Source organism: Lycium barbarum, chromosome 1, assembly GCF_019175385.1.
Source record: "Lycium barbarum isolate Lr01 chromosome 1, ASM1917538v2, whole genome shotgun sequence".
Lineage (NCBI taxonomy): Eukaryota > Viridiplantae > Streptophyta > Magnoliopsida > Solanales > Solanaceae > Lycium > Lycium barbarum.
Window position 1 is genome coordinate 159,386,817 of NC_083337.1, and position 71,043 is coordinate 159,457,859.

At 34.8% G+C, this 71,043-nt stretch overlaps 5 protein-coding genes, 1 long non-coding RNA gene and 1 pseudogene across 14 annotated transcripts; 5 read left to right on the top strand and 2 right to left on the bottom strand.

The window, feature by feature from the left end:
- Positions 1-6,721: 6,721 nt before the first annotated feature.
- Positions 6,722-20,018, top strand: LOC132617028 (glutamine-dependent NAD(+) synthetase-like; annotated as a pseudogene).
- Positions 20,019-21,006: 988 nt separating this feature from the next.
- On the top strand, positions 21,007-27,082 carry LOC132601170 (uncharacterized). Of its 5 annotated transcripts, XR_009567549.1 has the most exons (5): positions 21,007-21,291; positions 21,858-22,034; positions 24,470-25,503; positions 25,652-25,722; positions 25,808-26,624. XR_009567549.1 is itself a non-coding variant. In XM_060314304.1 (4 exons), exons 1-3 carry the CDS (start codon positions 21,265-21,267, stop codon positions 25,469-25,471), a joined length of 1,206 nt encoding a protein of 401 aa, XP_060170287.1. In that variant the 5' UTR covers positions 21,007-21,264; the 3' UTR covers positions 25,472-25,503; positions 25,652-26,624. The 5 variants fall into 5 exon arrangements, 4 of the variants coding, with proteins under 4 accessions (XP_060170287.1, XP_060170293.1, XP_060170289.1 ...); XM_060314304.1 differs by having other exon boundaries at positions 25,652-26,624; XM_060314310.1 differs by lacking the exons at positions 25,652-25,722; positions 25,808-26,624 and adding an exon at positions 26,647-27,082 and having other exon boundaries at positions 21,008-21,291; positions 21,868-22,034.
- Positions 27,083-28,533: 1,451 nt separating this feature from the next.
- Positions 28,534-31,403, top strand: LOC132601205 (uncharacterized). The gene is made up of 2 exons (XR_009567551.1): positions 28,534-28,868; positions 31,030-31,403. It is a non-coding gene; the product is annotated as an uncharacterized LOC132601205 (long non-coding RNA).
- A 1,344-nt stretch (positions 31,404-32,747) lies between these two features.
- Positions 32,748-37,390, top strand: LOC132601210 (uncharacterized). Of its 5 annotated transcripts, none has more exons than XM_060314318.1 (4): positions 32,748-32,970; positions 33,260-33,326; positions 34,921-35,791; positions 36,953-37,390. In XM_060314318.1, the coding sequence occupies exons 1-4, from the start codon at positions 32,893-32,895 to the stop codon at positions 37,023-37,025; spliced, it is 1,089 nt and encodes a 362-aa protein (XP_060170301.1). In that variant the 5' UTR covers positions 32,748-32,892; the 3' UTR covers positions 37,026-37,390. The 5 variants fall into 5 exon arrangements, with proteins under 5 accessions (XP_060170301.1, XP_060170308.1, XP_060170303.1 ...); XM_060314325.1 differs by having other exon boundaries at positions 32,749-32,970; positions 36,827-37,390; XM_060314320.1 differs by lacking the exon at positions 36,953-37,390 and adding an exon at positions 36,547-36,820 and having other exon boundaries at positions 32,749-32,970.
- Positions 37,391-39,016: 1,626 nt separating this feature from the next.
- On the bottom strand, positions 39,017-42,281 carry LOC132601234 (protein EDS1L-like). The gene is made up of 3 exons (XM_060314340.1): positions 41,733-42,281; positions 40,079-40,873; positions 39,017-39,947 (listed from the first exon to the last, which is right to left on the bottom strand). Exons 1-3 carry the CDS (start codon positions 42,054-42,056, stop codon positions 39,243-39,245), a joined length of 1,824 nt encoding a protein of 607 aa, XP_060170323.1. The 5' UTR covers positions 42,057-42,281; the 3' UTR covers positions 39,017-39,242.
- Positions 42,282-48,597: 6,316 nt separating this feature from the next.
- Positions 48,598-53,857, bottom strand: LOC132601245 (aminoaldehyde dehydrogenase 1). Its single transcript, XM_060314349.1, has 15 exons — positions 53,598-53,857; positions 53,142-53,275; positions 52,275-52,355; positions 52,042-52,190; positions 51,635-51,727; positions 51,421-51,544; positions 51,282-51,347; positions 51,080-51,149; positions 50,892-50,968; positions 50,633-50,746; positions 50,293-50,370; positions 50,054-50,205; positions 49,670-49,730; positions 49,453-49,559; positions 48,598-48,875 (listed from the first exon to the last, which is right to left on the bottom strand). Exons 1-15 carry the CDS (start codon positions 53,713-53,715, stop codon positions 48,788-48,790), a joined length of 1,512 nt encoding a protein of 503 aa, XP_060170332.1. The 5' UTR covers positions 53,716-53,857; the 3' UTR covers positions 48,598-48,787.
- Positions 53,858-65,351: 11,494 nt separating this feature from the next.
- LOC132601251 (calmodulin-binding protein 60 A-like) lies at positions 65,352-69,350 on the top strand. Its single transcript, XM_060314353.1, has 5 exons — positions 65,352-65,440; positions 67,027-67,508; positions 67,805-67,965; positions 68,197-68,401; positions 68,508-69,350. The coding sequence occupies exons 1-5, from the start codon at positions 65,373-65,375 to the stop codon at positions 69,008-69,010; spliced, it is 1,419 nt and encodes a 472-aa protein (XP_060170336.1). The 5' UTR covers positions 65,352-65,372; the 3' UTR covers positions 69,011-69,350.
- Positions 69,351-71,043: the final 1,693 nt, after the last annotated feature.

Genomic DNA, 71,043 nt, shown 5'->3' on the forward strand with positions numbered 1-71,043 from the left:
TTTTTTATTTTGTTCACTCCCATGCATTCAGAAAAATAGTATATTCATGCTCTTTGTCACGTCAACGTTCATGGGGGTAAAGTCTATCAAATAACCAAGTTCAAGGGGCTATGATGTCGAATAATTCAGGTGCGCATCAAATAACCAAATTTAGGAATTTTTTAGGTATTATGCGCTTTTTAAATTTAAATGGAAATTAAACAGTTATTGCTCACTGATACAGAGATCATCAAAATTTAGTCTATAATTTTTCGGGAACAGAAAACATCGTCCTTACATATATTTCTTTTAACGAAGATCTTTTACCAGCTCTAAGGGATACAAGGTTCTTCTATCAAGAAAATAAGAATCAAGATACGAGGTTAATTTGAATTATCTTCCTTAGTTTGGTTAACTTAAGTCAATTGTTAATTTTCTTAATTAACTACACAATCAAGCTGTCAATTAATTTTAAACTCGTTGATCCAGCTAATTATGTTTCCGAACTTCATTAAAAAAAACCGTTGTTTTCAGACATTATGCACTATAATTATGGACTACTTTACAATTATCATCACCAGTTTCAAGAAGCATTGGACTAATTTCTGATCTCGAGGTTAGTCATTATTTTTCTTGTCAAGAAAAATTGGACTTAATATAAGAACAAGTACGTACACAATTATCGTTTGCGCGACCGTATATAATAAAAATATAAAAGTTGAGTGGGGAGAAAAAGGAAATATAAACCAATGGAGAACCAAACAGAGCTTTATTATAATGAGGATTCATATTATCGATCCTAACTAGTTGAGAGTTTTGTCATCATCTTCAATATCTTAAAGTAAAATTTCATAAAGAAAATAAACATATCTTGACCAAGCTTCCGAGAAGTTAAAAGTATTTATTTTCTTTTGAAAAATTATTATTTTAGAAAGTTGAGGTATTTGGCCAAGCTTTTAGGAAAAAAATAAGTGATTTTGAGTAGTAACATAAAATATTTTTTTCAAAAGCTAAAAAAAGAGTAGCTTCACCCTAGAAACATTTTTTGAAAGCTTGGTCAAACACAAATTGCTACTCTACTATTGACAAAAATATTTTACAAATAATTCACCAAAAACAAATTGCTACTCTCCAAAATTCCTTTTCCAAAAATCATTTATGACAAAACGTGTTTTTCAAAATTAGCAGATTTTAGAAATCTGACAAAACGGGCTATTACTGTCTTTGCGTGAAATTTAAAATGTGCAAGCTTTCATCTTCATTCTCTCATTTGTATATTTTATAAGTAAACAATATAATATAAGAAGAAAAGGGACAACCAGCATTTTGTGTATTTAAAAAAAAATGTGGTTAGTGTATAGAAGTTAAAGGTAGCAGCACTAAGTTTAAGAGAAGGTTTTGATGTAAATTCGTGATAAGGGTAATTCCCTTATCCTGTTGCTTTTGGGAATTGACATTGTTTTGATTCTTCTTTTCTGTTCTTTTATGCTTTTTCTCTTTTATGCCTTTCATAAATTTCTTCTTCACCTTTCCTCCTTTGAATGTATGGTGTGTTTTAGGTATGTGATTTTAGACTTCCCCACTAACTTTCACAAAAAAATGGTTCATGATTTCGACTGTAGAGGAAAAAGAGTTTCCTTCATGTCTAAGGTACCAAAAGCCATCAAAATATGGAAAATGAGGAAATTAATTCTTCAACACTTCTATAGTACTTCAAAACCAAATTTTTATTTGGCATCCTAGTGGCTTTGTGCCTTTTCTCTCAACCAACTGCAATATTTGCTCATAATATGTTGCATGATACATGCAACATAATTAACAAAATTAGAATTGAAGAATATGAATTACTACATGTAAGATGTCAATATATTTATGTTCTAGCTCAACAAACATTCATTTTACTTGCGTAATATTTCATACCTTGCAACTCACACTTGATTACATTACAAATATCGTCATACATTCAGATATTATAGTATTTCCCACTGTAAAACCCTCTTGTCCTCTTAACTCTCAATATACGTCAGCGTGCACACATATATTACATATATTTGTACACACATAACGTATATGTGCGCATCCACGTTTGTGTGTTGCCTAGTGGAAGCTCCAAAGCCCTCCATTCCATTTAAATTAGGTAAAGAAGAAGGGCCTGAATCCCACAAAGGTGCTTTGACATTTTTCAGCAGCAAGCTTTTTTCTAAAGTTGGACCATTAGGGTTGGATGTGACAATTAAATAATACTACATCATATACTAATCTTAAAAGTTAAAGTAAGCAACTCACGCAGAACATGTCAAAAGGAGAGCCATTGTCTCTAACGATCAATTTACCAAATTAAACAAATACAGGAACTAAAAGTTAATCAAAGGGAATTAAAAATAAAAGAGGAGTTTGATAACATTGATTACTACATTCAACTGGGCCTTTTGTTTTCTAAAGTTAATCAAAGGGAATTTAAAAGAAAAAATTAGTTTTGATAACATTGATAACTACATTCAACTGGTCTTTTGTTTTCTCTTCTGGTTTTTGTGGGTAAAATATGTAGTACAGTGTTTGATGGATCTGGATGACATGAGATAATTAATGCTAAGATGCAATCACTGAATTATGAATTTTTTACCAAAGTAAGCCATTATTTTAGTCAATTCACCAAAATAATATATTCTTTTGAAAATTTACAGAAGTAGAATAAACGTATTCCGCAGTAACGTATTATGCATTATTTTATTCGAAAAATTCAACGGGCAAAAAAGTTAAAGGTTAACGGTGTTAAAGGGTAATTTGTTACTGTGAGTAACGTTTTATGGTTAATACGTTACTGTGAGTAACATTTTATGGTTAATTAATGGTTTTAATATTCCACTGATTTGAGTTCTTTATTTTATCCTAGCTGATTTGAGTGCTTTATTTTATGGAGTATATATGATTCACCTACGGTCTCTTAGTCTACAACTTGATGGAAACTATTCTTAGCTGTCGTTTTGCTTTATACAAATTTAGTTCCAGCGAAGTGAATTGAGAGACCAAATTTAGCTGTTGTTTTGTTTCTAGAAGATGGAGTATTTTTTGTTAAGCAGCACATATGAAAGGTGGTTGCTTCTTAATTTTTATAAATGAAAAGACTGTGATATATAAGCATTAATTACTAGTAGTTATTGTTGTAAACTTAAGACATTGTATCTTTAATTTCTTTTGGGTCTTAACCATCTTGCACTTTAAAATGTATAAGAAAATGTTGAAAGCAGAATTAACCAACTTCTGCTCATATAATTTCCCACTGCGGGTGTTGTTTTGAAATTGAAAAACTGCTACTTTATTTAGCTAATCAATACCTTTTTTTGTAAGGCTAATCAATATTTTTTTAAGGCTAATCAGTATCTTTTTGTAAGGCTAATCGATACCTTTTTTTAAGGGTAATCAATATTGTCGGTAAAGTTTTATAATTATATCAATCAGAAGGGTTCATAATTTGAAGAATTCTTTGCAGGATTTAACTGCTCGTGCTTGGATTCTATAGAAACGTTACTATCAGTTACGTTTTAGCCTGAAGTTGTAACTCTAAGTTACGACTTTAAGATCAATCAATGTTAGATTTTGTATTCTTTAGAGTCGTTACTCACAATAACGTATTAACCATAAAACGTTACTCATAGTAACGAATTACCCTTTAACACCGTTAACCTTTAACTTTTTGGCCGTTGAATTTTTTGAATAAAATAATATCTAATACGTTACTGTGAAATACGTTTATTCTAGTTCTGTAAATTTTCAAAAAAATATATTATTTTAATGAATTGGCTAAAATAATAGCTTATTTTGGCCAAAGAGTCCTGAATTATTTATAAAAACTTTGGATAACTTTTTTCTGTCTCCTTTATTGGTTTGTCTGCCAAAATAATCTACAAGTTGCAATAAATATTTATTACTAATGTTTTATTGACCACATATATTCTCATCTGAACTCCATTATGTTGATGGCCAACAGATTGTATGTTCCATTTTCATAATATATCTAGGCCCTAGACCTTATAAGTCTATAACTAGGGATGAATTATTCATCAGGTGAAGATTAGCCAACCAAATCAGAATTAATTAATCTAGATCAGGATAGGTTCTCACAGCTGTATAGTTGTTCAAGCACATGATATCCACATCAAATTGTTGCTCAAATTATCCCTTAATTCTCACCGTAGGTGTGCAGAAGCGGAGATTTTTTATTTATGAGTCCTGGACACAAATATAAAGTTTGAGCCAAAACTAAGTTTTGCCAAATTCATAGCTACAACTATGTAAAATATCAGCACTTGAAAAATAATGTGAAGTAAAGTCATAGGGTTCGGCCTTTTACAAATCGAATTATGTCAATAGATCAATGATCAACATAGCTTGCACAAGATCACATGCATGCCACAAACCGAATTGTATCAATAAATTGACATAACTCAGCACAAAATGGTACGTACCTCACTAATAAATGCTACCCTGCTTAATTAATTAATGGGGTCCGAATGAAGCAGGGGATTCACTTGCTAGTCAAAGTAATTAAACCAAGTTGGATGACGCTACCTAACAATTATATAAGCTGTCAACCCACATGTGTGTTGGACGACCAATGACGACATACATAAGAAATTTGTCTAACCTATAGTGGCATGTTGAATTTGCTATAGTTAATCATTCAGCAGAATCTTTCCAGTATAGTTTGAAGTCTCCAAATTTTGCCCATCATTTGGATATAAGTGGATTTCCATGATAAAGCTATACCTCTAAAGATTCTAGTGGCATTATACCAATGATTAGTCATGTCATTTTTCCAGAATGGACAAAGGGGATAAAATCATTGACCTCAAGAATCAGACTCAGGGTTACATTTCCCGAAAGAGCATTTTGATTCAAGTCATTATATCTAAGTTTTTACTTTTATAGACTTTCTTGGCTTGTCAAACTTTGTCTCGTTCACAAAGAAAATTAGGCCCCGGGATGACTAAACCCTTTAGTTAGTAAGGCTAGGCGTATGAGTAAGGGACTCTTCCTTGCTAGATTTACCAATTGAGTAGATATGTAATAATCTTTGATCAATCTCAAATCCAAGCCAAAGATTTCATTCACATAGTATTAGTATCTACAGGCTACACTCATAGAGATGTGAGAAGTTTTACTTTCGTCATCCACCAACCGTTCTGTTAACAGTGTATACTAGACAGGCATGCAAGATCTTTGTTTAATGTATCTAAATAATTAAAGTCGATCAATGGTAGCTTATCGGATATCTATATTGAACTATCCTACTCTTAGCTCAGGTTATTACTTGACAATGGATGCAGGCCTGGATGACTTGGGTTCTCTGTATTTATAAGTGGAGGCCAAATTAAGGATGGAAATCCCCCAATTCAACTTGTAGTAGAAAGTTTATAGAAAGGCATGTCATTCAGAACCTCAGGCAGAAGTAGCAATGATATATGGTCATAATTTGGTTTTTCTATATTGTAAGACTGTATGAAACAATCCATTTCATTTAATCTACTTCATGTTTGGCAAATTCCAAAATGACATAAAAGCTTTTGAAATCTATTCATTTGCCACCTTTCTCATTACTGACTTTAAAATTTCAACTCAAACTTGGACAGACTCATACACCTGATATAACTAGTTCTCCAACTTCTATCAATCACCTTTTGCATTCACTTCTCAATCATACTTCATGGAGTAATAATTAGTCCAATCAACCTGCATGGAGTAATAATTAGTCATTGATATGATAGAAGTAAAGTGGGAATATTTTAATGAATTTAAAATCGTGAAAGTTATGAAAATTATAGAAAAATGGAATGGCGTCAAACATTTTGGGACGTCCTGAAATGGAAAGAGTGTCGTCTACCAATTGGAACAGATGAAGTAGAAAATAACTAGTGAATATGACTTAGAATAATATACACTTCATTCCATAAATTTCCTGCCTGGAAACTAACAGAAGCATTAACAACCCAGTGAATAGTCCCCTCTTTGTTGCTTCATATACACTCTGGCTACACTTTCCTTCTTGCCTAACCAAAAAAGTGCTTCTATAAGACTGTAATATGTAGATCCTCAAGCCCAAACCACAACCTCTGAGTTGAGTTTGATAAAGACATACTCAACCATCTTCCGATAATTTTCGTCATTAAAATCTTTATGGATCATTTATCCAGCAACCTCGTTCATAATATTGGACATCAATTGTTCGTCACTAGCGTGTGTTTTACATGCATTTATAATTTCGGTTGAATATTTCTGAAGGGTCTAATAGGCACATTTTACATATATGCTAGGTGTTCAATAAGTCGTCGCGCTTTTAGTTAAAGTGTCTAAATGAAAGAAAATAGCAAGTTCCTATCGATGAGGCACGAATAACATATTGATGTAACCATGCAAAGTTAAGAACTAAAGACTGCCAATCAAATTTCAGTAGCTGTATTATCTCTGTTCCTATCAATTTTATGAACAATTAATTATTCTAAACGTAAATAAAAGTTATGGGTTGATAATTAATTACTACTAGAAATGTATTAGCTTACCTAAAACCGTAATGATAAAAACCCCTTGGCATTTATTTTCAAACTCTCCAATGCAGTTTGAATCTTTTTTCATGTACTTCGCGGTCTTTGGAAACTCAACCAGCAACATTTCACAATCCAAATTACGATTTGCACGCCTCGAATTATCATAGTTTGAGAGTAGTAATTCAAAATCAAAATTGAAGATGAGGCTGTTGAAGGTAATTTGAACCAATGGGCTATGGATTTCGACTGCAATTTGGGGAATCACTGGATATGGTTGTGAAGATCATTTCCTGTGTAACGACATTGGGCCTAACCAGAGGCGGATTCAAGATTTAAACTCTATGGATTCAACTTTTTAAGCTTTGGGTCATTCGCACAAATGTCCTATTTCGGGGGTGGTCTTTAATTTTTGCCCTTCAGCACTTTAAGTGGCCGAAAATAGCCTTGATATTATGGGTTCGAATCTAGCAGAGTATAAAAAAAAAATCGCCAAACAAGATTTGATAGCAAATTATGTCTATTCGGACAAAAGTTATGCCTTAAGGCATAGTTTCTATGTAAAGTATGCCTTGTCCAGCATAATTCTGTAGGAATTAAGTTATCGTATAAAACTATGCCACAATACATAGTTTTGTAGAAATTAAGTTATACTATAAAATTATGTCGGAAAAGGAACTACATAGAAACTTAAGGCTTAAGACTTAACTTTTGCCCTAATAGGCATAGTTTACTATGAAATCTTGCTTTATGATTTTTTTTTCGGCCTCTGCTGGGTTCCAACCTGAATCTTTGGTTTCACTTTGGCCTACAAATTTTCATTAAATGAGAAGTCGGGGCAAAAATTAAAGACCAGTCCACATGAAGGGCAATATGCGTAATTTTTTGTTAAGCTTTTAGCATCGAACCCATTATATTTTCAAAGTTATAGGTTCAAGTCTACTATTTGTTATAATTTTAATAGATTTTTACACATAAACTTGTGATCCGCCTCAAAAGTTATGGGTTCAATTGAACTCCTACTAATATGTTACATCCACCTAGGGGTGTGAGTTAGACCCTAGGTTGTTACATGGTATCAGAGCCAATCGTTCGGCGCATGGGGCCAAGGCTCGGAGTGGTGGCCTGGACTCGAGAGGGGTGCCAGCCGTGACCAACTGTCCCAGTCATGACTAACGATGTTGTTGGTACTCAAGCGGGGGCGATTGTTATGATCCTATGTGTCCCACATCGGCTGAATGGGAAGCTGGTGTGGGAATTAAATAAACTTGGGCTCTCACACCTCAATAGCTAGATTTTGGGCTATAAGTTAGGCCCAAGGTTGTTACATCCTGGAACTCGATGCTATTGCTCATGCGTAAGTTTCTTTATGTGCTATGTTAAGATATCTATCTTCACTTTCCTTTTTTTCCTAATTACTCTGCACATGTGAGTATTTGGTAATATTGTGGATGTAATGAAACTTATTAACAAAATGCTAGTGTTTTATTTGAGATGGAATTCACTTTGTTTTGCCTTTCCCTGATAACTGTAGTGTCCGGGTCAGCGTGCACGCACCTCGAATTAATTCCACGGTACGAGCTATCTCCCAGCAGCACAGGTATCACTAATTCTATCCATCAAGACTTGTGCTTTTGCCTCTGCTGGGATTTGAACCCGAGGCATCCCAATTCTCAATCCACTTCACAAATCACTTGTCCACACCCTTTGATGCGATATCATCAATGTTTCTGACTGTCGAAATACTAGTTGATGTTTAAAAAGAAACACTTGCTGATAAGTTGGCATCAGAAAGGAAGTAGAGCGACACTAAATTACTATTTGAGCTTTCTCTCCTTTGTAAAGTTTCCACAAATTTGCAGGTGCGAATGCTTAAAAGAACTACTGTTAGGAGATTAGGAACGTTATAACTGTCAAGTGTCGTGCCTAAACAGAAAAATAATCATCATAAGGCCAAAGATGTGGCTAGCAAATGATGGCGACTTCCAAGAACTCCGATGGATTACCACTTGGAAACAAAAAGAGCATCTTGAGGACTTCCATCTCTCAAGTGAAATTTCAGATGCTTTGTCTCCGACAACAGTACCTTCGGGTGATGGCTATGTCCAGTTTCTAGACACGTATGTTACTCCGCCACTAGTCGTTATTAAACATTCATAGTATTTGTTTTTTATTATTCTTTTCCTTTTCTGCCTCTCTTTCTAGCTTGCTTGGGATTGGGAGGCTCAAAAACAGATCAATTTATGTATGTTCTTGGTTGCTTAGTTTATGGTGATGGTCTGCCTACACTTAGCCAACTCGGTCTAGGAAAAAGTATTCCCTTTATTTGGTTTAGTTTGATAGAGTTGCCAAATCATTCAGTATTGGTAAGCTTTGTGCTAAAAAATTGAGTGAAGAGTGAAAAGTAGTGTTATATAGAATTGGAGTGGTAAACTCATGTTTTTAGAATGAACTTTTATTAAGTTGCATGACTAAACTTTATCATTTGCGAATCTGATTGTAACAACGGATAAGTAGGAATGCTTTACGATTAAACATATTTGTGAAAAGGTACTAAATTCCGAGAATTCATTTTAACTGAAAAGTGCACAGTTATTGGTGATCTGGTTTTTGCCTAAACCAAAACCAAGATAAAAACCAAAACCAAACCAATAGTGTAAAAAACTGTCTGTTTTGTTTTGTTGGTACTTGGTTCTAGTCCGGAGCATTTGGGTTTATCATTTTTTTTGTATTTCTCTCTATAAAATGTTTTTTCCCCTCTGGCATTGCATCTTTTTCAAAGTGATCATCTGAACAAAACACTTGAAATAGAAAACAAAAATATGAGTATAAAGACCGGCTCTTGAGTATAAAGACCGGATCTTAGTTTAATAAATGATGCTCTAATTTTTACCTATTAAGAGCACATACATAAGATACACATTTCTTCAACCATGAAAATATACTGGAAAAGGTAGACCATACCTTGAATGCTCAAGAAACAACTTCATAAGAGATTAACATATAAATTTTACATTTCTTCTTGTCATTAGATAGAGATAATTGTTTGGGAATATATTTTACTAGCCAGTTGTTAAAATCTTATTTACAAAACACACTAAGAATAGTTTGTATGAGCTTATATAAGAATAATCGGTTCAGTTTTCCATATTTTACGGGTTTTTTGGTGGTGTATTTACAGATTTTTAATTGACAAAACCAATACCAGAAACAGAAATAAACTTCAAAACCAAAACCAACTGAATAAGTTTCAAAAGAAATGGCTTTGGGTTGCTTCAGGTAGTTCGGGTTTTTTGTCCTTCTTATTTTGACCACAGATATTTTTGCTATTTAAGAAAAATACCTTTTATTTCTCTGACAACTTTTTGTATGATAATTCACTATTCATGAACAGTTTAAAAAGACTCCTTGCTCAAGGTAGTATCAGTTTATAAGAGTCACACAAGTCATTCTTTGACCATAATGCTCTTTATCTTTTGGCATTTTCAATTTCTGCCGATTACTCAGTCTGTGTCAATGTTGTCCTATTTCGTTTACCAAAAATAGAACTAACTTACATTTTCAAAATTTATTTGTTCATGATTTTGATATAAGAATGATTTATGCTTAGTTTGTGAATATTTAGGTTCTATTTTTTATAACATTAACTTTTTTTTTTATCGATATAATCCAAAAAATTGGTGAACATGTAGAGTACAGAAGTCACTTAGGTAGGGGATAATGCTTCAGCTTCCTCAAAATTTCAGTCCCGTAACATAGAGACTACTGAATTTGGCGTCCATCATTCTTTGTGGTTCCATGATGGTTGAGAAATTGCTACTTAATTAAGTTAAATATCTGTTAGACACTAACATAAATATTAACAATGACATAAGTTGAAGCTTCTTAGTAAGTTACTTGACATTATGTTATCTTTCGAGTTGTTCTGTGAAACTTCTCATTTTTGTAAAAAAAAGGGAAAGGATAAAATTCCTGATTGCAACGTGCTAGCCAAAGAAAGAAATTAGTAGAATAGGATAAATAAAAATGAAAGTGCTCTTCCTAGCCTAAGTGCTTCTTCGTGGCCACATAGTATGGGAGATTTCTCTTACCAAGAACACACAATGCCGTACTTAGCAGTCAAAAAAAATTGCATGTGTGGTAACAATATGTTGCAGCTTATTGACTTTGCTCACCATTTATATGTTTGAGTTTTGTTCTAATGTTGCCTTCAGAGCTGGTGCTGCCGAAGTTTGTGAGGAACTTTTTACTCCTCAACCTCCTCACAATAAGCTTGCATTGAATGAAGTTGAAGTGTTTATGAATCAAGTGGAAGTCATCATCAATTACGAAAGCTTGATCTTCGCCTTCGTGCTTTTGTAAGTGCCACAAATACTCGAGGGGGATTTACATGTACAGTAATCACCAAGGATGTGATGGTGGTCATCCCTATTATGGTAGCAAGTCTGCTTTCTGTCCTGTCAGTAATCTACCATCTTAATTATCTAACCCATATTTATTAGCTGAGGTGAAATGAAGGTAATAGTGTTTATATACTCACTAACTCACTCTGGTAACCTTTTTGTGGCAGTTTTTTAGTGTGTATTGATTCTTGATTTACCTCTGGCAGATAGATGTTCTTGTGTTGCTGTAAACGGAGATATGGTAGCACAAGGCTCACAATTTTCCCCGAAAGATGTTGAAATGGTTTTTGCTGAAATAGACCTAGATGCGGTATGCTTGAATTTTGAGCTCAATATCTGAAAATGTTTCTATATAATATCTTCAATTTGTTCCTCATTAGCAAGTTGGTGGGGGTATCTAAAGTATTTTGTGGGCTACCAAACTAATGCGAACAAATTGGTTCAGATTATGCTTAAATATTAACCCAACTCAACTTCCAGATTTTCATGTATTAATTGCTCGTTCATGCTTTTGCTTACTGATCCCACATTGTTCATAGATTAACTAATCTGAAGCTTCCTTTAAATTTTGATGTGCCTGCTAAGCAATATATTATATACACATTTTAGCTGAAAGTCAGTTAGCTAATCAGTTAGAGAGTAGTTAGGCTAATGAAGGGCAGTTTAGTCATTTCTGGTATGATGTGAATTACTTACCCTCTGTTTGGATGGTTGTTTCCCGTGGTTCATTAATGTACAGTATGGTATGGTACAGTATGGTGTTGTATTGTATTGTACTGTATTAATGAACACAATGTTTGGATAGACAGTATCGTTTGTTGTGGTTTAATAACATTTGTATTTTTTGGTTTGACTGTATGGTATTATATAATAACTTGTAAGTTTACTAAAATACTTTTAACTCTTAATTAGAAATTAATTTATATATATTAATAAAACTCAGGTAAAGAATAAAATAGGAACTTTATAAAATAAGTAGGTAGTGGGTGGGGTTGGTGTGACGTGGGTGGTTGTGGGATGAGAGTGGTGGTAGTTGGTGGTAGGGTGGGGGTGGGATTGGGTGTTGAGGGGTAGTGGGTGGGGGTGGAGTGGGATAGTTGGGGGTGAGGGTGGGTGGTAGGGTAGGGTGAGTGGCGGGGGGTGGGGGTGAGGGTAAGTGGTAGGGTGGGGCAGGAATGGGGTGGGGGTGAGTGGTATGGTGGGGTGGGGTGGGGAGGATGGTGGAGGGTGGGGTATAATGGAAAAATGAAATACATAACCACGGAAAAATCACCAAATCGGTGGTTTAAAAAATTAGGACTTTTCATGGTTATATAACCATGGAATGAACCACGGGTTTACAATATCATACCACATAATTTTAAGAACAATGGAAATAAACATGGTTTCATAGCAAACCATACATTAATGAACCATGGGAAACCACCATCCAAACAGGGGGTTAGAGGCCCAACTGATTCTGGGAATTGTATAAAGAATCCCTTCGTGTATTGTTGAGGATTTTATCAATTGAATTATACTCTTCTCTCTATTCTTCTCTAAAACTCCATCTCTACTTGTATCTGTCACGCCCCGAACCATGGCCTGGACGTAACACGGCACTCGGTGCCTGACTACATGTGACCGAGCGAACCACATGACTTACTAAATCATAATGATGCATAACATAAGGGGAATATAACGTGAATGCATGATGAGCCTTTATAAAACATAATAAGTCATAATACTTAAATAAGTACTTGTTTAAACATGATTGAGCCAAATGGCATAACTGACTTGTCTAGTCTATGAAACCTCTATTATGAATTTGACTGGAAACCATAATTTGCTGGGACAAGGCCCCCAGCATACCTTTACATGCAATACTATATAGAGAATACAATACTTAAAAACCCCGAATGAGATGGGGCTCACCAATAAGCTGGTACGAGCAAATCCTAATGATCAGAAGCGTCGTCCTGTAAATCCGTACCTGCATCGTGAAATACAGGCCCCCGGGCAATAAAAGGGGACGTCAGCACATGGAATGTACTGGTATGTAAAGCAACCGGAAGAACAACATGGGACATAAAATAACATGATAAGAACTGAAACTGAAAACTTGGACATGAGCATGAGTACTAAATCATGAAATTATAACTGAAACTGGGGTACTGGAACTGAACATAACATGAGTACTGTAAGCATGAGATAATCTGTAATAACTTGTAATACCGACATGAACCACCACGGGGAGAAACGTGGAGTCTGATCTCTGCCCGATCAGCTAAGCCATCTCGTACTTTGCCGGGGCACGAGACATGAACATGACATGAATGGATCCAAATCCCTCAATGGGGAAAATATGAATGAATCGTCCTATCTGGGCGGAGCGATTTCTTATCCTACGTTGGCATACGTAGTTTCAGGCTATCTTGAGCCTTCTCGGTATTATTACAACTCCCGAACATGAAAATAATATAGTTGGCTATGAAGCCCATGACTTTCGTGAATTTACTTATACTTGTCTTGGAATCATGATTTCACGAAATAGCTTGCAAACATGTTCTTGACTTATGAGTATTACAATAGTACAAAATCATATATTTGTAGTTGACTTGAAAACATGTTTATAACTTGCAAAATAACTCATGCAGTTTCATATGAACATAATGAGAACACATGAGGAAGAATTCATGATTCATGGATTAAGCTAGGATTCCTAATATCAATAATGGAAGATTAGGAATACAACAACGAACATAGATACGAAATTCGAATACATATATACATGATTACGGGCTACCAATATGTTGGATTTAATGCCCTAGGATTTGAACTTCATAGATTTTACGAAACGGATCATGGGGAAGAACGTAGAGATTCCCACATGTAGATGGAAGTTCTACATACCTTAACTTCCCGCTTTTGAGCGTATCACAATGTCTTTCAATCCCTTCAACTTCAATCTATAGCAATACAAGTCATAGGGATTCTATATTAGCAACCATATCCATGTTTTGTTCATCTAAGCATTTTATCAAACACTTAGTAGGCATAAGCTTCATTAATGGTGTTTTATAACCTTCATTAATGGTGTTTTCTCCACCAAATCCCCATCCTTTTACTTCTAGCTAATTCTACAATCCCATTAGATGTAATTAACATCATTTTTCATCAACCACATGAATACAACAATCCCAAGTCAACAATCCAACAATTCTAGCATAATTCATATAATCATCTTCAACAACCCAATTATTATTCTCCCAAGAATTAATCAATGCATAACTATAAGTGATAAGGGAGTAGAATATTACCTCTTGGGTAGTTACCACGAAATCAACACTCCCAAGTCCGATCTTTAGCTTAAAATGACGACCACAACTTGTACTACAAATTATCCTTCACGAACTTTGGGATTTGGGGCCTTAAAATTGGTTGATTTTCCACTTCTTCTCTCTAGATCTCCTTTCTCTCTCTTTCCTCTCTCTAAAATCTGAAAATTTAGGGGAAAAATGGCTGCTAGGGCAATCATTTCCTATAAATACCAAGGGGAAATGGGTTGACCCAACTTGAAAACGGGTCGGGACTGTTCTGTCTTAAAACGTCCATATCTCCCAATCCCGACGTCGCCTGTGAACCCACAACCTATGGTTGGAAAGATATTTCAATTATCTACAACTTTCATTCTTTGAGTTTTCCTAAATTCTCAACTTACGATGGGGTTATGGCCTCCCGAAGTCAGTTGACCCGAATCTCAACTGCGGACCAAAACACGCCCATGTTACGGTCCCGTAACACAAGGTACGGACCGTAACGTGGCGTCGTACCCTGATGAAAATTTCCAGAAAGTTTATGGAAATTTTCCCTGTGTTACGGTCCGATGTTACGGTCCGTAACACAAGGTACGGTCCGTAACACGAAGGGACGGACCGTATCTTGGGACTGTATCGTGGACGAAATTTCCAGTGAGCCCGTAACACGAGTTACGGTCCGTAACTCGTCACCGTAACGCAGACAATTTTCCAGCGAACAGGCTTGAGTCAAATGGGCATAACTCTTTGTACATATATCCATTTAATCCCCATAATATACCGTTGGAAAGCTTGTTAATAGGGCTACAACTTTCACCAAGGAAGTTCTTCCAGATTCACAACGGATCAAGGAGTTATCGCTGCCCGAAATAGGCCTGTCATCCCACTAGAACTTTAATGATATGAGCTTAAACTTAGTTCCAAGATGCGGGGTGTTACAGTATCAATTCCATTCTCTGCTTAGTTGTTCAGGGGTTATTCTTGCTCATTAATCCCTTAGACTTGTAGATTTGTGCTTCGTCAATTAAGCACACAACACAATAGTCAAATCTTGATATGTAGACTTTGTTCTATTGAAAGAAATAATGTTTGTTAGTTATCCATTTAGTCAAGTGATAACAGTTCTTACTTCCCCTGTTGTACCAGTTTGCAAGCCTTAGGTCATCTATCAGTAGCCTTCAACAGCAAGCAAGTTGTAAAGCTAATGTTTCCAAAGTATTTATGCAGTACAAGCTTTGCCATTCTTAACCTCCGAATGTCACTTTTAAGTTCACTGAAAGCAAGTTATTGTGTAAGGTCAATGCTGTTCAAAAACAACCTATGCTTGTAATGACTAATTCCCTGTGCTTTTCCTTGTTTAAGCAGCCCTGCTGAGTTAAAACCCTTACGCGCAAGTCTTCCAAATGGCCTCTTTTCTTATTTGTAAATATTTCTGTTGACCGAACTTTATGGTTGCCAGTTAAGGAGCCATTAAATTTATATGTTATCACGAGAAAGATCTTATCTCTATACGAGTAATGAGTTATTCTTTCTTCCTCTCTCTCTGTCTCTCTCTCTCTGTCTCTCTTACCCTCTTGTCTTGGCACGGAGGGGATGGTTTGGAGGCATTAATTTTCTGATCTTCTCCATTTATCTGTCAATCTCAGTCGCTTAAATCTATTCAATTGCCAGGCTTTCTATTTGAAGTCTATACTTATTTTTCAAGCATTTGAAGGATATCCACCTTGGCCAAATCAAACTGGGTTCATCCCATCTACTACGAAACTGTCTTTCTTGTTAAACTTCCATCTGTAGTTATTTCTTAAATGTTTCAAAGCTCCTAATTTTCAGCTTTGTATCGGCTAAATTTTGTTCTATCTTCTTTAGAATTCTACTGCACCTTAAGCCGATTGTTTTGAGTGTAATGTCTGGTGGATTCGCCATTTCTTGATTAAGTTTGCTTGCTTAGTAAAGTGCTTTTGTTTCCAGATTAGATACTACTCCCCGCAGGAGGAAATTAAGTAGCACTTGGACCTGCTTGCTGGCTATGGGATTACCTAAGAAGAAGTGATGCATCTGGTTTTCTGCTTCCACTTTCTGGTGGTGCTGATAGCTCCTCCCTTGCTGCTATATAGTTGGTCTAATGTGCGAGCTTGTAGTAAAAGGTTGAATTCCCTCCCTAAACATCTATATTGTTAGTACTTAGTTCTAGCTATTTTCCTGTAGTTGTAGCTAGTGTTTGGCAATCGTATTGATGTCATGTAAATAGGTTTCGTCTTTTTTTTTTTCTTTCTGAGCGAAGAATGAAAATGCAGTCATTATGTTCCCCTATCCCTGTAGCCACCTGAACCTTAGGTATTTTGCTAGGGAACCAACAGCCTCCTTCAGTGGAAAACTGATAGAAAATTGTTGGTGCTGTTTGGTTACTCAAATTATTAAACTGGATCCATATTTGGTGAATTACTCTTGAGAAAACATGATGAGTGTGGAGCTCTGTTTTGTTAAAATGTATGAGTTACTACAGAATGGTCATTCACTTATATAATTTTGGGATTGAACTTTCCACGGTGCAGCTGAACTGAAAATGCTACAGTATGGCTAAATTTAGAGGGATCCTTTATTTGTCACATTATTGGTCAAGTTTTCAGTACACATCATGAAATCTTGGCTGGATTCAGTGTTGTGCTGCCTGCTAAAACAAAGCCAATACCCGACTCATGAATTCTAGGAGTCAACCCTTCTCATTTGTTTCTTAAATGACATCCATTCTCTAATATCAAGAGACTCATTAGCAGTCCAAAAAGCGAATATTTGATATTTCCATTGTCTAATTATACATTTTTTTTTTTTTTAATAATGAATTTATACCACTAGACAGAGTGTCTAGTGGCCTTTTTATTTATAATAAAAACTAATCCTCAAAAGGATGAGTACAAGCAAGGGACGCTAGACCTTACCTTACAAATCCTAATAATGTAAAGAACTTTAAGTGTTTAAATTTTGCATGTTTTACTTTTATTGGCAGATGAAATTAGAGATAGAATGATCATCTCCAACAGTAAGCTGATGATCTAATACAAGATTTCATGCCTTTCTATTGATTCATAGATGTCACCTTCAGTTGAGAAGTGGCTTCTTCTCTGTTCCGGAGAATACCAACACTGTGTTCCTTTTAGAACTCTATATTTGACAAAAGATTTATTTGAATTGATAGTTTGAGCCAAACTAGTGTTGTTGATAGTGTATGCGCGTGACAGTTCAGAAGCCACAACAAATCGGGCAAAGGTCGCTGATGAGATAGGATCTTGGCATCTTAATGTTAGCATCGATGGGGCAGCCTTTATGTTAATCTCTCCGTTTCAAACAATCACTGGGAAGTTTCCACGCTACAAGGTAGAAAAGTTGATTGTTTTTACCAATATTTTATTATTTGCTTTATGTGGGAATTGAAACCATTACCCTCATGTTGTTTAGCCAACTAATAGTTGGTTGGGCTAAGAGGAACCATTTCTGAAATGAAGATCAAGTTATTGCTTCACAGTGCAATGTTGACCTGATTCCGTCTTTGCAGGCAGATGGAGGATCAAAAATTGAAAATTTAGGGTTGCATAACATTCAAACTTGAGCCTGAATGGTCCTGGTGTTCATGCTAGCATCTCTGCCGCCATTGGTCCATTATAAACATGGTTTTTATCTAGTTTTGGGTGGCTCCAATTTGGATGACGTATTACGAGGTTACCTGACAAAGGTAGAAGAAACTTTTATCGTTTGAACATTGTTTCTCTATTAACAACATTTATCCTATAATTAATCCAGTGAATTGAGGATTTTTGGGGCATCTACTACTGTTTGGACTTATTTTGCAGCTAGCTTGAACTCTCCTTATATTTGATCTTCTGTGCTTGTAGAGCATGTCAATAAATAGATAACAAATTGGCTTCATGGTTTTCCTTGAACTATTTATTAGTGCATCTATCTTTTCTCTAACACTTATCCTGGTGATAATGTCTGTCTTTGCAGTATGATTATAGTTCAGCAGATATAAATCCAATTGGAAGCATCAGTAAGGTATCGGAAACAACCTCTCTACCCATCAAAAGGTTGAGGTAAGGTCTGCGTACACTCTACCTTCCCCAGACCCACCTGGTGGGATTATACTGGGCATGTTGTTGTTGTTGTTGGAAGCATCAGTAAGATGGATCTTCAAACATTTCTGAAATAGGTGCGCCTAATGCTGAATTGGAGCCTATACGCTCAAATTATAGTCACGTATCTGATGTAGTGTACTGTCAATTTTCAGTTAATGATGCTTTTTCTAGTGTTGTGGTTGATCATTGTTTCCTGTTTCTAGTATTTTCTCATCCTTCACTCTTGCAGATTTCTCATGTATTTCTGGTTGGATGGAGCGGGTCTTTGTTTTTCTCAGTGCATTTTGCCATCAATGTCCAGATTTAGGGGCGGATCCATAATTTGAGGTTAATTCCTACAGTGTTCACAGTCAAATATTCATAGATAGTTAGTGGATTTCCTTATATATATATATATACACACATAGGGTCTGAGTAATAAAGCTATTGGGTTCACGTGAACCAGTAATTAACCCTCTAGATCTTCCCCCCCCCCCCCCCCCCCCCCCCACCCCATTCCAGATTTCCCGAGGTCACCTCTTGCTCAAGTTCATCTTTGACTAAATAGTTTCTTTAAAGCTTTTGCATTGGAAGTTCAACGACTTCCTTAATTACATGGAGTTTGGTTACGAAGAAGTGATCAAGCGCAATTAAAAGTTTTTGCATTACAATATTTGTGAAACAGCTGGATGAAGTGGATATGGCCCGTATGGGTATGACCTATGATGATATTTCAGCGTATGGAAGGTTGCTGAAGGTTTTTCGCTGTGAACCTGTATCAATGTTTAAGGTTTCTCCTCTTCATTCTGTAAACAATTATGGTAGTCTTTGACAGATCATTTCATCCACAGATTTTTGTAGTCTTTGACAGATTACTGAATCATATTGCAGAATCTGTGTTACTAATGGGGTACAAAGTTGACGCCTGCAGAGGTGGCTGACAAAGTGAGATACTTCTTTAAATAGTACTATTCCATCAATCGACACAAGATGACTGTACTAACGCCTTCATATCATGCCTCGATGAAGTCACTTCTATGTTGCATGGATCATTTACTTGCGTTGAAGTATCTCTATCTGGTATAGGTACTTCACGGGTTTCTTCTAAAATACTTCAAAAATAAGCAAAAAGCCTACAAATGCCCATATTGGTTACTTATACATAGTTGTATCAAAGAACAGTGGCGGAGCTAGAAATTGTATCAAGGGTGTTCGATTTATATAATACTTATACTATATATAAAGGGTGTTCAAGATGTAATACATATCTGTAATACGTAATAATTGACATGTCTACACGGTACAATATTTCAGTGAATGGTGTTCGGTTGAACACCCTTGTTGGGCTGTGGCTCTGCCACTGTCAGAGAATCAGTTACCTACTCGTTCTTGTATCCATGTATCTTATATCCAGATAGTCAGAGTCAGTAGAAAGGAATAAAACATGGAGTAGTAAAATTTTTGTTCCGTGTGTTCCATTCTTTCATTAGGGAAGCATTTTATCATCATCTATGTCCCAATCCCAAGCAAGTTGATGCCAACTTTGAATTCTCTCGCGGATTATATCACTCCATTTAAGTTTATCTCAGACCGATATTTATGAATTCTATCACGGATTATATCACTCCATTTAAGTTTACCTCAGACCGATATTCACAAAGTAAAAAAAAAAAAAAACAGAAGTATTTGAAGTTCTCTATATTTTCTAAGATTGTTTTATCAGAGAAGCATATAACATTTTTCGTCTTGCAGAGTTGTTCACCCGAGGACAACAGGTTTGATCTGCGCCAATTTTTGTACAATGTCAGCTGGCCTCATCATTTTCGAAAGATTGATAAACTTGTGAATAAGTTTGCTGGTGATAGAGGGATGGGTGTTGTGGCAGCAGGGTCGGGCAACCCAAGGGCTGGCGTTTAATTCTAACTTCATGATTTAGCTCAAAGTGCAGCTTATTTGGAGAAATTGGATTTTCAATGCTTTCCAAGTATTCAGTTTTCATACAATAGTCTATTTATGTCGAATTACCTTTTTTTTTTTCCATGTATTTTAAAAAATCAATATAACCCTTCTCAGAAAAATGAAAACTTTCATTTGCGCGGTCTGTTGTTTAAACAGATGAATATATTCCCAAGAGTACCAGACCTTCGTCAATGACTGAGCAACCTTTCACATTTTCTTTCAGATTAATTATGAACTAAAATATTCATATTTTCCTTTGAAGGTCAAAAAGTGAAGGGATATAGTTTGTCAACCATTAAAGGTTAAGGGACAATAAATAGGGTTTAGTGAAATCCATCCTAGGGAGTGTTTCTTCAGAAACGGGCCCGACACGGCGCGAATCCTAAAACTCTTTGATCAATTACTGAAAGCAAAGATCAACCAAGTTTATTTAACTTTTTACACACTAGCAATTTTGAATTTTTTTACACTTAAGCGTATTTTTACCTATTCTAACAGGTTATTTACTTTACTAGGTTATCAAATTAGACTATTATTATAAACAACTAGTATAAGTTCACAGAAGCAAAATTGTATTCTAATATTGCTTGTAAAAATTATTTTAGTAAGATGTTAGTTTGATTCAACGTTGTTATTTTTTATCAAATAAACGAACATATTAAACATGTTTTTTTTTGGTTAATTGCAGGAAACATTTTATAAAGAAACAAATGTTTTAGGCCGTTGCCGCTCAAGATCCTTTTTTCCCTCCAAAAGTTTCTCATGTACTGACAGTAAAGTGACAATCTTGTACTTAAATCAGTTTATCAGGGGTACTTGAGTAATTACACCCACAGCAGCAGAACTGACGTCCAGTTTATAAACAGACATATGTTTCTTAAAAAAAAAAAAAAATAAATAAATAAAAAGACACCACCTTCGCCAACGTTCGTTCTTCACACTTCGGTCTGAAAAACCTTAAACGACAACTTGTGAATAGTTTATGGAAACCGAAATGGATGTCGACGAGGTGTCAATTTTAATTCTTTTTCAAATTTTCATTTTTTTTCTTTTCAAGTCGAGGGTATTCCGAAAACAACCTCTCTACCTCACGACACGAGGTAGGGGTAAGGTCTGCTACATTTTACCCTCCCGGATCCTACATTTTACCTTTTTCGGACCCCACCTATGTGATTACACTTGTTGTTGTTGTTTCAAGACGTTATTATTAGTCTTATACTCCTAATATATAGGAGTGAGGACAACATACAGAGATTTTCCCCACCGACAACGTGAAATTTATGTTATAAAATATGATTTTCTCACTGAATTAACTCAATGCAAAAAAGTATGGTGGGAAACAGGTTCTATTGAAACGCTGAATTTTTTTTAAAATTTTTTCTGTGTGTAAATACTATTATTTTCCTTTTCTCACCGATTCAATCAATATCTGGGGAAATAGCCATTGAACATATTTTAGCGGGAAATTTCAGTGGGGAAATAACGATTTTTTAGTAGTGGGAGTACTACTAGTATTAGTATTAATTTTGGTGATATTTTTCTGATTATTTCAGTATGTTATTTTTTCTGTTGTAGAGATTAACAGACTTGAAGAAGGCGTCTGCAGATATAATCTTGAACACAAAGAAGGAGGAAGCAGCGAGGATTATGATGTGGGAACAGAAAGCTCAATGTTTTGAGAAGGAGCTGCATGTGGTGAAAGAAAAGGGGCTACTCAGGTTGATGAGGCTCAAACAGATTATGGATTCTAAGGTGAACACTATGGGTGTGTTCGATGGGGTGTTTTTCAATTTTTTCATATTTGGTTGGTCAAAATTTTTGGAAACAAGTTTCTTAAAATGAGAAAAATGACTCCCACTAGGAAAACAAGTTCCACAGGTGTCATGCGATATTGTTTTTGTCCTCCCACCCACCAACACACCCCATCTTCACCCCACCACCGTAGCCCCCATTCCCACTACCAGGGGTGGATTTAGTCATGGCCCAGGGTGTTCGGGTGAACACCCTGGGCAAAAAATTACGGTGTATATTTAGGGTAAGTTTTCTGTGTTCATGTACATATATTAACTTTTGAACATCCTGAACAAATGCAAAAGGCTAGGTCAAGTGGTCCAGTTGTTTTTCCGAACACCCTGAGTGGAAATCCTAGATCCGCCACTGCCCACTACCCCACACCCCTACCTCCCACCCCCACCTCCCATAGTATATATTTAGATTATATACAAATACTTTTAAGACAATTTATTTTGCTTACGTACCAAACACAAGAAAATAAGTGAGAAACCACTTATTTTCCTAGAAAACATTTTTCATGGAAAATATTTTCCTTCATACCAAACACACCCTAAATTTCTTGTTACTACTCTCTGTTTTAATTTGTTTGTTTACTTTGGAAAGGAATGCCTCTTTTTGGTATGTTTCAAAAAGAATGTCTCTTTCCTTTTTGGCAACTCGACATGTTTGAGACCACAAAATTAAAGGTCACTTTGGTAAATTCTACATATTTTTGGTTAACAACCACAAGATTCAAAAGTCTTCTTTACTTTCTTAAACTCCGCGCTAATTCAAAACCAGACAAACAAGTTGAAATAGAGGGAGTAGTATTTATCTTTTAAATTAGATGATTATCAGAGATAAATATATATAGTTATCTTCTAGTTTAGTTAGGATTCTTTAGCAGTTTGATTTAAACAAGGGCCGAGGAGAACCCGAGATAGACACATCGGGTAGATTTTGGTGCATGTTTATTTTTGGATTATGGTTTAAGCCAGGTTTAATGTAAACATCCAAAAATTCTTCTAGAGGTATAGTCTTGTGTCTAGCCAAATAATTTTTGCAACGGGGAGTAATTATTTAAAACTGATGTGAGTGGACGGTTAATTAGATAAACAACGTGGTGACATGCGAAGGACCAAAACATTCGTTGAAGAGACACTTCATGTAAAAATGTTCTTTCAGTTTCTTTAATGTGACAATGTGTACGCTCACTAAGAGAAACTCTTTGAGGCATATAGGATGGAGTAGAAAGATGTTTGATACCGCGAAGGAAAAGATATGGTCAAGACTTTTTGCTGTCCTTCACCATCGGTATAAGGTGATAGAATTTTGGCATCGAAATGTTTTATCGAAGGATGGGATTTTTGAAAAAGCTCTTTGACTTAATTTTTTTTTTTTTTGGGTAGTGTGTAGAGCCAAGTGTTTCTTCTGTAACGATAAAAAAGATGCAACAATATGATCTTTCATCAAGAGATAAAACAAGAAAGGGCTCTCACAAATCACTAAAAATAATTTAAAGTGGTTTAGAGCTTTTCACAGTCATTTTGTGAAATGGATGTAGATGAGCTTACATGTGTGCTTGTGGAGGTGAAATGGGCCACTCATGCAGTCCATTTTTGTTCTGGATGCCAACGGTGTCTGCATTTTGAGATCTTTACAACAAAATGAAAAAGTAAGACATTCAACAGATGTTAGATTAGCCTAACATACTTTGGAAATAGAGATAAGATTGTGTTTAATGGCGGGAGCACATAGAGTGTGAGTTAATTGTGTTTAATGGCGGGAGCACATAGAGTGTGAGTTATCTTAGAAACATCATTTGATGCCTGTAACTGTGTAGAACCAGTATGTGAAATGGAAATTTTGTTACCATCGCCCATGTAGACATCCTGGTTGCTGTGATACAGTTGCTAGTTGGCAGCAGAGTTGATTAAGGATTGGCAGTGGTATTGAGTCAGAGATGTAATTGGCTTTGGCCACAAAAGTGATTGTAGGACTTAGATTGGTAGACACTTGTAACATGGCCAATCTGGTTGCATAGTTTACATCGAGTAACAACAGTAGTGTTATGGTTTTTCGAGGACTGAAATAGTGGATTTGATCATTTATCAAAAAATAATAATAATAATAAGATAAACGTCGAGCCTTTTTGTTTCTATTTTTTGATAAGGAGGGAGGAGAGATAAAGGGAAGCTTTTCCCATTTTTGATTTTACGAAGCTTCTTTGATTCTCAGTTACAAAAGAAACTTCTGTGACTCTTGATTCCTCACTGGCTAATTATTTAGCATATGTAAGCGACATTAACTTTTCTCTTTTCCTTATATTTCTTCCAGAAGACATCTTGCAAACATATTCTTTGCTGGTCCTCCACTACTTTTTCCATATCTTATTGATCTGTCCTTTTTGACAGATTATTGAAGCAGAGTTGACATCGTTGAGTCAACAGAAGAAGATCGAAGAACTTGAAGCTCAACTTGAGGAAGCAGAAGATATTGTAAGTGATCTCACGGTTGAGTTGAGAGAAGTTGAAGCTGAACTTGAGAGAGTCGGCAGCGAAGAGAAAGAGGGAAAGCAATCACAGGATCTTGATACTACTAATCCTGGAGAACTAACAAAGGTGAACGCAGTTGTATTGCCTCCAGAGTCACAGGGTGATTCTGTGACAACTTCTAATACGGAGGTCGATAGTATGAACCAGAAAATTGGGAGTTACCATTCTTGTCATACAAAGATTAACACGGGAAATTGTTATGTTGCTAGTGCAGATTTACCCTCTATAAGTCTGAAAGGCGAAGTGCCAGAGTTATACCAAAATGGACATACACAGAGAATTCATGCTGCTGAAGGAAATCCGTCAGATAGGGAAATCATGCATAAAGAAACATTTTCCGAACACTCTTCAAAGATGGAAATAATTTTTTTGAGAGATGAATCGACTCTAGCCAGAGGCAATGCTCCTATTGAAGATCCTTCTGAGATGGCCCTAGGATTTTTCAAAGGACAAGGCATGAAGCTGGGATATGCAGAAAGTTCTGATGATAAATTGCAATCTATTGATGCTTGTGGTGTTCCTTATGCCAGAGATGAGCATGAGGAGTTAAAGGGAAAGATGGATCTTTCAGAACAAGATATTGAAAATATTTGCAATCAGTTGCTCTTTATAAAAAATCTTTGCAATCAGCTGTTAAAGTCAGAATCAAGGGCGTCTGATGTAGACAATAGGGTTCCTAGCCAACCTCTAAATAATAGAGTGATTAAGTACACATACCAAAGAAAGAGGAAGAGAGAATTGTTGAGTGTATCTGATGAGAATGCTTCAATTCCAAAGAGCCCTTCAAAGAACAAGAATGTATTGAAACTACATAGTTTTTTGGACACACAGGATGAGTTCAGTGACAGAATCATCTCGTGACAGTTGGCAAATGGCATTAGGTTGCTCAACAGGTTGGTTATTTATTTTTTACTTATTTATGCCATTGATGTTTCTGTTGTATACCTATCTTTGTTAATATGCTAATTTGACTGGTACACCTTCAATATGAGATACATATAGAAGTCTTCCCTCGTGTGAATCTGATGATATTATGAGCAGGCTGGTAGAGCTCGTCCAACTATTATAATATGCTTTATTCCATCCAAAAGAAATACTATGAGAAAGGAAAGGTGACAAATTTTGATGTCATTTTGATTACTTGAAAACTATAATATATGAAAGAGGAGAAAACATTGAAGTTGTGTCTATTTTTAGATCTATGTAGGGAATTGTCCAGGAGTTTTGAGAATATGTTGCAACTCCATGAAGATTGGTCTGTTTTCTGGACTTACTGACAGCATTCCAGGCTTCCACAAATTCTCACAATTCATCAGTTCCTAGCGTTTACAAAGTTTATACTAAGGAGGCCTCATTCTAGTGGCAAAGACCAACCTTCTACTCTTAAAAACTTATTAGCCGTTTGTGTTTGACTAAATTATTTGTGGAACACTTTTGTTAATATTATAGAAGTTATCTGTGTTTGGCCAATCTTTCCAGAAATATTTTTGAGTGCAAAATTATGAAAGTGACATGTAAATATTCACTTTACAATTAATATTACTAAATAGATAAATCATTGGAAATATTTATTATGATACTTTAATTAAGAAATTCAATTTCATTTTATCAAAATATTATAAAAAAATCAAAAAAAGAATGAGAGGGAGCATGTTTATGAGACTTTGGTCGTAGATGTGTTGTTGACAACATTTGTGTTTTTTTGGTTGAAAAATGAGCACGTCAAGTTTCCCAAAAAAGTTTGGCTAAACACGCTGTTAAGTTTCTTCATAGAAAGATGTCATAGGAGTCGGAACAAATTTATTCCATCAGGATAAATTTTTCAAGTAAGAACATTTTGGAATAATGAATGTATCAACTCTGTTTGTTGCAACGAGCAAGTTATGCTGGTTTAGTACTGTCAGCAGGTTGCCATTATGCTTTGCATCTGCGACAAAGTTTGATGGCTGTTAAATGTGGTAGAGTAGTTTTAAATTTCTGGAAATATGTTGTACTGTCTTTTGGATGCTCATATCTTCCCTGTTTGTTCTTGACAGCTAGTTCCTTTATCTAAGAAGAAGTGCTAGTGAAATTAGAGTGTGCCATGTCTTCTGTGCCGGAAAATGTGGAATGTCTTCTGTCAGCTATTTCTGAAATCCACCTTTTGAATATCATGTCATTAAGGATGGAGGTCTAGGAGTGGGATGCACGATTGAAGTGATTACAGGCATGATGTCCAGCAGAGGCGGATTTGGCCTTAGAGTAGCGGATTCACGTGAATCCTAACTTTTTCCCAAATCATGTATTTGTATCAAGAAATCCACTAAATTAGTGAACTCAATTTTTATTGTATATTAACTTGAGATTGCTGCAGGAACTTGTAAACTTCAAATTTTGAATCCGCCTTTGATGTCCAGTAAGTGAACTGTCATTATCGTATCGTTTGGATGCTGTCATTGTACAATATATATAGCTTTCAAACTTATTGTTGTTCATCTATCCTGTTTAAGTAGTTTAATCATCCTTTTGCATATTTAATTGTGAATTATTTGTTGATAAAGATTGGCACTTCCAAAGATATATGTTGGGATACATCTGTTGATAGAGAACCACATTTTTGGTGGTTTCTTGTGGAATGTCTGTTGATTCCTTTGGCATCCCTTGTTCTGTTAAAAGAGCTGAAGTGTTCATTTGAGGATTTTGACTGTGACAAAGGAATGTAGGAAAGTAATCATCATTCTCTTTCATTTTTTACGCTATCAAAAATAACAAACATAATAAACAAATTATTAAGAATATAATCTTGGTACCCGATACAAAATAACAAATAAATCAAAATATTATTTGATGATACATCCACGTTATCTTCTCGGCAGGTCACATACATCCAAATCAAAACTTAAAAAAGAAACGTTGACGCTCAAGTAAAGTTGTGAAAAAAAACCTTCAAGCTCAAGTAGAAAAAAAAAAATGTTCACGCTCAATACTAATGGAAGCTGCACTCATGGCTCATGTGGTGGAGGTGGTCTATTCAGAGATAGCCAAGGGAGATACATTTTTATTCTATCCCCTTGGACATGGAACAAGTAACATGGCTGAAGCAGCAGCCATGCTTTTGGAATCAAATGGTGTGCTAACAAGAAACTGATTCTCTTTTAATTGCTAAATGCATAAAGAGAGAATGGGAAAATTCTTGGAGAATCTTAAATTTCATTGATGAAATTCAGAGATTAATAGAAGAACATGAATTCCAAATCAACCATTGCTTTAGAGAAGCTAATCGACCAGCTGATAGATTGGCTAATCTGAGTCATAGCCTTGAAGAAATCTAGTTGTTCAACTCTTTTGCTGAGCTTCCAAAGAACATCAGAGGTCTCATTAACACAGATGGATGAAATCTTTCATCTTTCAGAATCAAACAAACCAAACCTGCTCAAATAGTTTATCAACCACCTTGAATTCAATATTTTAATTTGATTTTTGGTTAGGACATAGATTAGTCTCACATCAATGATCATGTACAAAGTTTGGTATACCAAACTCTACTATGTAACTTTTTGCACAAAAATGATCAACGGAAACATAGTGGACGTTTGGCCATGAAAAAAAAAATTCACTTTATTTGAAATGAGTTGAAGATGGAGTTGTGTTTGGTTGTAGTTTTTTCAAAAAATATTTGTTTGAACGAATGTTAGTAAAAGTGGAAAAAGGTGAAAATAAATTTTAGGTGTTTTTCAAATTCAACTTCAATTTGTATTTGAAATTTTCATAGCCAAACGCTAATTTTCAAATAAAGTGAAAAAAATTTCAGAAAAAAGTGAAAGTTTCTCATGGCCATTTCTAAGAAATTATGAAATGCCAACTTGCTAAGAAATTAAATGGTAAATGAAAAAAAAATATATTACCAGTAATTTGTCGTCGATTTAAATTGTAACATTCCGACCAAAAAATAAATATCTTCCAGAGGAATATAGATGATTAAAACAAATTCAGTCCAAAATATGTTGTAAAATAGACGAATTAAGCAAGGATTAAATAGAAAATAACAAAAAGAAAAAACGTCGTAATCATAAACCAAACCCCTCTCAAGTCTCAAGTTGGGAAATAATAAGAGGGGTTTTGTGCTTTTGCATATTGCAGGAAAATGGGAGCAGGAAGCAAAGCAGGGGACTTGGTATTTAAGGCGTTGGTGGGGGGACTCGGCGTCACCACCATTTATCTCACTGCTACTTTCTCCGCTAACGTCTACCGTGGTCTCTCTTGGCATAAAGCCCAATCGGTACCCCTTAACCTTAACACACTTATTATATCATTGATCGAAACCCTAATTGTGACCGTTAGCTTTTCGAAATGATAATTTATAGTTTTGTCAAGATATCTCGATCCATTTTTTAGTGATCTTCCGTCGTGCTTATTTGATTTGTCTCTGCATCTTCTAATGTTACATGGATTATTTCCTTTGCCTTAACTTGCCCATGTAGAACGTCTGTGGTATGGGTTAGGTTGGGTTGGGTTGGGTTGGGTTCTCTTAAAACTTAGTGAAGATTTAGACTACCCCAATTACCTACCCTTAAAATGAGTCGGTTGAACATAGTTACTAATGCGTTTTTCATGAAGAACGTCTTCTAGCAGTGGAGGCGCTACGGTGTTCAATTGAATACCCCTGTAAAATTATATTGCATAAATACGATAAAAAATAGTTTCTTTTATACTTTTACGTTGTCGAATTCCCTTGACAAATGGTAAATATTATATTACGCCGCGCTGCCCTTTTTTTTTTGCTTGAGTTCCTGGCTCTGCCACTGTTTCCTAGTACAAATTAAAAGACTTGACCTTGATTTTCTTTCTCTACTACCAATTGTTTGTCTATTGCTTTTTCTTTCTTTACCCTTTTGTATTGACGGGATATATCACCGTGGATTGTTCAGCCCAAGAGTTGTACTTCATGTTCTGCTGGCTTTACTGGCCCATACTTGAAACCCTGTTGTTCAGTGAACCAGACAGTCAATACTAGTGCTGATGAAGCTGGAAAATATATTGGGGGCCTCAAGTGCAGGAAAACTAATATTTTAAATCCGAAATTGGAAATTAAGTTGGGGCCACAGTACTATAACTTTCAGCTGGTACAGCAAGTAATTAAACTGAAAAGGAGCTGCTTTCTTGTAAAACGATGAAAAAATATACTCAAGCAGCAATATAGTACAATACCCTTAAAGCACTAAAATTACAGAATCCCGAAAATAACCCTGAGCTCAGCAAGCTGACATGTCAACGGAGTGCAGCCTGCTTCAGCTGCCACTCCGTGACTTGTTATATAGGAAGTCTAGTGACAAAGCGGCCATGCTAAGCGCAGGCCCAATGACTTATATTGTACTTCAACTGTGATCCTTAATATTTCATTTTTCGGAGAATGTGAAAGGTGCATTACTACAAAAAGCAGTGGAAAGCAAAACTTTATGAAATTGTCAAAGAAGTTCTGTAAGGGTAGGAGAAGGGTAAAGGACAGAAATTCATTCTCTTATGTCCCTCCCAATGGAAACATAGTTAAACATTCCCAAATTGCGGCAAATGATTAGCTTTCCAAGTGGAAAAGAATGTGATAAAAAATGAAACTGTTTTGCTTCCAGAGATCAGTGAAATTCCATCTGACATGCAAGGTGGATGTGTATTTTGGTTTTCTTGGAGTCTTTCCAATTGCGTATAAAGATTACAGTTTATCATTACTTATCAGACTACTAATTACTGGAGCGCAAAAACTGAATTATGTTGGTTGACGGATCTCTTTTTTGGCTTCAGTAGTATGGGTTTGCAGTAACTCAAATGCTTTCATTTCTTGAGCACCAACTAAGTATTCAAGTGCTATTGTTTATACCACTGAATGGTCTCCATTCCTACCACACCTCTTCTTCTCTTTGGTGCTGAAGCTGAAACGTCTTTTGTTCTGTTCTTTTCATATCTAAACTCAAACAAACTAGTTTTGTGATCTAGTGAGTTACTGAAAGATGTATTGAGCATGAGCTACTGATTAAGAAAATCCTTGAAGAGTTGCTGTGTTCTAAGTTGGTTTCTTCACTCATTGTGTATGTGCAACTACTTTGAGGCCGATGTGTGTAATGAGTTAAGCAAGCAGCTGGACCATCCTTCATGCTAGTGTGCTATATTTGCCAATTGATATGAAATTTGAAATACTATATCCGTCTAGCTTCAGGCACCTTGCTTTGCGTCCCATGTGCTCATTGTATGTGCGTTCTGTTAGTGACCTCTATACTCATTCTGCCTTTGGACTATTGAATGCTGACAGCAAACTGTCTCTCCTAGATAATCTTTACTGAGTCTGAATATTACATAGTCTGTTGCCATCATATGGTTTTCATTTATTAAATTGTTTGTTCTACAAGAAAGCTTTCTGATATATGGCCATTTTCGTCCTGCAACTGCAGAAAAATGAACAAGAAAGATCTGTAGTTCAGCAGGGAGAATGACGTGTTTTCAAGTCCCACACTAGGTCGTCATGTTGCTAGCTGAGGTCCTGCCAGAAATTTCGGAGGATATCTGAATCTTGTCGCATTGTGTAATAATTTTTTCACAGTTTTTCCATAGGATACTTAAAACACGGCAGCACTTCATGAACTTCTCATCCAACGAACAAATTGGATGGACAGTATGCTATGTTTATTCATTTTCTGTTGCTACTTTGTTGCTGAAGTCTCCGTAACTCTGAGTTATAGCAGCTAACAACTGTTCAATGGAGTTGGAACGATATTCGGAGTTCCACAGTTGTTTGATTTGCATTCATTAATAATTATATTTACAAGATGAATGTGCAAAACACTTTACTGTTATACAATGAGACATACTGTGCAAGTAGCATACATAGATAGCATGGCAATGGATTTTCCTTACGAGGATGCGATCACCCATAAAAGGCAAGTCATTATGGTATTAAAAGGTAGAACACATCAGATGCGTTATAACAACCAAAGAAGAAAATTTTGTGTAGAAAATAGTATGTTTGGTAATTTCCTTTTCTCATATCTTATATGCCCATTTCGTATTGTTTACCTTATAGTAGCTTTTGGCTTTTGATGCAATTCAAAAGGAAACTTACGTCCATAAGCAAAAGTGAGGCCAACTGCTTTTGTTCCTCATGTATTTAACCATATGACACTAGCGGTGACAAAATTAGTCCATAAAAATATTGATTAGCTCAACCCGTTCAAATTTGGGTAAGTTGATGACCTGTTGTTTTATTTGGTTTAGATATGTATCCCAAATCTCCTGCTATGTGCGGGGTCCGAGAAAGGGCCGGACCACAAGAGTTTATTGTAACAAGAAAATGTTTACCTTAAAACTCTCATCGATTTCTTGTGGATTTTTGGAAAAAATATTGAGGGTATGCAGATATCACTTTTACTTATCCAATTAGAATTCAGGAATAAAAGGAAACCCCACTCATGTAAGAGAGGAGAGATAAGAGAAAAGCAAGAATGAAATTAAGGAAAAGAGCAGAAAACTAAAGTTTCCCTTTGTAAAAGTGAGCCTTTTTTGAGGTAAGGTAAATACAACTTGTAACCCTTTTTTCTTTACTCTCGTTTCTCTCTCATTTTTTTGTTTACCTTAATCAAATATGACACAAAAAAAAATTAGGTTAAGAAATGCCTCCTATTTGCTCACCTTTATCTTCGATTATGATATGGAAGAAATACTAGCTGTATTCTTATAGGTGAACTCAATATACTATTGAAAGAAATAAAAATATACTTATTGGATTACACAGGGTATGTTATTGTATAAATTATAATTTTATTTAGTTAAGAATATTATTATAAGTTAAAAAAAAGTTGTAGTCAAAGAAAATAATTTGATTACCAAATAGTGGGGTCAATAGAGTAACATATTGGTTTGAGGACAAGAGATTATAATTTCTCGATTAACTTATTCCATTTTTGGTAGGATATTTTATTTCGGATTCCTTTTTCTAATTTTGTTTACCATGGACAGTATAAGGTTTGATGATTGTGTAATTTTAATAACTAACCGAAATTACCCCTCAACTTCCACTTATTTACGGTATTATCTTCTGATAAAACACACACATTTAGTAAAAACAAAGGGCAATTTTGATATACTGTCTTTATATATTAGACACACACTTGTAAAGAAATTTATAATACAAACAAAGCAATTTCCGTTATCTTCTCTCTCTATAATTCCTATCCACCTAAATTCTTTGTGATATATTTCTCTGATCAATTTAGGGTTTTTCACAAATTTGATTTACAAATCACTCACCAGTAACAACAATGGTTTCCGATTCAATTGTCAAACCTTCAAACCCTATGGTTTCCTCTAATCCCAAAGATTTCAACAAGAAAAAAAGGGTAACAATTTCCTTTTTTTTTTTGTGTGTGTGTGTGTGTGTATTTTTTCAATGTGATTGTGTTATGTAATGCTCTCATTGTTTTAATTTATGTGAATCTATTTGACTGGTTTACGGAGTTTAAGAAAGAAGAGAAGATTGTTAAACTTGTGATGTTAAATGAGTTACGTATTGTTTTTTCTAAATTTAGAAAGGGGTTATTGTTTTTGGCATGAACTAATAAGGAAATAGGTTGACATAAATTGAAATGGAGGGAGTGTATGTTTCTGATATTTTCTTGAATATTTCAGGCTAATAGGTCGGCTAAGTTGAAGCAGTGCAAACTTGATGCTCGAAGGGAACAGTGGCTCTCACAAGGTTTGTTAAAGTTTTAACCTTTTTTATGTATACTTCATGTATTAGTAATTTTGTCTTTTTGGGTAGGGGCAAGTTCATTACTTTGGACCTGAATATATACAATTAACAAGTTTTTTTTTTTCTAGAATATATAGTTATATTAATTCTACTCATATCAATTGTTTGATAAATAATTTTGTGGTCAGAGGTATTTCACACCCATTGAGTTAAAATCTTTGAATGCATTTGCGATCGACTAAATTTAAACAAATATGAAATGCGAGAATTTTGGGACATTGTTCGGGGTTTTCTATTAAATTTGAAAGAAACGGTTACAAGTAATGAAATACAGGAATTAAACTACGCCAAATGAGAACTCGATAGCATTCCAGTCTGTAGAAGAAGAAGAATAGAAGGGTCTAGAAGAAAAAGAGAAGAAGAAGCGTGAGGGAGAGTTTGTCACCAGATATCTGTTAACACTGTAGCCATGTCCAAATGTTAGTTATAGGGTTGTTTCTTCAGCTAGTCACAGCTGTTGCGCCTCATTAATGCATATCGCCTGATTTGTTTATTTATCCAGCTCGGCACTCAGCCTTTAATTGAGCTCATGACACTCTACTTATATCAACAACAACAACATAACCAGTGTAATGACAATCTACTCATATCAATTGTAAATAAAAAAAATTGGGTAAAGAGGTATTTCACACCCATTAAGTTAAAATCTTTGAATATTTGTTTGCTTTTGGTGAATGTTAGATTAGGGATGGCAAAAGGGCGGGGAGGGTTAAGTCTTCACCTGCTAAGCTTTTTCCCTGCCCCGTTTAGAGTTAGCCCTGCCCTGCCCCCTTTAACTCTCTGGCCCGTTTAGCCCTGTTTTGTCCTACCCCTTTTAGCCTCTATGTATATGGTCTTTATTTTTGTTACCAAAATTAATTTTTCCCCAATTTGTTCCGTTGAAAATCATCTTCAATTTCTAATATTGTTACCTGACACATAAGTGATTAAAGGTACAGGTAATGTAAGGACATTTCATCTATAAGAAAATGTTATCAGTCACTTTCTAATGAATGACTTGAATGTTCAATTCTGTTTAATTGCTTAATCTTTGAAGCAGATTCAGTGATTGTTATCCCCAGTTGAGTAATAAATAACAAGTTAGAGTAAAGGAATATTGATTAGCTTAAATGATAAGATACTAGTTGATTAATTAATTTCATTTTCAAAGGTTTTCATTCAATGACCTGGAATAAATACTTCCTCTGATCTATAATTGAGTAAAGATAATTAAATAGTCAGCTAAGCTAATTACACAGCTGTACTGTAATCTATAGTTGTGGCAAACAAAAAGTTACTAATAAAGCAACTAAACAGGACCGAGCTTAGATCTTCCCTGCCCCATTTAATATTTTGAAAAAAAAAAAAAAGAAGTGTTGACCTGACCCACCCGACCCTGCCCCATTTAACCTTGGACTTGCCCTGCCCCGCCGCACCCCATTTGCCATCCCTATGTTTGATCAATCTCAAGATTGGTACTTCACTGTATTTCTGTTGTTCATTATGTTGTTTTCCTATTTGTATGTGCCTTAATTCTTGGTAATTGGGGCTTGTGTAGTGAAGAATAAAGGCTCCAAGGAGGAACCGAATGGTGGGGGAGGAGCTTGTGGGCAGGAGATTCACGTTGCTGATGAGAGGGGCCAATTGATGGAGAAGTTAGCTATAAAGCCTCGAGGAGAAGAAGAAAATGGAGGTTGCATGAACCACTACAGTGATTTTGATTCAACTTCAAATAGCCCCACCAGCCACACTAGTAGCGTGTTGGAAGGGAATGATTCTGGGACCAATTCCACAGGTGGCAGCAGCAGTAGCAGCAGTTGTAGCAGTGGTGGATGTTGTTCAGGGAGTATGAGCGGCGAGGAAGATAACGAAGAGGACGATAACTGCTTGGATGATTGGGAAGCTGTTGCTGATGCTTTAGCTGCCACTGATAAGAAGCAGGAGCAGCATAACTCTAGCCTGGATTCATCTACAGAGAGTGATGGCAAAGTGGTGCATATGAGTTCTCAGCCAAAAGTTTCTGACCGGCAGGTATCAGGGATTGATACATCACAGCAGAATCCCAAGGCGTGGAGGTCTGATGATGCATTCCGTCCACAGAGTCTTCCGAATTTGTCGAAACAGTATACTTTCCCTATGAATTCGGGGCGCCATTACCGGGGAGGCTCTGTATGGGGATGTAAAAGTTTATCAATACCCACATCATGTCCTATATGCTGTGAGGATTTGGATTTTACAGATTCAAGCTTTCTCCCTTGTCCTTGTGGCTTTAGGCTTTGTCTCTTTTGTCACAAGAGGATTCTTGAGGAGGATGGGCGGTGTCCAGGTTGCAGGAAGCAGTATAAACATGATCCAGTTGAGGGAGAGGCAAACAAAGGTGCAGGCTGCCTGATGTCTCGACCGGCTCGTTCTTATAGCATGATCTCAAGGTCGTAGGAAGATTCTGTTTTCTGTGAATGTGTATGTTGCGTGCTCTTTCTCTATGTGGCTTGACTTTGTTAGACTCCAATTTTTCTTAACATTAGATGTTGATATAGGATTTGAGAGTTTGAAAGCACAAGGGAACTGTTATGGTTCTCTTATAATTTTGCTCATTATAGATATGGTGCTTGTGCTGATGTAGAAGACTCTTTATGTGAATAGATAAGGTGGGTGATCGATAGATTGAATTTGATGATATAGAGGTCCTTGTCTCTTTGAGCCCTTTGTCACCTTTTATCAGATTACCATGAATAAAAAGGAGAGAACAGTTGGACATCAATTGCATGATTATCTTCTCTTCTTGAATATTTTTGTCTGTTTTTCTTCTTGACTGCTTGCGATGAATCTGAGTAAATACGCAGCCTATATATTGATCCTCAAATCAGCTGTTAACTGGTCTATTGCGCTCACTTTTCTCTTCAATTAAGTTTCGGATTGAACCACAATATGCACGCTTACCACATTATGGGCTTCTAGTTCGGCAGATATGTATTGAAATATTTTTTACCAGAAGATATGTATTGATGCTCTGCCTCAAGGTAATAAAGAAGTGAATTTTAGATATAGATATTTAGATTCTCTTTGAAATGCTAAAATTCTTGTGCTTTTGGGAGTCACCTTTAAGTGTAGGGTTTTTTGAAGTGAAGTAGTCTTGTTGAGTTTATCTTTGTTGCATTTCCTAATAGTTCTATATTGGATTCAGATTGTGCATTCAGTAGATTCTTATAAACAGTATTGAAAATGATATCATTCTGGGGGCGACTGTCATTTGGAAGTACCTCGAAAAAGGTCCCATACCTTTCTTTGCTTCCCTTCCCCTCTCCTAAGCTGTTTAAAGGTTGATTTTCAAGTCTTTAAAAATGTTTAGTTTTGTTGAAAGCTAACATTTACATGTGGAGCTTCTATTCAATATCTCAAAAATTTTCTAAGCTTTATTTCTACCGTCTGCTTACTGGAATAATGAGATTGTGTTAGTGTGACAGTTGTTTTTAGAGCAGTAGCAGCAATTATGTGGTGTTGCTTCTTTTTTCCCTTGTACAAGTTGATTGCTTTTCCGTGGAACAGAAGACTTTGTGCTACAGCTGATCTTCTCCTTGCTGTTCTTGAAGTTCAATTCCTTTGGAGCCTCTGGTTTGTTCCACGGATAAACAAATGAGATCGATGCATGTTTCCCATGGCTGATAAGACTGTTGGGATGTTGACGGGAGCAATTAAAGTTTGGTTCTGTATAATTTACACTTTATTATGATGTTCACGAGGTTATCTTTTCCAAATTTTTGTATGGAATTGGCTATCAGTGAATCCCAAGTTGACTTAGATGGAGGAAAGAAAATCTCATACAAGCTGAAGGTGGTAGATCTGAGACCTTCATTTCAAGCAACTATGATTTGCAGAATCCCTTTTTGCTACAAAGAAAACCATGTAATGACAACAATCATATGCTTCTAACTATGAATGACTTTAATTTTTGGCAACTTTGACCTTATTTGGCTTTCTTCCGTGAAAAGTTGTCCAGATTTCTTCTTATTAAAAGTTGTAAAACCAAAGTTTTGCCAGCTTGGTTAATTTAAGGTTCTTAAAATGTTAGAAGTTGGAAGTTCTCATTGTAAATGGGGAAAATGTGAGCTTGTTGTATCCCACCGTAAATACTTGAATGTTGGTATTCTTGATACTAATCATATTATTATAAAAGTAGGAAGATCCTGAGTGTAAAGTTGAATTACGAAAATGTCCATCAAAAGTTAAACGACATTTTTATCCTTCATTCAAATACTACTCCTATTATATTTTTGTACTAAAGAGTAAATTTACTTTCCAATAAATATATATATATATATATATGAATCAATAAAATGGGAAGTCATTGGTGTTGGGGTGAATTCCCTGAATCTGCCAGGCATTTATTAGGGTAGTCTGTAACGTTTTTGGACTTGGAATTACTTCCAATAATTATTGCAAAATATTATTAAATGTGTATTCATTGAGATGCTTTCATCTTCCAAGTTCCAAGTCTGCAAATTGGCCGAAGAGTTGTGGAGTAATAGACTTGGGCAATGAAGAGTTGTAGTATAGGTGGAGGGTAATGAAGAGTCATAATATATGTATGGGAGCCACCTTCCACTGCTATATATATATATATATATATATATATATATATATATATGTATCTCTTTCTTTTTATCTATGAGTTTATTATTTTCTTTATTTATTGCAGGTGTAGTTACGCAGTGCTGCTAAAGTTTCGTAGTTGATGCAGTAATGAAGCAACTCAGAATAATTTTTTTCAAGTGGTATTGTTTTCAGGTAGTAAAATTATTTTCTCTAACATGCAATGATATATTTTTTTGTAAGTTGATATGTAGTTAATTTATTATATGTTTGATTTGTCAATAAAAATCATTTTGTAGAAATTGAGATGGTAATTAACTAAATTCTCTAATTCATAGAAGTCTTTCGCAAAGAATAAGAATATAGATTTCTAGCTAATTTCTCACTACATCCATGGCAATCAGTGACCAATCTTCCGAGGCAAGCAAACATTATAATTCTCTACAAGTGAATACAACTCATCAACAAAAACAGAGAAAAAGAAAGACGAAGAAAAGCGAAGACAGAGATACAATGAAGTTTTATCAGTTGATAATTCATTGTAAGTTTGTTATTCTTTTGATTGGCGATGTGAAAAATTATCGATGGAATTTGTGAAAAGGATATATATAAATTGGGAACCTATAATGTTTTTTTTTTTTTTCAATATTCATGTGTTTCAGGCAAATGAAAATTGACTCATGACTTGAAAAGTTGGGTTTGTCACAATGTGATTAAAAGTAGATATCAATTTGATTTTTAACGTTCATACATAATTGTTAATTTTTATGAGATAAGTATTTTTATTATATGCATGTTATTTACATATGCCCGAGCATATATTTCTCTTAAAATTAAGGTACTACATAACTAAAGTACATCAAGTTTATAGGTTTTTGATTTTCAAATTACTTCTTGTTACTTTCTGTATGCTTCGATTTCTATTTTATTGCTCGAAGAAAGATTAAAGTTTGTGAGTACCGTTTAAAATTTATGGCGTTGCAATATAATTTTCTACTATATATTTTGGAATTAGCGTGCAACGCGCGTTCTCATATACTAGTCTACCATACAAGTAAATGCAATTCCTAGGAAAATTGAAACATCTTCAATTATTTTAGCTAGATACATTGGGTTGCTCTCATTGAAGTAATGTGGACCTGCCAGTCTATCCTTTTTTTTTTTAATTATCTTAGGCAAATACCATGTGGCTGCTCTTATTAGGGCATCGGAGTATACGTGGTGGAATATTTGAGGAATCTGCAAGCTGGCCGGGATACCATCATTATCAAAGTATTAGAGCGCAAGGAGCTAAGAATTTATTTGACTCGATATCCAAGATGCCTGTCTGTGCTGATCAGGGAGTGTTTTCCACCATTTGGTAAAGGTAGACTCGGGGAAGAAAACATCATTTCGCAAAAGGCCACTCTGGAACCAGCCCCACGCCTTTGTTTCTAAACTCAAAACCCTGTTTTGCACCTCTGTGAATGGCGGCTTGTTTCTTAGTTCCTCCACTTCTGCCCAAAAACAACTCTCGGAACGCGCATCTGTTTGCACTCCGTCAGCATGCTCTAACCATCTCTGTGTGAACCGATAACGCTTAGGCCTAGCCCTAATCATGTAAGGTCCAGTATCTTCATTCTTCAGGTGCCTGTAATAGTTTGCAATATCCAAGGGCTCAACTTGCCTGCGAAACTGTGTCCCTAGTTGTATCCACTCCTTTCTTCCCTCGAAGCTATCTGGGAGTTCATACCTTTTCAACATTTCAATGATCTCATCCCATATTCCAGCTAGCTCAAGTCTTTTCACATTAGCATTGAAGTCATCAATGTTTTCTTGAAGCTTGAATGCATCATAATACCCAACTTTATGGATATCACACTTGGTCTGGTACTCCTGTATCTTGCTTAATCCTTCCTTGATGCTCTTCTTATTCAGATCAATCTTTTCCTCGTTCTTCTTTTTCTGCTTCTCCCACTCTCCTGCTGCACGAAGACACAACCTTGCTCTTGTACTCTGAGATTTAGACAACGTGAAAACGCCAATTAGTTTGAGAAAAAATTGGAACTTTGTTAAAGTATCAGGACATAAATTAACCATATTTATCATTACCATTCTCAAAAAAAAAAAAAAAAAAAATCGCTTACCAAGCCAAGGTCATTCAGGGCTGAATTCATAGCTAAAATTTCATCACTTGGAATGACATTTGAAGACAAAGGAATATCAGTAAGATTATTGAGATAAACCACATCTTGCATCTCTAAGCTGTCCTGCATTTCGTTTCTGTATAACAGATGTTCGTTTAAGCTTCTGGCAATGACTGCTGCAGCTTCTGCTTCAGAACTCATTTGAGAGGAATAGAACAGTAGCTGCAGAACAGCATCTGGATTCTCAATTACCACCAGTTTCCCGTTTCCAGTGCAGAAGATGTAAGTTCCAAATGGTCTGTAAGGGCTGAGTTGAACAATGTTTGAAACAGTTTCTAACAGCAAGTTTGTACATCCCTGCAGATTACATGCAACATAGCTTGCAACAGAAGATGCACTTCTCATTACAGTCATAAAGAAATTCGATGCATTACTCGATCTTACAAAAGCCTCGTGCTGATAAGACTGGGATTTCGGATTGATGAAGGCAAAGATTTCTTGAACCAATTCTTGAATTGATGAAAGGGGAGCAAGCATCATACGGGGGACAACGTCATACTTCATGACAAAATGCATGAAGTAACGAGCCCAATTTTCGCGCTTGAGGGCATGAGACCATATTCTGTCACCAACAAGAGGGGATCCAAAAGTCATACAGTATGGATAAACTAGGTTGTCATTTGGTCTTGTGCGGCAATATTCCAGACACCAGAGGGCTGCCAAAATAGCTATAGGGCCACCGGACGAATGGCCTGCAAACACTATCTGTTTTCCATCTGACATTGCTTTCTCCACCTAAAATCAACAGACCCCATGAATCAACATTCACTTGCCAGACGAAAGATGAAGCTATGAAGATTAATTAACCTAGACTACAAAGGCATTGTCCTAAAAGCAGAGGCGGATCAAGGATTTGGAAGTAGATTTCTTAATGTATACGGTGCGAGCAAAAGTTATTGGGTTCACGTGAACCCAATATCAGGATTCTAGATCCAACCCTGCCTGAAAGGATCTGTTATTGGAACCAGTGTTCTATTTTGACTTTGCTGACATGACAAACTAATAACTAAGAGCCACTAAAGAAGAATTAAGTTGATCAGCATTATATTGTCAGGCATGGAACTTCTAATGCTCTTGACTTTGAGATAACTCTTTAAGGCTCTCATTGCTGATATTGACAAAGTAGGTTCCAATAAAAGAGACAATAATACCAATATTCACATAAAGTCTAGCTCAATAAAGATGAACGTACTTTAAAAAGTTGAAAGTAAAAAGAGAATTCTTTGCTTAAAAACTGTCTTAGAATATGATGCTTGGACAGGAGTAAAGACTCAGTTGTAAAACATTTGTCTAAAAGAAAGGAGATGATGTTCAATCTCCTCCATGTGCTAGTATAATCATTTGAATGTGTCTTTAGTTTTTGGTCCATTTCCACTGATCTGGTATGCACTTCAGGTTCTTCCTTTCCTCTTTTAGAACAGTCCCTCCCTTCACAACCCCACTACTGAAATAAAAAAAAATTGAATCTTTTACCACAATACACCATACTCTCTAGGTAATTAATCTTTCTCTAACAGCATTTAAGGAGAACAGAAGAAAACAAAGAAAACAAAACGACCAAAAGAAAAGGAACAAAATTATTGAACTACAGTACCTCATTTTTAAGTGAAGATTTGTTCAATATGTCTTCAAATCTGCTGTAAAATGCTTTATTCACCATAGCTACCTCATCTGTACCAACATTTCTCAAAGATGGATACAGAGTGCGGTTAATCTTTGTCTCTCCAAAAGAAGTGCTACTGTACCAACCATCAGGAGACCAGGTTCCAGCAAAACCAAAAACAGCCTCCATCGACCCACTTTTTTTCTTGTAAATATAAGGCTTCCCAGAAGACAAATTGTGAGCTTCCGTGGCTAAGTTACAAGCTTTCTTGATCAGCTCATCTTTGACTTCTATACCCTCTGCAAGTCTCACCATTTTTGCTACCTCAGCTGCTCAAAGATTGCAACTTTACTGTTTAGTTTTCAAGAATCTTGAAGAAAGATTGATGATTGTGGTGAGGATGGGATGAAGCTAAGGGAAAATAATGGGTATTTAAGCTTGTGATGATTGGAAATGAGGCATTGACTTTGGTGTCTTTGCTTTGCTTGACTATTGGTTGTGGAAAGTCTATTGGAAGAGAGACAGTGGCAATCAAGGAAATTTCCTAGTACTAATTATTCTGCAAAATGATTATTTTAACGCATCTTACTTTCCTTTTTTATTTTAGTCCATTTAAAAGAAAATACTATATTGATACCGATTTTATTTTAATAACACTCTTATATAAGATAATGAGATGTTTGTTATGAAATATATAGTATGGATGTCCACTACACAAATATAATGTCTCTTTCATTATTTTTCACCATCTTAATGGTTCTTCCATTATCTTTCACCATTTTAATGGTTCTTCCATTATCTCATATTTTGAATAACATGTTTATTGTTACTCTTTTGTATGCCTATATGTAGCACTATAAATAGAGACATAAATTTTCATATTGTATACACTTGAACATCTTTGGATGAATAAGAAATCTCTCCTCTCTTGTCTCTCTATTTCTATTATGTTCATCCTTTACTAGTGTTACTCTTTTAGCTTAATTTTATAACACGTTATCAGCACGAGTCTCTAATAACTATCACATCCCCACTTGAGATTTCTAAAGGATCTTGGGGATTTCAAGAAGCACTCTACCTGTTGCTTCCAATTTTTAATGGAAGTCTCTGCCCACGAAACCCCATAAATGGAAGAAGGCACAACGTTTTCTTTTGCTCTCAGTTAAGAATCTCTGGTGGCATAGTTTTGTTTTACCTGCAGATAACAAAGTTTTCTTGGTAAGATTGAAAATATGGCAAGTCACTTTTCTATTCATTTTTCAATCATAAATAACAATAAACCTGATGGTCCATATGAATTACTTCCTTATCTTTCTTGTGGAAAATAGTTATAAATTTTAGGGTGCCATTATATTTTGTTTCGTGTGTTTGACACACTGTAAGATGCCATTGTGATGAATATGATTAGTTATGCATGTCTAATTATGTCATGACTAAACCAATTATAACCTGCCTGTATGAAATTGTGATTTCCATATTTTTGTATGAAGTTTCACTTTACAAACTATCCAAATACCAAAAGTCTTAACAGTACTGCAAATTTTGCACAACACTAAGATTGAACGAGGCAATTTTCAAACTGTCCAAATATGTATTCATGCTTCTGGTTTCTACTTTTGTTTGATTAATTGCTACACTAACGTATGGAATTTATTCTTTGGAGTGCACTGCCACAAGATTAGGTACTATATTATCATGGAATATATCAAAGGTAACTATCATTATTATTATATCCTCAAGAAGAGATATTTATTTGCCCCTTTCAGTTATTTTCTTTGATCTTAATTTTAGGACACAAAGACTTATGTATCTTGCTCTCACAATTGAACATCAGCTAACTAGTGCAGAATCACATGAAATTTCACTATTTCAAAATTGTCAAAGTTTGAGTTTGTGATTCCTATTGACACTTATACAAGATTAATAATTCAAAATGATTGGTCAGACTTTTCTCAGAGTTCACAAGAAATAGATGACATAAGAATGATTATATATTTTCTTAACTTTGTTTATGTCTATAATCTTTTTAAAGGCTCCCGTGTTAGTTCTATTGCATTTCGGCTTATTATACCATTGGTTGAGGGTAAGACGGTGGATTCAAGTCCTACCGCACCATGAGGATAAGACATCGGGTTAAAGTCTCGGTGCACCATGATTATAAGATGTTTGGTTTGAGTCCCATCGATTTATGGCCTAACACACCTTTATATGGATAAGATGTTGGGTTTGAGTCCCAATGCACTATATTAATGATATAGATGACTAAGGCAAAATAATGTGTATTTGATGAAAAAAAACTCATAAAGGCCGTTCCACTTGATATGCTCCATTCTGTGAGGGGAATGTGGTAGCAGTGCATAATAAGTCTGAAAGAAGACAAATGGTTAAATATGGGAATGAATGTGGGCATGCCAATGGACGGAAATAATAATAACCATCATGTGATGATTATAAAAGGAAGAACATTATGGGTTCTCAAAATGGTCCTAATAAAGGTGAAGGTAATTTTTGTCATCAATATGGTATGAAAGTTGGCGACGCGGTTGTTGTGCGACCTAACTTGATGAAAATTTATAAATCCTCAGTCAAAGCAAAGGATACAATTTCAAAGTGATGTCGAGGTGGGTCTATGAACATGATAAAGACAATGGCCTTATAACGAAAATTTATGAAGCACGTATATATGACTATAGTCCATTCCTTGAACAGAATATTGTGACTTGTGATGAGCATCGTGAATGCTCTCCCATTTTGAAAGTGAAATGTGAATACACTATGGATAAGGATGTGTTCATGTATGGTTGGATAAATACCACAACTATCCTCTACAGGAGGTTCGAAAAAAATAAAGAAATTTTATATTGGCATAAACGGTCATTGGTCACGTATTTTTGGTACGTCATAAATATTGTGGTATGCCTCATCTTGAATTGCCGAAGGGTAATAGCCAGAAATAAATCTTGCATATAAAGGTTTTGACCATGACCATAATGACAATTACTCCCTAAAAGTAGATGTTCACCAAATGGATGGTATTATGAAGTATGTGGTAGTACATAATTAATTAGGAGCTCTGGAAAAGCTAATATGTTATTACCCGGAGGAATGAAATTGTCCATAATATTGGTGTTGTAGTAAGTCTCAAAAGAAAAACTTTAAGTTTCAAAAGCATTGGCCAGAAATGAATTATATTGAGACTATAAATTATGGGAAGGTTTAATATCTTCATATTACTACAACTACAGCGGGGAAACAAAATGTATGTGAAATGTTGCCCCTTTTTCCTCTGAATTTGTACCACATAAATATAAGCATGATGGAATCACATGCTATGGAGGTTGGCATGACCGGTTGACCATCCCGGTTCAAATATGATGCGAAAATAATTGAGAATTCATGTGGTTATATTTTGAAGAAATAAAGAGATTCTTCAAGAATTCTCTTGTGCTACTTGTTCTCATGATGACAAATTGATTAATTTACCAGCTAAGGTTGGGATTGTATCCCATAATTTTGGAACGTATAAAAGGTGATATATATATGGGCCCAGTCACCTGCCATGTGGACCGGTTTACTATTATATGGTTTTGATAGATGCGTCTATGTTATGGTCACATGTGCATATGATATCAACTTGCAATTTGATTTTTGCAAGGTTGTTTGCTCAAATTCTTAAATTAAGAGCACCATTCCAAATTATGAAATAATGTTGATAATGTTGGTTTATATCCAAGTTGGTTTAGCAGAAATTGTATGCCTCCAATTATAGCTAAACAATTGGTTATGAGAACAAATCTCCCAAAAGGAAATTTGGTTTGAGATAGGTTATTTAATATGTAGTAGCACTTGTAAGCATCTAGCCAACAAGTTATAATAAGTTCCCCTATTATTGGTTCAGGGTCAGGAACCAAATAATTCTCATCTAAGAGTTTGAATGTGCGTAAATTTATGATTTAATTGTTCCACCACAACGCACAAAGATGGGACCCCAAATAAGGTTGGAAGGTAAATGTTAGATTTCCTAACATTAGGGGGAAGGATGATAGGTGGCTGGAAATAATGTATATTTAATGAATTATCATAGTTATGATCCTCGTTGAAAAGATAATTCAAGTTAACTACCAGACGCATGTGGTGACCCAAAAGACAATATTATATTCCAGCTGCAAATGCTCCAATTAGAACTAAAGTCCTTGAAGGACAACGTCTATGTCTATGACGATAGACCAATCGATTCCACAGATAAAACTCCTTGAAGAAGGAGAGGAGCAAATGATAAAGATGGTCATAATAATGAGGTAGGTGCTTTAAAAGGGCACCACGACATAAATACTTTATAAAACCTTGGGAAAGGTTCAGGTACCTGAAATTGATAAAAAATGAAGAGATCTCAATAAGTTATGTCGCATTGGAATCGATATCAAATAACCGTCGACGGTATCTTTGAAATAATGTAGCGCTCAATATTATAATGGTGATGAGGATCTTGAATTCAAATCTGTCAAAGAATATGAACATATATAATGATTGGTCAAATAAAATACGCAGTTCAAGTATATTTTGTTTCACTTGGAAAAGTGATGTTTTGGACCTATAGTCCGATGATCTCAAGGTATAATGTCAGTAGGGTACAAATGGATTCTTGTGTGAAAAGTAAAATGATAAATAAAAACCGTAAAAATAAAATACGGCTTGTGCCTTGTGGCATAAAGATTTTTCGCAAAAGTCCTGACATTATTGTATGGAGATGTATGTATTCTCCTGTGGTGGATGCAATGGGGTTTCTTATCAGTCTGGCAATCTATGAAAATTTTGAATGCGTATAATTCATTGTTGTCAATATGGCTATATAGACAATGAAAGAAAATCCGTAGGGATTTAAATTTGTTTGAAGCATTTAAGATTTACGAAAATAAAGCTTCACAAATCTTTATATAGGTTAAAGCGATTCCATTGAGTACCCCAATGGTTGTGATGTCGCTAAATATAAATAAACATCATTTTGACCTAATGATAATGATGAGTATATTGTATTGCATACTGCAAAAGAAATTATTAATATAGATTTGTTTGTCCTAACAATTATTATCAAGGTTTTGTTGGTTATGTAAATGCAGAGCATTATTTGTATTATTACATGAAGTTTGGTCTTCAAGCAAGTATTGATATGCATGTGAGGATACTACCACACTATGACGTTCGACATGGCAGTCAATTGTTGATACTTATACAAAGCAATTCAGGAATACGTGTCTGGATGAGATCAATAATTCAATACATTTTGCAATAATATGATGTTTATTTGGAAATGAAGATTTCAACAATATTGTATGAAGCTTGCATAGCTCAATCGAAAGAAGGATATAACAAAGGAGGCAAAATACAACACATTCCTCAAAGTTCTTTTCCAGACATGATCTTCAACAGAAATATGAAATAGGTTTTCAACAAATACGCTCGATTGATAAGTTGACGGACATGTTCAGTAAAGCATTGCTAATCTCGACATTTGAGAAGCTGATATACAAGATTGGAATGCGTCGTCTTCGAGAACTAAAGTGATCTTTTCATCAGGGGGAGAAAATACGCGTTGCACTCTTTTTTCCTTAACCAAGGTTTTGTCCCATTGGGTTTTTCTTGGTAAGGTTTTTAATGAGGCAGCTCTCAAAGCGTATTACTAGATATGTGTACTCTTTTTCCTACATTAGGACTTTTTCCCACAGGGTTTTTTTCCTAATAAGGTTTTAACAATACACATCATCTATGGACATCCAAGGGGGAGTGTTATGAAATATATAATATGGATGTCCACTACACAAATATAATGCCTCTTTCATTATCTTCCACCATCTTAATGGTTCTTCCATTATCTTCCACTATCTTAATGGTTCTTCCATTATCTTCCACCATTTTAATGGTTTTTCCATTATCTCATATTTTGAATGACATGTTTATTGTTACCCTTTTGTATGCCTATATGTAGCACTATAAATAGAGGCATAAGTTTTCATATTGTATACACTTGAACATCTTTGGATGAATAAGAAATCTCTCCTCTCTTGTCTCTCTATTTCTATTGTGTTCATCCTTTACTATTGTTACTCTTTTAGCTTAGTTTTATAACAATGATTAAGATCTCAAAATTTAAGGTATATTTTTCTTATGTTTATACAAATAAAGATCACAAAATTTAAATTTATTGAACATATTCTTATATTTTTATGCACATATCAAACTGAGACACAGATAAGAGTGAAAAGGAGGGAGTATATTGGTGCTATCATATTCTTATCTTGATTATGAAAGCGGGTACCCATATTCTGATCAGTTTCTTTACGCTCAATGACCCAATTTAAGGTCAAATAAGTACTTTCATAAAGAGAAGCCTCATATGTTTTTTCTTTTCACGAAACAAAAGTTGGAAAGTTAGAAAAAGTAACTTGTTTTGGAACGAACTTATGGAAAAACTTGTGAAGAGGGGTGAATGTCTAAGCTAATTTTATTTTTATTTGGTAGATTAAGGGATGAATAGTTTGTTGAAGGAATTAAATACTGATCCTTTATTCTACACAAACAATACCCTATGAGAAATAATTACTTCCGCAGAAGGATACTGTTGAAGATAAAATGTTAAAAGGAAATTCTTTTAATCAAGGAACTTCCTTGCAATGCTTACTTATCCTGTATAACTATGGAATAAAGTGAAAGCTGAGTGGTTTTTTTTTTTTTTTTTTTTTTTGACAAAATAAGTTCGATAATATTGTCGCAATCATAATATATGGCCTTCTGTGAAACTTACTCCGACAATCATAATACATGGCCTTCTGTGAAGCTTACTCCGAAAAAGATGATAAAGTTGTGAAAGATACAGATGTAATAGAAAGGTAATTTTGTTGAACAAATCTGTTTTGAGTTTTCTCCATTTAATTGAGTTTATTACAACTGATACTGACTGACGAGCAAAACAAACAAAGTCGACTAGTGTTGAGTTGCACATAATCTCAAGCCTCAACCTCTGCTTCGTAGACAACTTACTTCCAGTGGTTCTAATTTGAAGGTGACTTGTAAAAAGCCCATGCATCATCAGAAGTATACTCTGTCACCTGCTTAATGTTCAGGTATTTTTCAAGACCCCTGCATCAATGAAGACAAGTGATTATCACTTATCAGGCGGATAACTTTTCCAAATTACACATTATGTCATAATATCACTTATTAATATAAGTGCGATGAGAGGTAATTCAACAAAAATACACACTTAGACTAAGTTTGCCACAAGAGAATAGTGAGTGCAGTGGTACTCTACGCTCACTAGTTTGATATCCAATCACTACCCTCCTTCGAAATCCTGCATTGGCCGTCTCTGCATCCCGAGTATGGTCAAATTTGAGGCTATTTAAACAAAAGTAAACATTTGGCGATATGGTTTGACAAACAGACACAACCAATTAGATGTCTTGAGTTTGAGTCCTGAGAATGAAAAAATTTAGGAAGGGAGCGCTTCTTCCTTCAATGGGCCTCATGTGGTGTGAATTTAAATTAGTCGAGTCCTTAAAGCGAGTATCGGACTTCGGATAAAAACATAAAAAATAATAATAGACCTTACGTGACGTGAATTTGGATTAGTCGGGGCCTAGAGCAGGTATTGGATGTATATGTGATATGTTAAGTCATTATATATGTTTTTCATAGCAGGCTAGTGAGTGCTTACCATTCACCTAGATCACGTCCAAAACCACTACGCTTTTTACCACCCCATGGAAGCTGATGAAATGTTGGCTGTGAACAGTTAATCCAAATGATTCCTGAATGAAAAGCCTGCAAAATCCAATTAACATGAGGTCACTCTGCTAGCTCTTGCAGAAATGCCATGCCTTTTGATATTGATAAAAGAATTGTTTGTAGCAAATGAGAAATATTACTCTCACCTTTGTAAACCGCTCACACCTTTCAACATCTTTTGACATAATCGCAGAAGCCAAACCATACCTATGAAAAAAGGAAGAAAAAATCAACAACAAACAGCTAAATTATGCCTAAATCCCAAGCAAGTTGGATAGACTATATGAATCCTCGTGATATTGTTTCAGTTAAGCTCATCTCAATTCAATAAAATCAAAAAGAAAAGCACTAGAAGTTCTTTCTGTTTTCTACCAACATATAATCCCTCTGAGAAGACTAAAAGAATCCTAGAAAATATTGGACCTAAAGTAACATATTAACATGACCAAAACTTAATTCTGACTAACTAAATAGGGAAAAAATAAAAGAAAAATACACATTATTAGTAAAGTTCTGAATAGCCAACTCACTTTGTATCATTGGCTAGTTCAATGGCTTCCTCTTCAGTTTTGAATGTTTTGACACAAAGAACAGGTCCGAATACTTCCTCTTTCCAGATTTCCATGGAAGTATTAACATCGGTAATAATTGTTGGCTGAACATAATATCCTTTCTTCAAGTGCTGCAATTAAATTGTTATGACTTAAGTTGTATCACAAAAGATTGACAAATAAAGCACCTGCAGGACTTTGCTTGGAAGGATTTTTACCTCAGGCCGTTCGCCACCATAAAGAATGGTTGCACCTTCATTTTTGGCATTTGAAATGAACTTCAATACCTTCTCATACTGTAAGTTTAAAAAATTAGTACATAGAAATTGTCTACAAGATCTGCCAGAAAGTAATACATTAGAAAGAAACAAACCAACAATATTGTCTTCTGATAAGTTATTCACTTTAATAAGATAATATAAGTTTCAATTCAAGGCAAGACAATACATATTGTTTCGGAGAAACACTTTATGGTTAGAACCACATCTTCTATTAACCAGAAGCACTTTATAGTTAGAACCACATCTTCTATTAACCCAAAAGCATAAATTTTCTTACCTGTCCCGAACTAACAATGGGACCAAGCTTGCAGTCTTCTTCCAAGGGATCTGAGATTTTGATGTTTTTTGTCCACAGAAGCAGCCTGTCCAAAAATTCAGAAGCAATGCTCTCCTGCAGTATTGAGAATTTGGTTTCAACAAAAGCTCTAATGTTGTAGATAGCAGAAAGGAAAGTACCACAAAAGAATACATCAAAAAGACCGAGAAATGCTACAGTTTATAAGACGCGGACCTCATTCAGAATTAACGCTAGTTACCTGTATTATAAGACGTGATGTTGCACTGCAAACTTGACCAGCATTCGAAAAGCAACCAAAAAGAGCCCACTCAACAGCTGCATTAAACAATGAGGAACATAGGAACAAAAGTACCAAATTTATTTTCTTAGACAAAGGGTGAAGTTAACTTCTTAACCAGTTAAGTGTACAATTTAAAAAGCGCGAACCTATATCAAGGTTATCAATGTCATCAAACACGACTATTGGACTTTTCCCACCAAGCTCAAGAGTAACTGGCTGCAAATGAAACATAAGGGCTTAGCTATAATCCACCTGCCAGCTAGTCTTTTGTCAGTAATAAACTAAATGATTATACTGGGTATGTTGTTGTTGTAAACTAAACGATTACTTATTTACGCCAGAACATACTTTAACAAGTTGAGCTGCAGCAGTCATGATCTTAGTCCCAGTAGGGACACTTCCCGTAAATGAAATCTGTCACCAAAGAATAAAATGTGAGATTCGATAAATATACAAAAAGTCTTACTCGAAAAAGAAACAGGCAAACCTTGTCCACATGAGGATGAGATGACAAAGGAGCAGCAGCTACGGGCCCCCATCCTGTTAGAATGTTAAGGGCACCAGGAGGAAGACCGACCTCTCTACAGATCTCACCCAACTCCAAACAGGTACTGCATTTGAATATTAGAGTCGTGTAATTAAAGAAAACGATGTGTATCAAGGATATAGATAATAATGAAGATGATATGATAAGGACTCACATAGATGCCAGTTCAGATGGCTTAAGTATTGCTGCACAACCAGCAGCCAGAGCAGGGGCAACTTTCCATGTGGCCATCAACAACGGATAATTCCTTCATTATGAAAACAAAAGGATCACTAGTCATTTATAAAAATCCAGTGAAAATTCACTCTGTTTCAAAAGAATTCCAAGAGGATAAGGCCTGATTAACTTGAAATAGTCATCGAAGCATGCACTTTTATAGCACAAGGTTTTCACCTCTTTTTTTTTTTTCCATAATGTACTAAATTTTATGAAAAAGGCAAAAAATCGCCCATTTACAAAAAGTATACCAAAAGTATGACTTTAGACCAAGTCAATTAGGATTATCCTTTTGTAAGGTTTGTAATACTAACAAAACTATAATAACTGAAAAATGCCACTTACCATGGAGTTATCAATCCCACCACACCAAGAGGTTCTCTAAGAACATAAGTCTTAAATGAATCCAGGTGAAGATTAACTGGAGTCTTCCTTTTCGAATCCAGAGCTTCAGCGAGGTCTGCATAGTACTCAAAACATGCTGCGACATCATCCTGAAATATAAGACAGCACATTAAAGTAAACTGGGTACTTTGAGTAAAAGCAGAATATGTTTATCTCATTATGCAAGGAAATACCATATCTGCAGCAGACTCGAACGATGTTTTTCCACTATCAAGCGATTCAAGTGTTGCAAGTTCAGATTTCCTCTCCAGTACCTACAAAAAAATCTAAAACAGTTAGCAAATGCAGAGTAGTCAATTAGTCATGAATGATCATTTCAATATCTTGCCAACACTAGTTGAAATGTAATATAAGAACATAATCTACTAGAGTGGAGATTTTCTGCTTTCTCAACGTAGTAAGCTAGATACCCCAAAATGAAAACAAGTTGTTTATCCTCTGCGACATCTACAGCTGCACGATTTAATAGGCATCTAAAGTGGATAAATATTTTGGCATAGGACAATCTCAAAAGGTACTCACACCTCGGAGGAATCACTAATGTAAACATTACATATACACTAAAGCTACTACTACGCCCAAATCTCGAATTATATCGTCTACACTCATTTCTCCAGTTAGGCTGTTTCACTCCGATACTCAATATCTTATCTTTAAAACAGGCATTCTCAAAGCTATCCTTCAATGGAGAGGTAGAATTTGACGTTGTAGGTTGTTGAAGATTTAATTATCAGTCAACACACTCGCAGTATTTAGAGGCAATTAACTGGCCTAGAAGTTTCACTTCACCTGAGCTCAAGGACACAAGGAAAGCGATCTCGCTGTAAGTTCATGGCTAAGTACAAAAATTTGAATAATAAACTAACGCAGCTACATCCTGTAATATGAGCCCAACACTATTGCGAATTCAAACATAATTACGAAATCAGCATCGATATAAAGATCATTTCTCTGTTTGTGAAGTAAATATCTGCATCAGGATTCTAATTATTCCCAAAAAAGAATCATGAACATATAACATGCCAAAGCAGTAGAGACACCTTAGCAGCAATAGCACGGAGATATTTTGCGCGCTGTGCCCCTGTTGTAGAACCCCAGTCATCCCTAGCTAGCGCTTTCCGAGCAGCTTCCACAGCTATATCTACATCTTCTGAGGTAGCAGCTGGAATATCCCCTGAAAAATCCAATTTCACTGAGTTACAAATAAATAAGTTAATAAATATATTCTTTTAAACAGCTTAAAACTTTTAGCCGACGTTAGTCACACAATTCAACATAATATCACTCAACAAGGAAAGTATTTCCACGTACTCAAGTTACAAGTAAAAGGACATCCAACTGAAAAGGAGTATCAAGAAGCACACTCAAGTTACAGAAATATAAAATTCAAAAAAGTAGATTCATCCTAAACCTAAGCAACTTATTTTGCTAGTAAAAAATTACTGCAGCAATTTTCAACACAATCAGAGAAAGAACTAAGTATGCTAATCATGTACCAATAATTTCTTCAGTAGACGGATTGATTATCGGTATACGGTTCTTCTTGACGGGTTCTCTCCATTCACCGTCGATGTACAGCTGTCGACTAGGGATACCTACGTTAGACATTGCCATAACTCACAGTTTAAGACTCTTTTAAGTACAGAAAGCTGATCTATTTAACTGCAAAAATGGAGCAGAGAGTAGTTAACTACAACACTACAACGAGTTAAGTTAATACTCCATTTATTAAAGGTGTTTGCGTACAAGTTATAAGCACTAACAAAAATGTCACGGAATGGGAAAAAAATGGATTCACCAAAGTCGTAATTATGCGTACAACCTATAAGTAGCACGTGGATGGCTAATGAATGTGACTAACTCAATAGCATCAATCAATAAGGGCATGTTTGGAAAGTCACTCAGGTAATTAAAATTTGATGTAATTAACTAATTATACAGTTTGATTTGTTTATTTGATTAATTAATTACATAATTAGGTAGAAGTTGGATGTAATTACACTTTTTAATTCTCAAGGGAGTTGAGAATCCGGTGTAATTACACTTTATAATTACAAGATTACTTTTTCCTTTGTTTCCTTTTTATTTATTTTATTTTTTATTTTTTACTTCTATTATTTTAATTTCTTTTTACTTTTTAAAATGGATTTTATTTTTCTTCTCATTTTCAACCTTCACTTCTTGTGGTTTCATATAATTGCTCGTATTTTTTTATTTTATTCATTTGGCATAACCGTGTTATTATTTTAATTTTTGAAACTACACCTCTTAATATTGGAAAGAATGAGTCACAAAAAAAGTCTTCTTTTAAGTTTTATAATTAATTAAAATTAAATATTATTAATTTAAAAAAAATATATCAATTATTTTTTATAATATTAGTTACAAATATATGATTATTAATTAAATAACTAATTTAATATCATTTATAAAGGAAAATATTTTTTAAATATTACTTTTAAATTTTTTATAATTAAATTTTATTTTTAAATTAAACTAACTGTATAATTACACTTGTGCAACCAAACAACACGCTTGTAATTACACTGTAATTATGTTGTGACAAATAAACAGGTCGTTGTAATTATACAATAGTGTACCAACCTAGTAATTACACCAATTCCAATTACCAGGTGGCTTTCCAAACAGGCCCTACGTTTTCACGACGAGGGCATACATGCAATAAAAATATTGATAGGGACCAGATTAACATTTCTTAAACTTCTCAACGCCTCTTTCCGTTAGCTACAACGTAAATGTACAATCGCCTAAGCTTGACGCACACCCTGGTCAAGCATTTAGGTCGAGATTGTTGATTTGGAGATTTGTGCATTTAATATTTTATCTCCACCATGTAGTGATAATCTTTATTATGAGCCCGTTTGGATTGGCTTATAAGTTGCTTCTAAGTTGCTTATAAGCTGTTTTCAGTTTTTTTGAGTATTTGGTTGGCCAGCTTAAAATCATTTTGTGCTTAAAATAAGCTCAAAAAAATAATTGAGCCCATTTGACTTAGCTTATCTAAAGCAGCTTATAAGTCAAAAAAAATAAGTTAGACTACCCCAACTTATTTTTTTTAGCTTATAAGCTGTTTGAAGCGGCTGACTTTTAGATACAAAAATATTTGAAGTCATTAATTATCCTTAAATCCTGGATGTAGATATAGTAATGTACACTTTCTTCTTTTTTCTTACAATATCGTGAATTTTGGAGAGAGGAACATTAAAGGATGAAGTGCCTATTCTTAATTGATGCAAAGTAGATTAGTTCCAAGTCTTTTGATAAGTCATGATCTTTCATTTTCAGTATGATCAGCTTGGGGTGGTGGTGTGTTGTTGTGTGGTCAATAATGGTTGAGTGGTTTGATATTTTCTTGGTTATGCCGAAACTATAAGGCAATCATACTATAAGGCAATCATATGGGGTAAATACTTTTTACTCGATATTTATATAAAATCAAATAATTTAATCTTCTCTCTCAATTTAAATGTCTTAATTTGATTTCGCACGAAATTTCATAAATAAATGAATTTTAATCTTGTGATCTTAAATAAAAAATGGGTAAAATAGCAAAAGAACTTTGAATCTTGTGTTTTTAAAGTTGTCACGTAAAATATTTAAATTGTCAATTTACTAAATATAAAAAAAATGAACAGATTAAAAAAAAATAAGACACTTAAAATGTGACGGAGGGAGTAAAAGTTAAGATAAGATGAGACTGAAGTACTCTTGACATTTGGGATTTTTTTGGCACTGACATAAAGATTGCTTTTCACTTAAATCAAGGTTTACTAAATATTACTCCATCCGTTTTAATTTATGTGAACTCATTTGACTGAACATGACATTTAAAAAAGAGTGAAGACTTTTAAAACTTGTGGTTCAAAATAAGTCTTGGAATATTTGTGTGGCTGTAAATTATTTCATAAAGTGAATTTGTTTCCAAATTAAGAAAGAAGTCATCCATTTTGGCACGGACTAAAAAGAAAATAGATTCACATAAATTGAAACAGAGGGAGTACTTCATAGTTCATATATTTATGTATATCATGGTTTTCAATTGTAGTATGAATCTATAACGTTTAGTCTTTGCATATTTAATTATGGGAGTACGACCTGATCCATTTTATTATGCGTTTTAGGCAATTCTAGACAAGCAAGCTTTGGGGAGAAATAATTATTTGGTCGTTTACAAAGTTTTTTTAGTTTTATAACTCTTTTACAGGAGATCTTCATTTTTGAAAAAATCATTTTCTTTATTCAAATTATAAGAGGTCAAGAAATTTTATTTCCTTCAAACTTTGGGTTAGTTGGAGAATTGACGAAAATTGCGTTGGGCCTAAACGAGAATTGTGTAGTAAAATAAGTGGGCAATTCGTTCGACTATCCCTATTTAGGGGTGGTCTTTAATTTTCAGCCCTCAAATCACCGGTATTAAATTTTTGGCCTTTGTTAATTTAAGTAATTAAAAAGTGCCCGAAAATACCCCTGAAAATCTGGGTTCGAACCCCAGCAGAGTGTAAAAGAAAATCGCAAGGCAAGATTCCATAGCAAATTATGCCTATTAAGGTAAAAGTTATGCTTTAAGGCATAGTTTCTATGTAAAGTATGTCTTGTCCGGTATAGTTTTGCAGAAATTAAGTTATACTACAAAACTATACTGGACAAGACATACTTTACATAGACGGCATAACTTTTGCCCAAATAGGCATAGTTTGCTATGAAATCTTGACTTATGAAATTGTTTTTTTTTTTTTTTTTTGCCTCTGCTGGGATTCGAACTCGAATCTCTGGTTTCATAGACCGGCGAATAAGGATACTTTAGCCCACAAATTTTCATTAAATGAAAAGTAGGGTAAAAAATTAAAGACCACCGATTTGAGGGCCAAAAATTAAAGACCACTGATTTGAGGAGCAAAAATTAAAGACCAGCCCATATGAAGGTCAATCCGCACAATTTTTCGAAACAAGTTGGGCCTGGTAGAGGGACAGTCGGAACCTCTTATTCTAGCCCAAACACTATGTTGCCCCAGGATGCAAATAGAGTAACAGTGGAATTGTAAAACAAAATTTGAATCAATTACTCTTTCTATCCCAATTTATATAAAGGTATTTGACTGGACACAGAGATTAAGAATGAAAATAAAGACTTTTGACATTGATGGTTTAGAATAAATCATAAATATTTGTGTAGTTATAAATTATTTCACTAAGGTTAAAATAGAAAGTTTAAATTTAGATAATTACTAAATATAGAAAGGTGTCTTGTCTTTTTTAGGACCGAAAGAAAAGAGTGTCATATAAATTGAGACGAAGGGAGTCAGAGGCGAATCCAGGATTTACACTCTATGGGTTCAATCCTGAGATTCTTAGCATTAAACCCATTATATTTTTAAAGTTATGGGTTCATATCGACTATTTATTATAATTTTAGTAATTTCTTACACACAAATTTATGTTCCGCGTCGAAAGTTAGGAGTTGAATTGAACCCCCATCTAACATGCTAGACACGCCTCTGAAGGGAGTAGTATTTCATATCCAGTCTTACAGAAAATTATTATCCTCTATCTATTTTGCCATTAAGTGTAATGTATCTGTGCCTAGTATGAAATGGACAAGCCATAACAATGGTGGAAATGGCACCTGGTAGCCACTCGACTGCAATTTAAGTTTTAACCACTACGTGTGTGCAACTTATTTAAAGTTTAGTCATAACTTAAAAAGAGGACAGAGATTTGCTTGTTCTTCTTCTCCACTTCATTGAACTTCAAGATACAGTGTTCTAAACTTTAGTTTCTCAGTGCAAAATTTCAAGCCATTGTGTCCTAAAGTTCATTTTTCTCAATTCAAACTTCAGGATTTAAGCTTTATGTCCTAAAATTCAATTGTTTTACGTTCAAACTTCAGCTTTTTTCAGTTCTGAATGTTACTTTGTATTGTTTGAATCATATGATTGAAATATTGAAGAGTGATCTCCATATATATTTTTATTGACATCACATTTAAACTAGAAAACCTATCATATATACTGCATAGAAGGAAAACTCTTAAGATTGAACTGAATAAATTGTTGGGTTGTAGAGTTCAAACTTCTGATGATCATGAAATTTCAAATGTTCTTCATTGAACTGTCCTAAAGTTAAAAGTACTCGGAGTTAAGTAAAGCACAAAAGAAGAAGAGAAGCGGACAATGTCATTTTTAGATGTTGGCTAAACTTTAAATAATTCGCAAACTATGGTTAAGACATAAATGTCGGCCCAAAAGATGGCTACTGGTGCATTTCGTCCATAACAGTGTGCTACTACAAGCACACCATTAGGATCATTAAATAGAAAAAAAACTGCTCAAGGACATGGTCCAATTAGCCAACTAGCTAGAATAGATGGCAACAAAAAATCAAGAGTAGTAATAGCACGGGTTAGCCACTTTTTAGCATTGTCATTTAAAAATTGTAACTGCCGTGAAATTTTATTTGTTGAATTCAAAACTCCATGATAATGACTATTCTTCAATTACAAGGACTAAAAAATAACTATTTCTGAATTTTATTCTCAATTAATACAGTACCGATGGCTTACTCCAGGATATGATTAATCACTTTAGGCACAAATCTGATCTGCTTAGAAATCTTACTATAGACCTTGATTAAAGATTTGCCTTTTTCATTGTCCACTTGTGAATTTAATTTCCTTTGTTTAGCATGCAATAGAAAGTTCAGTATTTCATGTACATGGTTGTGACAAGGAAATATACTAACCTGGTCATATTAAATTGCCAGAGTATCTCGGATTGATTAAGGGAATGTATTGTTGTTTCCCCATAAGAGTTTTGCTTTTGGAATATTTAATTTCTGATAGGTTGAAGCTCATCCAAAGCAACCCAAATTTCTTGTGAAATTGAATAAATATGGTGCATCAACTTAAAGTGGAAAAGTCATGATTTTGTAAATGGACTGGTGTGGCTTTACGAGAATCTTTTGATTTTTTAATGATTTAAGTTAAGATATGTCGTCGTCTGTAAATGATTGTGACATGATCATTCATGACAGTGGGATTTTTACACACCTCTATAACAAAAATATTACTGTTGTAAGACAGTTATTCAAATTATCATTCGTCTCTTCTTAAAAACATCCTACTTTAAAAAGTGCTGCAATGAATATTTTCTGTTTTTTTTCTAGAACATTTGATACTTTAAAATAAATTCAGTTTGCCAAAAGAAATTAAAAATCATATTAATGTGGACCAATACTCCATGCATTGTTCTTTTTTTTTTCTTTTTTAAATTAAATTGTCCCTTATTAGTAGGGGTGTTATATATCATGAGAATAAGTACAAGAGAGGGGCTCGGCCTTATTTCAGAATATAACACAAGGATAAAATAATTTATCCTTCGCAAAAGAAGGGTTATCTAATGATGGTGATTTAACTACAGGATCTTACCTACTATTCTACTACATTATTTATCTGTTGAAATTTTCTGAGAAATTCACAGGGTTCAATCTTTAACTACTTTCCCACTTCTCTTTCTATCACGTTTGGTGCTGTTAGCGTGTATATTTTGCTCATATGGAGGCGGCTGGCTTTTTTCTTTTTAGTCTTGTACATATACAATTCATGCGATACTTAGGTTTCTGCAATGATATTTGACAAAATCAGCATTAATATAACGCGTAAACCTCAAGCCATCGAATCATGTTACTTTCAATTGCATTGTCCTAGAAATTTCAGTTATAGTGTTTAAACAATAGTAATATTAATTAGAGTTCATGTTCTATATATGTACGGTTAATTTTAAAAATATTTATACAATTAGGTTATTTGATTTGTCAAGTAGTTACGTGTAAATCTATATCTATACTATATTAAAACTGTGAAGAGCGTTAGAAATGTTGATTGAACTTTCTTTCCTTTATTAAAATACTCAACAATAGACAAAATAGTAATTTCACTATTTTTATCTAATTTATTACACTAAATAATTTAACAATATATTTTTGGCAAAAGAATACAATAAGTCACATTAGGATTCCATTACCGTAAAATTTTAATAATAGAAATATTTAAGTTACCATAAACTTTAGGACTAAATTGAACCTCACGTGGAAATTAAGTTACCGTAAACTTTAGGACTTTGTATTTTTTTTCTCTCAAAATTATCAACTAAAAAGGTAAGTTTTTTTTTTAAAATAATTGCACCTCACGTGGAAATTACCATAAACTCTAGGACTTCTATTTCCATAAAAAATTTGTTGCCAACTTTGTTTAGAAGACATGACTTCTAACGTGAACAAGGGTCATAAATATTTTATTATCTTTTTAAATTAAACTTTAAAAGTAAAGTTGTTACTGCACACTATATTTTCATATTTTGGTGTCAAATAAAATTCTACTACATTATATTCTTATAAAATTCGGGGATAAGGTCCGGTTTTTTTCGGAAGGAATGAGAAAAAATGCGCTACACCCATGAAAGAAAATGAAGCAATAAACGAAGGTAGTAGTAAGGGATTGGTAGCTCAGTACTTAGGTAGGGTCGAGAAAACAGAAATAGTAAATGCTAAACACCCAACATTGATCCTGGCGAACAAGATATGTACATCTATAAAAGAATTTAGCAATGGGAAAAAAACCTTGTTAAAACCATGTTGGATAACCTTTTCTTTTGATATATTTTTAATCTAATTTATTACACTAAATAATTAAATAATATATTTTTGGTAAAAATACAATAAGTCACATTAGGATTCCATTACCGTAAGATTTTAATAATAGAAGTATTTAAGTTACCATAAACTTTAGGACCAAATTGAACCTCACGTGGAAATTAAGTTACCATAAACTTTAGGACTTTGCATTTTTTTCGCTCCAAAATTATCAACTAAAAAGGTAAGTTTTTTAAAAATAATTGCACCTCACGTGGAAATTACCATAAACTTTAGTACTTCTAATTCCATAAAATATTGTTGCCAACTTTGTTTAGAAGACATGACTTCTAACGTGAACAAGGGTCATAAATATTTTATTATTTTTTATATTAAATTTTAAAAGTTAAGTTGTTATTGCAGACTATATTCTCATATTTTGATGTCAAATAAAATTCTACTACGCTATATTTTTATATTTTGGTGTCGAGTAAAATTTTACTAGGTTAGAAAAGTGCATATGTACATCTATAAAAGAATTTTAGCAATCGTAAAAAAAAAAAAAAAAAAAAAAAAAAAAAAAAACTTCTTAAAAACCATGTTCGATACTATTTTCTTTTGAGATTGTGCTCGTTTTCAATTATAAAATATTTTATAATTTACATATGTTATACCTGTACATGATTGATAGATGTATGATTAATGATCTGATTATTTTCTTATTTTATCATAGATTGGTTGATTGACACTACAAATTTTATTACTTCGTCTTGCTAATTTCTTAATGTTGTTTACAATTGTAGTAAACCTGTATTCTATTCCACTTCTCCTACATTCTTTTTATTGGAAAATATTCATTAATTCATTTATCTTTTAATAACGTCTGCTTTTGTCGCGGACAAGTAATAGGCACATTCATACTTATTCTCTGTGATTTTTTCTTATATTATTTATCGTACAAAATAGTCATTCTTCATAATTCAAATGAGAAATTGATTTATATAGGATATTTACTATTAGGGTTGGTTTTCCACGTATTTTTCAAATAAGGAAAGATTTCATGCAGAAAATTTGTTGATTTAAACCTCTGACATATTTGGGGAAATCTAAAATGATAATTTTGTCAAATTTTGAAGTCTATATTTTTAAAGGGTTTTACAAAAGTTTTATTCTAAATTGTTATTAGTTCAATTCTTTGTTCGCGTTATCAGAAATTTTCCATGTAAGATAACCTTTTGATGCAGTAAAAATGTGTCTGTTGTTAAATCACATAAGGGAAGGGATTAAGAGTTTTATGAAAATAAATTATTTTCAATTAGGAAGGAAGAATTTAATTTTTAGCAAACTAAAATAAATAACATGTCACTCAAAGGATTTAAAATTTAAAGTATTATTAGGAAGGTCGAGATGCATATGCTGGATGATTTGAAATAATAGAAAACAACATTAATTTAAACGGAAAAGGGCCAAAACTACCCTCGAACTATTGAAAATGGTGCAAAAACACCCTTCATCCACCTTTCAGCCCCCAAATACCCTTATCATCCACCTATTGGGTCTAAAATACCCTTATCACTAACAGAATCTTTTCATTAAACACGTGTCATTTTTCTATTGGTTGGCTTATAAAATTAATTAAACTAATTAACTTTTGCAATATTGACCAGATAGTGCCCCCCCACCCCCCGACCCGGCCTCCCCCCCCCCCCTTTGAATTTTTTTTTTTTTTTTTTGACAAAAAAGTTGACATTTTTTTTTGCACCCCACCCGCACCCTACCCCCCCCCCCCCCCGATGCAAAAAAAATTAATATTTTTGAAAAAAAAAGTTTTGACGTTTTTTTTTGGGTTTTTTTAGCTAGGAGGGGAGGGGGGCGTAGGGTGCGGGGTTTGGGGGGTGGGGGAAGGGGGAGGGTGCGGGGTGGAAAAAAAAGTCAACTTTTTTTTTCAGCTGGGAGGGTGGGGAGGTGTAGGGTGCGGGGTGGGGTGCAAAAAGAATATTGTTACGCTTCTCAACTTCCTAGTAAAAAGCACAAGTACTGTGAAATGTCTTGATAAATTAAAATGTCTAATGTAATTGAGTTACCAAAAAAATAAAAAATATCTCACCCTAAAAAACATGGTATATTTTCAACCAAAAATCTAAAAGGCACAAGTGTAGACTACAATATTTTTTTTGCACCCCACCCCGCACCCTACACCTCCCCCGCACCCCCCCGCCCACCTCCCAAAAATCTAAAAGGCACAAGTTGACTTTTTTTCCACCCCGCACCCTCCCCCTACGCCCCCTCCCCTCCCAGCTAAAAAAACCCAAAAAAAAGGTCAAAACTTTTTTTTTCAAAAATATTAATTTTTTTTTGCGTCGGGGGGGGGGGGGGGTAGGGGTGCGGGGGAGGGGTAGGGTGCGGGGTGGGGTGCAAAAAAAATTTCAACTTTCTTTTCAAATTTTTTTTTTCACCGGGGGGGGGGGGGGGGTAGGGGGTGGGGGGCACTTGGGTTATCTGGTCAATTAGTTTAATTAATTTTATAAGCCAACCAATAAAAAAATGTCACGTGTTTGACCAGAATATTCTGTTAGCAATAGGGGTATTTTAGACCCAATAGGTGGATGGTAAGGGTATTTGGGGGCTGAAAGGTGGATGGAGGGTATTTTTGCACCATTTTCAATAGTTCAAGGGTATTTTTGGCCCTTTTCCGTAATTTAAATGTTGATTGAATTATTTGCACTTCATTAGAAGACATTACAATAGACAAAATTTTCATTTACTATTAGTCCTTTCAAAATTAAAATATTTAATTATCTCCTATTAGTTAGGACTTCAAAACCAACTAAAACTTAGTCATCAAATCCTATATAATAGACTATTCAAATTAGTCTAGAATTCGTTTACCAATGCATTAAGCACGTAAGTATTACTCACTAGGAAACAATAAGGTTTTGTTACGCTGCAAAAATAAAAAGTACAAGGAAAAAGGCATTTTAAGCAATTTAGCTACTAGGAATTTAGAGATGGATAAACAATGAAATTTGGATTTAAGTCCGACTTTTTTTCTAAATAGTGTTTGTTGTCAAATTAGGTTCACGCTTTTGTCTTGAGACTAGTTTCTTGATAAGCGTTAACGAGTAATTTGGTAAAAATGATAATTTACCTCTTTTTTATTTTTATTTTTTTATGGATGTATATGACTTGAATCCTAATAACAGTACGAAGAGACGTAATTTATTTCACTCGTTTCCTCAAGTGCAGTTATCAGCTGGTGACCTTCAAATAACCGTTTCTAATATTTGCTTGAACCAATTTAAAGGATTAATGAATCTATCAAAACACCAACACTTTCACTGAACTTTGGTTGCCCAGAGGAGTAGGACAATTTCCTCATGTTGCTACTTTGGGCAAGCTGCGAAATCAGTTTATTTTGAAAAGTTTTCTTAGTAAAAGTATTTTCTGTTTTTTTTTTCTTTTTTTTTTTGGGTGAAAAGTAGCAGTTTATACGGGGATAAATCATTTGAGAAGTGCTTCTCTTAGTAATTTCTTGTTTTATGGTGTTTTAAGTGTCAAATTACACATAAGTAAAGTTACTACTAGTTAATTTGAAAAATATAAATTTTTTTATATGTGTAATTTGTTCTTAAAAAATCTTATTTTTAGGTGAAGTTACCCTTTAAAGTGGAAAATCAACTTATGATACTACTCAACGATACTTATTTTTCATCAAAATCTTAACCAAACACCTTTGATATTTAAATAAGCATTTTTTTTTTTAAAAGAAGTACTTTTGCAAAGTTGACCTCTCAAAATTTGGCCAAACGGGTTACAACTCACTTTTGCATTTCTACTCCCAAAATTCGTAATCTCTTTTCCTATAGTTTCTTATAAACTATTCAATGATTCAATCGACGATATGATAATTCGTTCATATGCAAAGGTTAAAGTTTAGGGCTGTCCTTTCAAATCTTCTTTGCCCTACGGCCACTATACATTAAAAAAAGAAAAGAAAAGAAAGGTGCAACTCTTCTTTGATGGTATAAAAATAATTAATATGATCATGTCATTTTAAGATAACTGTAGAAAAATTTCTATATAAACGTTGATAGATATATGCTAGATGACTTAATAGTGTAATTATTTTTACATATTAAATGTACAGAAATTAATTAAAGTCATGCAAAGAATATGGAATTTTTGGTCAAGTCTTCCTTTCATTGCTCCTCCTACAACCAACAGTCGAATTAATCAATTGACTTAAGGTTGAGGAGATGAGAAAAGCCTAACTATATATTTATAGACATTAACTCTTGATCTAATGGTCCTCCCTATAACAGATTTTATTAGGTTTATTTAGCCCGTTTTATAAACCGTAACAAGTTAATGATTGTCCAAATTTAGTAAAAATTCCAACAAATTGTTGATCTGGTAAAACAATCTTTAAACTACTAAACGAAATGGAACGGAACTGGGCGAAAAAATCCGACACGCATAATGTGGTAGTTGGGCCCCATAACACGGCTGTTATAATAGTAGAAATGTGGAATACCATTTTTGTCCCTTTTTGTGCATAAATAGTATAGTAGTAGTTGATTTGCATCTTACTGATATAACTCCCACTTGAACAAACTGAAACAACTATGTCACACTTCAAGTATGGAAATGCCGGATATCAAGGAAACAACGTTAAATCTCCTATTTTCACGAGGTAGTTAAAGTACTTCTATCGAAAGAAATTGAGTTTTTTTTTTTTTTAACTTAATTCTTTAATTTGTGTTGTTTTCTTCTAGTGAAGAAGTCTGAACTAGCTAGGCTGCTACTATCCACCATATAAAGTTTATAAAGTTCTTTTAGTCCTTGAAGTATTAAATGAAATGATTATGCGTTAGGTGATTAACAATCTAAGGTGTCGTTTGGTAGAATGTATAAGCTGGGATATCCTAACAATAATTTTTGTACCATATTTATACCTTGTACCAAATATGGTACAAAAATTAGTGCTGGGATATCCAGCTTATACCTTCTTATCCCACTTATATTGGGATTATTTTATACCGTCTTTTAGATGAGATAAATTAGTTATAATTCCGGGATAATTTCGACTATCTACCAAACGACCCCTAAGAGTAATTATTGTCCTATATTAAATTCGCTAGGCATTTTAATCTGGTGGAATAGGGAAAAAAGGTTATAATTAATTGGTTGCATGTAAGTCAAAAAAAAGAAGAAGTTGTACGTTGACTTAGGTTTGGTTTTTTGGTCTTCTATTTTTGTCTTGTTCAGTGTGATAAGGGATGTAGTTTCTCTGTAAGACCTGGTACCTCCCCATTACTTTTTTACAGTCCTTAAATCGTAGTATTAAGGTGAGTAAGATTATGGATTGCTTGTTAATCAGCTGAGGTATATTATTCTTTTATATGGTTTTCTCTTTATGCATTGTATTCTCAAATTACAACCCATAACAATATGTAAATCTGTTGCATATCCTCTGAAATCTTTTTCTTTTTATTTTCAAATTATGCTTCTTGAATTGATTATGATAGTTCTCTTAGCTGAGAATTGTCTTTTTTTGTCCGAATGGATCTGCTTCTGGGTGAAATGGATCGTCGAAAAGTTACTCTGTATAAATAAGGTTGAATTTTATGTGTATATATATAAGATGTTGAATCCCCTTTAACTTCTTAGCGTGTTTACTCATTTTATTTGTTGAATTCCCTTGGTAAAAATGCTCCGCCACTATGAGATGCTTTCATGGCATTTAATTTGTTCGACTAAATTTCTACTTCCAAGTGAGGGAATTTGACTTCGACCAGGCAAAGGTTTTGGTCAATATAAATAGAACATTCAAACAGTTCTAGAATTATTACTGCTACTGATGTTTCATTTGATATGGTACCGTGCTAGTGTTGCCTTGATGTTGCTTTGTGGTTAATTGTCTTGATGCTGAATAAATGTCAGAGGCGGATGTAGCATACCTGACACCAAATTCATCAGAACGCACTACTTTCGACTCAAAAATAAATTTATAATGTAAAATCCACGAAAATAGTAATAAATAGTAGATGTGAACCCATAATTATAAAGATATAATGGGTTCAGTGCTAAAAATCTTAAATCTTAAACTCATAAAACTTAAATCCTAGATCTGCTTCTTTTGATGGTGATGGTGATGGTGTGTGGAGTCTCTGATTAGGATAATTATCTTTGGTTTTGTTGTTATTAGCCTTCAAAAGATCAAAAAACAGTTTGCTGTTTTATCTGCTGACCACAGTAAATGTATCTCATATAAAACAGGACTGCACAGAGAAAATTACTACATTCTACTGAGTCAAGATGTTATTGCTTAAAGTTCCGACAAGATATTCCCCCAGAGGTATATACTGGGGAAATTATTGTTGTCAATGGTACCACTAGTATAGACATAGAATTAGTTGATGCTGTTACAGGGGATCTTGTTACCGATGTACCCGAGGCCTTAAAAGTTGAAATCGTTGTTCTTAATGGGGACTTTGATCCTAGTAGAGATTGGACAGGTGATCAGTTTAATATTAAAATTGTTGGGGGAAGAGGGCGAAGTTCAATGTTCGGGAAAGATCTCTATCTGAATTTGCAAGGAGGCATTGGCAGCATTGACGGAATTAAACTCAAACACCGATCACAGTGGAAGAAGAAAATTGAGCTGAGGCTCGGGGCAAGAGTGGTAGATCTACCAGATACAGTTAAAGTCAGAGAAGCGGTGACAGGATTGTTCCTTGTAAAGGACAAGCGATTATTAAGTATGTATTTTTTTTCTTAAAAGTTTTAAGTTTTGTACACTGTCAGTGTACAAACATTATTCACACCATCAGGTACTTGCTCTGATAATGGTATAAGGTTCAATTACTCAATAGTTGTTACAAAATAATACATTACTTGCCATAGATACTTGATATTTACGTATTTATATGTACATTTGCCTAGACTGTGAAGCAGCTAAACAAAGATGAATTTATGATCTTACTTGCTTGATTAACATTTCTCTGCATATTTTCTGAAGAAAAGATTAGTTGATGCATTTGAGTCATGTTCACAGGAAGCAGTAAACGTAATCGCCCATCACCATCAGATGAGGTATGGCGACTCAAACAGATTGGTAAAAATGGTCCTTTTCATAAGAAGTTGTTTGCAAATCATATCAGAACGGTGGGGGATTTTCTAGCTGAATTCTACAAAGATCCTGCATGGTTACGAGGCGTAAGAACTGACTTCTTCTTCCTTAGAGATTTACTTTCACAATATTTGGTACTTGAATCTTCGACTTTGACATTTTGTTGTTTCATTGTATCCACTAATAAGCACTTCTAGGTGGCACAGAATCTAAACAAATTTGAGTGCACGTGTACTGTGATAGACTTATAGGAGAGTTTATTTCTACTTCAGCTTCATGGTTTGAAGTAAGAAAAAGACTGCTTTGCATTGTTGCAGATACTTGGGCCAACAATGGTTGATCATATGTGGAATGCTGCTTTAACACACGCACAAAGGTGCAAAAGGGATGACAGACAATCCTTGTATCCCTTGGAAACATGTCAAGAAATTGCCATGGTTAACCATCTCGATTCTTTCACTAACAAGCCCAAGAACCAGCAGGAGCCAAGTTTTCCCCCGGTATCACTTGACTACAGTCAGGGTAATTTGGTTACTTAGGAGTTTGCCAAGTTGTGTTAATTTGGATTTTCTTATGGAACTTACCTTTGCAATCTCCTAATCAAGTCGCGTTTTTTATTTCTGTGCAGAGGATTCTTTCCGAAAGCTGACGGAGTATGTTAGTTCTGATGAAGATGTTATATTTGAGGACCCTAAGCAAGTTCCACGTGCTTCTCCGCAATCAACTCCAAATAACCTGCTGCTAGAAGATGATATTCTCGAGTCCATTAATGAATTACTATTATGTGAAGAGCCTGGAAAATCCTTCATTGTGCACTCTAATGAGTACAACGATCATAATATCAAGTCATCGAGTCCAGAGGTGAAGAAACTCCCCTTGGATTTGAAAAGTTGGAAGCAGTGTGTCATTCCTGGCAATGTTTATTGTGCATTCTGTAACGAGGAATCATATGATGACCAACAAAGGAGGGTGAACAATTTTGTATTGTTGCCTCCTGATACAACTGTTTTCAAAGGTTATGGCAAAGGCAAGAAGAGATGGACATTGTTATTTATCTTACTGAAATGGTTCTCGATCAGTAGGAACGTCAAAATTGAGAAGCGAATTACCAAAAGGATAAGATTGTCCTAACAAGCGACAAAAACCATATAGTAAATAATGGATAATTGGTATATGCTTAATGTTGTATAGTAGCAGTATTAATATAGTCGATGCTGCCTTATGTTCCGTATGTTCTGGAGTACATAATGTTAGAAAAATGAAAAGGTATCTGAAAAGGATCGGAAGTGTTCCTCATGGATTAGAAAGAGCTCTCTTTTTTCACTTTATAAGGAATTGTCCTTTTAGTATGCTTATAAAGAGCTACAAAAAGAGCGTGGAACCACGCATATGAGAAGGCATATTTTGAATTTTTTGTTGTTTCAGGAAAGTTGTGAATCTTTATCTTTAAATAGGTAGGCAAGATTGGGGATCCACTTTGTCATGCTCTAGAAAGAGATGCCAAATCTTTTTCTTCTCCAATATATATACAGAAACAGTTATCCTTTTAGTATCCGCGATACAGCTAATTAACATGAATGACACAATGTTGAATCATGATATCATCAGTAGTTTGGTGGAAGCAACAATCTTGGATCTACCCAGAATAGCAATGCAGAGGATGTTCTCACACCTTTTTTGTCTTCACCAAAGTGTTGGATTCAATGAAGAATAATCCAATAAGAGTCCTTTTTTTAATTTTTTTTTTTTAAACTATAATCGTCTTACTTTAGGCAGTATGAGTTCTGCTTATGTACTGCGTATTCTTGCTCAAGATACCATTTTCCTTCCTTTTCCCTTAATTTTTGTTCAGCGATAATTTCTGTATATGTAGTGAACGTTCATGGTTCTGCTTACGTACTACGTATTCTTGCATGTTATTCTAAATGTCCTAGACTTTTCACATCTCTTACCAGGTAAAACATGAGCTTGAACTGGCAGAAAAGAGGTTTTTGGTTGCCAAGAGGTCAGGATCATTCTCCAGGCTACCCAAAAAAAGAAGGGGGCAGAATGCCCCGGACCAGACCAATGGGAGGTGAAAATGCCCCTGGTCCATAAATGTGCACGCTTCAAATCGGACAATGGACCCTGGATAAAAAGAATTTCCGGATCTAGGTGTGGGTGTGAAGAGAATATACCACATTAGTGATGAACGAGAACCCTGGGCTCCTTATAAGGCTTGGACAATCCTTCTCCCTTTCAGCTAGCTTTTGGGGTGTGAGTTAAGCCCAATGCTTAATTTAACAAAGGTTTTGTTCATGTACTTAGGGTGTGTTCGGTATGGAGGAAATGTTTTCCTGGAAAATATTTTCCTAGAAAATAAGTGAATTTCCATTTATTTTCTCATGTTCGTTTGGGTAGTGGAAAAATAAGTTTCTTACTTATTTTCTCATGTTCGTTTGGTTGATAGAAAACGTTTTTCGGAAAATACTCATCCAAGCCTTACTAACTCCAACCCCATGCCCCCAACCCCAGCCACACCCCACTCCCACCCACCCACCTACGCCCCCCCTCCAAAAAAAAAATCTTTTGATTTTTTTTTTGTTTTTTGTTTTTTGCACCCCCACCGCCACCCACACCCCACTCCCACTCACGCACCCCTAGGCCCAACCCCCTCCATTTTTTTTTTGCACCCCCACCCCCAACCACTCCCGTAATCCATACACCACCCCTCCCCCCGCATCCTACCCCCCCCCCCCCACGCACCCACCCCCCCCCCCACAACATTTTTTTTTGAAGTTTTTAATTTTTTTTCTAAACACGACTACATCGCCCATCACCCCCCTCCCCCCTTGCGTGGAATCCATACCACACCAACACCCTCCCTCCCCAACCCCAACATTTTTTTTTGAAGTTTTTTATTGTCTTTTGCGGGTTTCTACACCCCAGACACCCCCTACCCCAAAAAAAATCTTTTCACCACACTCCCCCACGCCCCCCCCCCCCCCAAAAAAAAATACCCCATCACCCCTTCCAAAAGTTTTAATTTTTAACCACGCAAACATTCAAATTTTATAATTGTCAACTTTTTTTTGGAGTGGGGGTGGGGAGGGTGGGGTGCAAAAAACCAAAACAAATGTCAAAAAAAAAAAAAATTAAATTTTTTTTTTTTGGGGGGGGGGGGG

Bases quoted from the DNA above. Each gene is read 5' to 3' on its own strand.
- LOC132601170 (XM_060314304.1), top strand. From the start codon at position 21,265: ATGGAAACCGAAATGGATGTCGACGAG. The intron at 21,292-21,857 runs GTGTCAATTTTA...TTTCTGTTGTAG, and splicing joins CCGAAATGGATGTCGACGAG to AGATTAACAGACTTGAAGAA. The intron at 22,035-24,469 runs GTGAACACTATG...CCTTTTTGACAG, and splicing joins AACAGATTATGGATTCTAAG to ATTATTGAAGCAGAGTTGAC.
- LOC132601210 (XM_060314318.1), top strand. From the start codon at position 32,893: ATGGTTTCCGATTCAATTGTCAAACCTTCAAACCCTATGGTTTCCTCT. The intron at 32,971-33,259 runs GTAACAATTTCC...TGAATATTTCAG, and splicing joins ATTTCAACAAGAAAAAAAGG to GCTAATAGGTCGGCTAAGTT. The intron at 33,327-34,920 runs GTTTGTTAAAGT...GGGCTTGTGTAG, and splicing joins GGAACAGTGGCTCTCACAAG to TGAAGAATAAAGGCTCCAAG.
- LOC132601234 (XM_060314340.1), bottom strand. From the start codon at position 42,056: ATGGTGAGACTTGCAGAGGGTATAGAAGTCAAAGATGAGCTGATCAAG. The intron at 40,874-41,732 runs GTACTGTAGTTC...TGTTGATTTTAG, and splicing joins AATCTTCACTTAAAAATGAG to GTGGAGAAAGCAATGTCAGA. The intron at 39,948-40,078 runs GTAAGCGATTTT...TCTAAATCTCAG, and splicing joins CCCTGAATGACCTTGGCTTG to AGTACAAGAGCAAGGTTGTG.
- LOC132601245 (XM_060314349.1), bottom strand. From the start codon at position 53,715: ATGGCAATGTCTAACGTAGGTATCCCTAGTCGACAGCTGTACATCGAC. The intron at 51,728-52,041 runs GTAAGTGGCATT...TTCATAATGAAG, and splicing joins GTGGGATTGATAACTCCATG to GAATTATCCGTTGTTGATGG. The intron at 48,876-49,452 runs GTAAGCACTCAC...TCATTGATGCAG, and splicing joins GGACGTGATCTAGGTGAATG to GGGTCTTGAAAAATACCTGA.
- LOC132601251 (XM_060314353.1), top strand. From the start codon at position 65,373: ATGTCACACTTCAAGTATGGAAATGCCGGATATCAAGGAAACAACGTT. The intron at 65,441-67,026 runs GTAGTTAAAGTA...CATATAAAACAG, and splicing joins AAATCTCCTATTTTCACGAG to GACTGCACAGAGAAAATTAC. The intron at 67,509-67,804 runs GTATGTATTTTT...TCATGTTCACAG, and splicing joins AAAGGACAAGCGATTATTAA to GAAGCAGTAAACGTAATCGC.